This window comes from Schistocerca piceifrons, chromosome 8 (genome assembly GCF_021461385.2).
Source record: "Schistocerca piceifrons isolate TAMUIC-IGC-003096 chromosome 8, iqSchPice1.1, whole genome shotgun sequence".
NCBI lineage: Eukaryota > Metazoa > Arthropoda > Insecta > Orthoptera > Acrididae > Schistocerca > Schistocerca piceifrons.
The window spans coordinates 227,629,285-227,701,373 of record NC_060145.1 but is presented as its reverse complement, the minus strand read 5'-3'; the positions used below and the strand labels follow the sequence as shown (position 1 = coordinate 227,701,373).

The 72,089-nt window shown below is 41.5% G+C and overlaps 2 pseudogenes; both read right to left on the bottom strand.

Annotated features, from left to right (window-relative positions):
- Window positions 1-42,029: 42,029 nt before the first annotated feature.
- LOC124712641 lies at window positions 42,030-42,147 on the bottom strand (annotated as a pseudogene).
- Window positions 42,148-44,656: 2,509 nt separating this feature from the next.
- Window positions 44,657-44,774, bottom strand: LOC124712767 (annotated as a pseudogene).
- Between the last annotated feature and the right edge of the window lie 27,315 nt (window positions 44,775-72,089).

The window sequence follows — 72,089 nt, the reverse complement described above, 5'->3', positions numbered from 1 at the left end:
GAACGTGCGAGGAGGAGCGTTCACGGCGGCAGTTCGGGTCGTGAGTTGGGCCCTGTCAGTCAGTTGCAACGTGTCTGAAGCGCAGCCCGGGCCAGCCAGTCGCCGGCTTGCATCAGCAGTGAGCCCTGCGTGGACATCGCCCGCCCGACCGTTACCGCCACGCATCACTTAAGCCGTTCCTGACTTTTGGTGGATTGCTGGTCGGTCGGTTATTCCGAGGACATTTCCGTGCGGCGTAGTCGACTGCGCAATGTCGGAGTCTGTCTGGAGCTCCCCGATCGGTACGAGCATCTTCGCTTGCCGACCTAGGACGTGAAGGTTGAGTGGTTTTGAGCATTACGTTGTTGGTTCCGGCGTTGCTGTTGTGGAGGTTTTCCTGTGAGCAACAACGAGTGAAGTGTTCGAGATAGCCGCCGTCAGGTGGAATTGGTTAAATTAATTTACCCATAATTAAGTGCACCAGCGGAATTTTCTGCCTTGTGGCCGTTAGTGTTCTGGTTACCTGCCCTGGCAGCTAACGTAATTTTTAGGCAGTGTCTTTTCCTGACCGGTTGTTGCTGCGAAGCATGGTGTGTAGTTTTGGCAGCTCAGTCCACATACGCGTTTATTTGGGGATAATGATACTTGGAACGTTTTGGGGGCCTCGAATTCTCGTGTAATCCGTTGTGGCATGCAAGCGGTTGTTTGGTCGGTCCGTGAATGTCCCTTGGTTGGGTTCGGACGAATCGAGTGTAGTTGGGCTCACCACCTGGCCTCGTCTAAGTCAAGGAGGGCAGACCGATCCCCTGGAGGCTCCTGAGTGCTGTTCCCTTAATTATTCTTTGGCTGTGTTAATGTTGTAATTTGTTTTAAAAGGTATTTTTGGGCTTTACTGTATTTTATATTTTCAATTGGGCAGAGTTAATTGTGGGCCTTCAGCCCTGGAAACGTGTTCTCAGAGTTTCCTTCAAGTCCAAACATTATTGCCCTCCGTTCTTGAAAGTTTATTGTAATTTCCTCTGAAATAATTTATGAGTTATTGGTGTTGCAAAAGGAAATTTGTAAACTTAATGTATTGTTTTACCGATTGTTGCAATATATATATATATATATCCTTAATTTTCTGAATTTACCCTTGAGGTCTTCAGCCATCTTATTGCGTTTCTTTATCTCTTTCTGCGCACCTTCCGGGCCATCAGCACTTTTAGCACCTTAAATCATTGTGGCCTTCTGCCTTCAGTAATCATCATAGTATATTAGGAATTCTGAAGATTTAATTCGGCAGCCTTCAGTCGCTCCGCATGCTGATCTCATATATCTATACGATTTATCTTTTCGTAAATTTCACTGTATGTCATGTCTTCTCAAAATTGAACTTATTCTAAAGCATCTGTTTGGAGGCCTTCAGCAGCGAAGCAAATTTAATTCTTCCAAAAGTGTATTTGTGAACTAAATGATAACAAATTACAATTGTGAAGTGAATCCGACTGCAACTGCCTTGGTCGTTTCCACAATCGTAAGTACCTGTTAGCCCTGCGTTATTTAGCGGGTGGTGTACGTGTAGTGTGGCTCATGCCCAGAAACAAACAAAAGACACTCTGGAGGTGATAGTGATCCTGGTGTACTACGGCTAATGGTCAGCAGTGTATTACGTATGAAGAAAATGAAACAGCTCCTCAAACTCATAAAAGGAATAGTACATTAAGTTTGGTATATTTTTCCCCACGTCCGGGGACTATGGAAGCAGGAAAAAATAAGAAAAAGGCTGAGGTTCTTAGTACCTACTGAAATGCGATAGAGGTCTAAAACTGGAAGACTTAAAATAGAAGTGTGTGTTTGGGATTAGGAAGTGAGGCGGAGGAAATCGGACCGCAGTTCCGGCACAAACGAAGTCGTTCCGGACAAGAGGGCAGCACGGCGACGGCGAAACCCCGGAGAGAGTGCCTTGCTCACACTACGGCCAGGCCGGGCACGTAGCAGCAGCACTTCCTCTATTGGCCGCGCCGCCCCTGCCGGCCTGCCCAATCGGCCACGCGGCTGGCCTGCCGGGCCCGCGGCAGGCGCTCTATATTTAATTGCGTCGCTGGGGAAATCAGAAGCCTCCACGCCCGGGTCGTGCGTCGGCCGTGCGTGTGCGTGCTGGCGCCGCTGTGTGGCGCCGTCAGGCTTCCCCGCCGCCCCCCTGCACGGCGGCGCCGCCCGCGTATTAACCTGGCGCGTCGCACACCCGCGTACTCGGCAAAGCGGCCCTCCCCGCGCCCCGCACTCGCCGCAGCTGTCTCTTTGTAGCCGGCTGGAAATCGCCCCACAAAGCCCCCGCGAGGTGTCCGGTGCAGCGGGCTCGCACGGAGGACATCAGTTCTGCAGAGCGGAACGCACAAATCGGGTTGAGCCCTTGCCCTGCGCTCAAGGTGCCACTTTACATAGACCTCGCCGAGCGCACACGCGGAACGTGCCTTTGGAAGTACACTGCTCGTTAATCTCATTTCACGGTCGCTATCACTCCACACGTGTTCGGCATTTGGAGGGAATTTGGTAAGGTACGTTTCCGAGTGGAGCGGGGTTTACTCGGAATGCCTGGTTTTCACAAGGCGAAAATGTCCTGGGCTAACGTTACTACGATTCTCGCTTTGACTTGCTAAAGCAGGTGGAAATGAAACTGCAGAAAGCGCGTTGTTCAGCTGGCCAGAGATGCATAGAAGCATAGCTTCACTCCGATGGGCCAGGCATCGACCGACCGCCTCGTCATCGTCTGCCAATGGTGGCATTTGGATGCGATAAGGAGGAGCACGAATTCAGCACACCGCTCCCCCGGCCGTTGCCCGCTACCTGTACTTTGTAGACGTTACTGCTCATTCAAGTGGCTCCTCAGTTGGTATCTAAAGGTGGAGTATACCCCGTACCTGTCCTCCCACCAAAAAAAAAAAAATCCCTGGCAGAATCGTGAACTGAATCCAGCTCCTCGGCATAGCAGCTATGGAGGCAGATGCCTTCTTACACACTATATTTTACTGCCTGCTCTGCTGACAATGATAAATCGCCAAAGATCAGGCGTTTAACATCCCATTGACGACAAGGATATTAGAGTCGGAGCAACAATTAGGATGTGAGATGGACACAAACGAAATCAGTTGTCACCATTTCAAGGGAAACGTTCTGTGTGTTGTCTTAAGTGTTTTATGGAAACCACGGAAACCTAAAGCAGGATAAAGGGAAGGAGATACGAACCGCCATGTCCCAAATGAGAGAGCATTTGACCTCTACCTGAGAGAAATTAGTTACTCAAAGCACCAACTGTGCTTGTATAAATACACTCTAGGACGAAAAAAAAAAAAACAGAAACACCTCGAGGTAATTATCCGAAATGGATGGAAATGAGTAGAAGTGATGCACATGCATGGACAAACGAAATTATTACAATTTCGAGAAAATTGGTTTATTTATTCAAAAGAAAGAGTTTCACAAATTGAGAAAGTCAGTAAAGTGTTGGTCTTCCTCTGGTACTTACGCAAGTGCTTACTCGGCTGGGCATTCGTTGAAAGAATTGTTGGGTGTCCTCCTGAAAGACATCGCGCCAAATTCTCTCCAAACTCCGGAGGTGGTTGGAACGCCCTGTCCATAGTGCCACAAATGTTCTCCACTGGGGAGAGATCCTGCGACCTTGTTAGCGAGGTAACGTTTGGCAAGCACGAAACAAGCCCTGTGCGAGTGGGAATTATCTTGCTGAAATGTAAGTCTAGGATAGCTTGCCATGAAGAGCAACAAAACGGGGTGTAAAATATCGCTGTGCTCTAAAGGTGCCGCCGATGACAACCAAATTAGTTCTACAAGTGTCATCCAGACTATCACTCTTGGGTGTCGGGCTGTACCGTGTGGTACAGTCAGGTTGGAATCCTGCCATTTTCTGGGGTTCAGTTCGAAGGGGGCTGATCACTGAAGACAATTGTACTCGAGCCAATAAGATTCCAGACCAAATGTGTCTGACACCTTTGCAAACTGGCTTGTTGGTATACATAAGTCAATGGCACTTGGCGCAAGGGGCGCAGTGAGCTCATTACCCTTTCCTTGAGTCGCCTATTAACGGTCCTTGCGGTCACTGAAGCACCGGTTGCACGTCGGATGATGATAATGATGAATCTGCGGCTCTGAATGCCTCTCTGACGATTACTCGGTCTTCACGTTCTGTTGTCTGTCTAGGTCGAATGCTTCCTTCTCGACGCTGCGTTTGGTCATGGTTCTCCCATTTCTGCCAACATCGTCGAACAGTGGCATCACTGCTGGTACACCTTTCGGGATATGAGCTAGTGTTTGAAGAAACTCTGCTGTTATTGACGTTTCGTCCAGGACTGCGCTGGACATCGTCAGAGGAGGAGCGCCTCTGACGATGTAATTGTAAAAGTGTGATGATCGTCTCCCCATCGGTAAAAGCTTCTGGACTGGGTCTCCATTCGGTTCACCAAGAGGGGACTGCCAAGGGAGTAGGTCACCATGAGAAAAACATTTAACAACCAGCGAATGGATACCGTTCTAAGAGTCGAAGCCAGAAATATTACAAGTCTCAATGTGGTAGGAAGCTAGACAATCTGAAAAGGGGAATAGTAAGGCTGAGTCTAGACATACGGATAGGGAGGGGTCACCCGAAGTGAAATTTAAAGACGTCAAAGACTTAAGGTCAGACGAGTGTAGGGTAAAATCAACAGTAGCAGAAAATAGTATAACGGGAATAGGATTCGTTATGAATAGAAAGGAGACGCAGAGATTGAATTGCTGTGGACAGTTCGCTAATAGAATCTACAGCAGAACAACACCGATAACGATAGTTCGGATATCCATGCCGACGTCGCAAGCGGAAGACGAAGAGATAAAGTACATGAGGATACTGAACATGTAATTCAGTACGTAAATGGAGATGAAAATCTAATAGTCATGGGGGATTAGAACGCGGTTGTAGGGGAAGGAGTAGAAGAAATGGTTACGGGAGAGTATGGACTTGATAGTCGAAATGAGAGAGGAGAAAGACTAATTGAGATCAGCGTTAAATATCAGTAGTAATAGCGAATACTTTGCTGAAGAATTACAAGAGGAGGAGGTATACTTTGAAACGGCCGAGAGATACGGGAACATTTCAGTTAGATTACATTATGGTCAGGCACACACTTATAAATCAATATCGGGTTGAAAGGCATACTCAGAAGCACATATAGACCCAGATCACATTATAGTAATGGTGACCAATAGTGTGAATTTTAAGAGACTAGTCAGAAAGAATCTATGCGGAAAGAAGTGGGATAAGGAAGTACTAAAGAAGTACGTACGCTTGAAGTTGTTTGAGGCTATAGACAATACGATAATGAGTAGGTTACATCTAAAATGCCGAACCACGGTAGGTGGAAAGAAAAGCCCAGATAATAAGAAAGTAACTTCGAAGAAACCATGGGTAACAGAAGAAACACTTCAGCTGATCGACGAAAAAAGGAAGTACAATAATATTCAAGGAAATTCTGGAGTACAGAAATAAAAGTCAGTTAGGAACGAAATAAATAGAAAGTGCATTGAAGCTAAGGTGAAATGACTGCTCGTTGGCAAAATAAATGATCGTGGGAAGAACGGATTCAGCGTATAGAAAAGAGAAGTTAAAAGCAAGCGCGATGGCACTAAGGTTTCAAAGGGAATACCACTGTTAAATGCAGAGGAAAGAGTGGATAGGTGAACAGTACACTGAAGGCCTCAAACATAGAGGAAACTTGTCCGTCGACGTGATAGAAAAGGAAACAGGAGTCGACAGGAAGAAGTAGTGGATCCAGTATTAGGTTCAGTATTTAAAGGATCTTTAGAAGATTCAAGATCAAATAAAGCAGAAGGGATAAAAAACGTTCAACTGGAATTTCTAAAATCATTGGGGGAAGTGGCAACGAAACGACTATTCTCGTTGGTGAGTATAATCTATGAGACTGGCGATATACAATCAGCCTTTTGGAAAAACATCATCCACACAATTCCGAATCGCAAGAGCCGACTGTTACCGTACAAGCAGCTTAACAGTTCATGCATCAAAATTGCTGACAAGAATACACAAGAATTTAAAAGCTAATTGAGGACCTGTTAGATGACGATCGGTTTAGCTTTAGGAAATGTAAAGCCACCAGAGCGGATTTCTGAAGTTGCGTTAGATAATGGAAGAAAAACTAAAGAAAGCGTCCACAAATGTAAAAGGGCAAGATGTTCGAAATTCTTAGAAAAAATAGGGGTAAGCTATGGGAAAAGACGGATAACAGACAATATGTACAAGAACAAAAAGGGAATACTTAGGCTAGAAGACGAAGAATGAACTGATCGGATAAAAAATGGTGCAAGAAGGGCTTTAGTCTTCCGCTCCTACTATTCAATCTATACGTCGAGGAAGCAGTGAGGGAAGTAAAAGAAAGATTCAAGAGTGGGATTAAAATTCAAGGTGAAAGAATATCAATCATAAGATTCGCTGATGACATTACCATTATCAGTGAAAGTAAAGAGGAACTGCAAGAACTGTTGAATGGAATGAACAGTTTAATGAGTACAGAATATTGATTGAGAGTAAATTGAAGAAAGAGCAAAGTAAGGAGAAGCAGCAAAAATGAGAACAGAGAGAAACTTAACGTCAGAACTCGGGATCGGGAAGTAGACGAAGTTCAGGACTTCTGCTACCTAGGCAGAGGACGGAACAAAGAGGAATTAAAAAGCTGAAGAAAATAACATTGCTGGCCAAGGGAAGTGGCTAGTAAACAACTTAGGTCTTAAATTGAGGAAGGAATATCTGAAAATGCACGTTTGGAGCACAGCATTGTATGGTAGTGAGACCTGGACTGCGAGAAAACCAGAACAAAAGAGAATAGAAGACTTCAATACGTGGTGATAGAGAAGAATGTTGAATATTAGGTAGATGATAAGGTAAGGAATGAGGAGTTTTTGCGCAGAATCTGAGAGGAAAAGAATATATGGAAAACATTGGCAAGAAGAAGGGGCTGAATTGCAGGACATTGTTAAGACATCAGGTGACATGTTCTATGGTACAAGAGGGAGCAATAGACGGTAAAAACAATAGAGGAAGTAAATCGGAATACATACAGCAAATAATTAAGGACTTAGGGTGCTACTGCTAGTCTGAGATGAAAAGGTTAGCACAGTAGAGGAAATCGTGGCAGGCCGCATCAAAAGAGTTAGCACATTGATGGCAAATAAAAGACAACCCTGAAAGGGTAATGGTGCACACTACACGAAATAGAAATGCTCTGACTGAAACAGCATCGGGTCTATTCGACTTGCAGGGTTGCACAGCAATTGTATAACCGTGGATCGATTACAGAGCTACCAAATCTGTGGCGGTAGCAAGAAACGATCTCGATTTTTGGCAGCCCATATAAAATATTTTATAAACAAGAACACTGCTAAAACTGTGTATTTTCATAGTACATTTATGCACGCAAGGTGTAGCGATAAAATTGTTTATACAACAATGAATTTTTTAGTACACCGCTTTTTTAACACGGACAGATGATATTTTCTGTGTGTGTTAAAGTGTGAAATAATTTCTCCCTGTGCTATACAGAATCCTAATCTCATTGTTCTGAATATTTTTGATTACGAATTGTTAATGGCTATGAAATTACGTGTAATATCTAAATCGAAAAACTGGGGACACATTCAAGGAAATGAAATATTCTATTTATTCATCAATAACGTATTGCATGTACTCGTCGATTTTTTGTTTTAAATCTCATAAGCGTTTTCACAGCCACTACAGATTGGGAGCCACAAATTTTCAGAACTATCTCAATGGGGCTAGGTATCTGTAAGGTTCTAGTAAAAATATTTTTTTTAGTTTTTATTCCGCTTTAAAAACGCCGTGTATTAAAATTCACATAGGTTTTAATCATTATTTTCTCGTTTTTAGCCCTGTATGTGCGTGTGAAGTTTTTCAGTTAATTTCAGACTTTTTCATGACTTTACAACAGAGACATGTGCTAAATTCCAGCTTTATTTCAGTTTTTTTTCCTCTGCATCGGTCAGTATATTTCTTACCGCCACGTACATCTCGTGAAAAGATCGAGCTCACACTGAGGCCTGCCAGCAACCGTTCTTCAGGCTAATGATGATGATCGACAGGGAGCGGAGAGAAGTGTCACCTATAGTCTACGACAATTGACTTCAAACCACACAAAAAACGCTGCTGTTAATTAATTCAGGGCGCTCACAACCACTGCAGATTGTTGTGTAGTGTTTTGTGGATGTCTTTCGTACAATGACTTGGAGCCACTCACTCAGGGCAATGTCAACAAGCAGCAGGATACCAAATAGTTTAAGCTTTCGTGGCCACTTGCTGACAAAATTCCTGTTTGCTTCTTCCACCGCCAATGTATGTTTAATCTTAAACAGTGCGAGCCACTCGTGATGGTAAAACGTCAGAAGAAACGTTAAAGAAACTTCAGCCGAAGAACTCGAAACAGAATCCAAAAAGCAATTCGCCGGGATCAGGATGTTTATGTCAGTGTTCTCGATGATCAGTTGCTGCCCTTTCTTCTACAGTTTCATGATGAGTATGTTGTGAACTGTCCCGTCTTTTTCCTGCGGAACAACCTTATTGATATGGCTGGGCGTATACGTTCCTCATGTGATAAACATTTGGGCACGTCATCGCACCTCGAGTGTCCCGCTAAATCACCTGATCACAGTTTGGAAGCTGTACTGGATCCAGTCAACCATGATATCATATCGCGTACCTGATGAATCTGGGTGTCTTTCTTCCCTGCCAGATTATGGCTACCGACAGACTTGGAGGTGGCGTTACACGACGTTAGCTGGATGTAAATACGAGGGCGTGCTGAAAAGTAAAGCCTCCAAATTTTTATGTGAAAACTCTTGAGCTTCTTAAATAAAACTAACATGATTGACACTCTACATCTTTATTTCGCATGTCTACATATTTATCTCTCTCGTCATCCTGGGAAAGAACACATTTTTCCCAAAGAGAGATCATTTCAAATGGTTCAAATGGTTCTGAGTACTATGGGACTTAACATCTGTGGTCATCAGTCCCCTAGAACTTAAAACTACTTTAACCTAACTAACCTAAGGACATCACACACATCCATGACCGAGGCAGGATGCGAACCTGCGACCGTAGCAGTCGCGCAGTTCCGGACTGAGCGCCTAGAACCGCTCGGCCACCTTGGCCGGCGAGAGATCAGTGTCTGAACCGTTTGGGGAATGACAGACGACACTGAGCCAAAGTGGTCGGATTTTTGCAGGTGTCGCAGCGGTCGTGTGTCTTCTGGCATTGTCATGTCGCAATGAGGGCCTCCCACACGCTGACATATTTACGTTAGACACTGTCACGTTTCAGTCTACAATTTGGAGCCCCCTAGCAACAGAAGTTTGCATTTTTAGTTAGTAAAGCGTGAAAGTCGGCCGATTTGTATGCATGATATGTAATGAAAAGATAATAAAAATTACGCAGGCGTTAGTTGCCAACCGACCTCGTTTCACCCAAAGCCATCCTTCCTTGAGATACAATTTTCAGACGTTTTCCAAGAGGACAAAGAATTTTGTTTCCTCTTATACAGTTACCATGGCGACGTTCGAAGTAAAGCTTATTTTTGAAACAAGTGTCGCATCTGAGCTTCGCGATCCATTAAGCGGATTTCCTTTCAGTGGGAACGGGTCAGATTATTGGGTAGACAGAGCTGTGGAGGCTGGCTGGTCCACCCCAGGGAGCGGAAGGAATGCTTCCGTAGGCCTGTCTCTGTGTGTGGCGGCCAAGTGCAGAGCCTAGTTCCGGCGCGGGTGGTCGGCCTACGAGGGACCGAGAGAGGGACGGGGCAAGCCGCGCAACTTGGTCTGCACCACCTCCTGCCTCCCCACCCCCCACGCCGGTCCCCGCCGCCCCCGCCGCTCACTCCATCCTTGCCGCGAGACTGTTCTAACACGGGCTCCCTGTGGCGCCTCGACTGCAGCGGGGCGCAGAACAGAGCCCTCGCCGAGTGTCTCGCAGTAACGGCCGCTTCTTGTAATTAAGGCGATCACGCCAACTCTCCGCTTTCGAGCGACGTGTCACGGTCCGCCTAGTCGCCCAACATTTCAAAATACTGGCAACGGTATTATTGTGCTTATGTACAAGATAAATTAACCGATCGAGGTGGCACCGCGATTAGCCTACTGGATTCGCATTCGGAGGACGACGGTTCACACACGTGTCCGGACATTTTGATTTAGCTTTTCCGTGATTTCCCTAAATCATGTCAGACAATTGTCGGGATGGTTTCTTTGAAAGGGGATGGCAGACAGGCCTTCGCTACTCTTTCCTAATTCGATGGGACCGATGACCGTGGTAATCTCCCCCAAATCAACCAACCAAACAAGATTAATTTATATTTGCTAGGCCGACCTCGTTGGCCGAGCGGTTCTAGGCGCATCAGTCCGGAACCGCGTGACTGCTACGTTCGCAGGCTGGAATCCTGCCTCAGGAATGGATGTGTGTGGCGTCCTTAGGTTACTTAGGTTTAAGTAGTTCTAAGTTCTAGGGGACTGATGACCTCAGATGTTAAGTCCCATAGTGCTCAGAGCCATTTGCACTATTTTTAAATATTTGCTAAGTGTTTCGTACCTATCTTTTGTAGGCGACCGTGATGCCTATGCATGATGATATTATTTGTTTGTTTTTTAATATCCATTTGTTTAGTTTCATAGTTGTATATGGACTCACGCTCTACCAGTTTTGCAGCTTTCGTGTTCTTTTCATGATTGCAGAAAGCGTCCCTTTTCTGACTAGGAATGTTCACGGTCTCTACACAATCAGATATTAATTTTTTCCATTAAAATTTGGCTCTAATGGTATAATATGGGTTTGCAAAATTAATACTTATTGACACTGCAGTTTGGAAGTTCCTTTTCTTGTACAAATATAAACCGCAGCAATATACGAAAAAATGGTTCAAATGACTCTGAGCACTATGGGACTTAACATCTGAATTCATCCGTTCCATAGAACTTAAAACTACTTAAACCTAACTAACCTATGGACATCACACACATCCATGCCCGAGGCAGGATTCGAACCTGCGATCGTAGCATTCGCTTGGTTCCGGACTCCACTCCGCCACAATATAAGAAAACCTCAAGGGAAATGATATGGGTTGTTAACAACCATTGTAGCAGCCATACAAATAGGAGATAAGTTACCATACATATATGTTTGTACGTATTATATTTCGCTACTTTGCTTGAAAATTAGCAAATATAAAGAAACAAATACAAATTCCTAATTTTCTCTCGTGAATCTGTCAAATGATGTGTAATATCTTGATCTATCTACCGCACAGTATAGTTCCTTGTGTTTTTTTGTTTTTTAATCCGTCAAGGCTCACACGATATTTACGTACAAGAAACATAATACACAGCCAAGTCAGCCCTTGCAGCCCCTGTCAGAAGCGGGAATAACCACCTTCTGCAGTGCGAGCGCTGTGAGACGCTCAGGAAGAGGCAGTAAGGCTCCGGAAGGTACCGACAAAGATGTGGAGCAGTGTCGACTCAAGTGCCGTGGCCAGTTGATCCATGCTCCGAGTAGCTCAGTTAACGTGGTCCCACAGATTCTCGATTAGATTTAAATACGAGGAGACTTTTGTGCCAGGAATGTACGGTAAACTGATCCTGGCGCTCTTCGAAGAACGCACGTAGATTGCGCACTGTGACTGGATGTAGGGGAGGGCACAGTCTCCGGTGATAGGTGCATACGTGTGTTGATCCATTAGATCACCAGGGAATGCAACAGAAATATTCTGCAGACCACGACGTTCCCTCCTCTGGCCTCGACCCTCCGAACAGTACTGTTACCGGGTATTTACTTTCAGACGTTTCACGCTGTACCCGCCAACGTCCACTTGTCTGATGGAGTGATTCACCTGGAAAGGTCACCTGTCGCCACTCAATGGTCGTCCAGTTCTTGTACTGACGCTCAGATTCCGGCCTTCGTCGCCGATGAACAGCGGTCAGTATATGCGCATGAATCAGGAGCCTGCTGCGGAGGCCCTTAAACAGCAACGTTCGCTGAATGGTAGTTGATGGTTGGTTGTTATGGGGGAAGAGACCAAACAACGAGGTCATCGGTCTCATTGGACTAGGGAAGGAAGTCGACCGTGCCCTTTGAAAGGAACCATCCCAGCATTTTCCTGGAGCGATTTAAGGAAATCACTGAAAACCTAAATCAGGATGGCAGGACGCGGTATTGAACCGTCGTCCTCCCGAATGCGAGTCCAGTGTGCTACCACTGCGCTACCTCGCTCGGTACAATGGTAGTTGAAAAGACACTGTTGATAGCCCTTTGGTTCATTTCGACGGTCAGTGTCTCAACAGCTGCGTATCTCCGTAGTCGTCGTTAGCCCCGTGGTGCTCCACAGCTGCCTCTGAGCCGATTTTGGGTAGCGTCGTTTTGCCTTGAACGATACACTTTTATCACGGTGGCTCGCGAACACTTCATAAACTTAGCTGCTTCGGAAATGCTTCACCTTTGCCCCGAAAGTCAATGATTATGCCCATATGGGTTCAGATAAATCCCTCTGTTTTCGGATTATGACACAACGAACGCGCTGTTCACCGCCCCCCCCCCCCCCCCCGCCATCGCCCCCACCCTCGTGCCATCCCCTATCCCACGCCAACGCGCTTTATATATCCTCCACTATTTGTTCTGTCACCTGCCGTGTTTACTGCACGGTGACGTTGAATATAGGCGTTTGTCACATTTATGTGACTACACGGTGTACTTACTACTGTTGTTGTTGTTGATGTGGTCTTCTGTCCAGAGACTGGCTTGATGCAGCTCTCCATGCTACTGTATCCTGTGCAAGCTTCTTCATTTCCAAGTAACTACTACACCCTACATCCTTCTGAATCTGCTTAGTGTATCCATCTCTTGGTCTGCCTCTAAGAATTTTACCCTCCACGCTGCCCTCAAATACTAAATTGATGATCCCTTGATGCCTCTGAACATGTCCTACCAACCGATCCATTCTTCTAGATAAGTTGTGTTACAAATTCCTCTCCTCCCAAGTTCTGTTCAGTATCTCCTCATTAGTTACGCGATCTACCCATATAATCTTCACCATTCTTCTGTAGCACTGCATTTACAAAGCTTTTATTCTCTTCTTGTCTAAACTATTTATCGTCCAAGTTTCACATACATACATGGCTACACTCCATACAAATACTCTCAGAAACGATTTCCTGACACTTAAATCTATACTCGATGTTAACAAACTTCTTTTTCTCAGAAACGCATTTCTTGCCATTGCCAGTCTACATTTTATATCCTCGCTACTTAGACTATCATCAGTTACTTTGCTCCCCAAATAGCAAGACTCCTTTAATACTTTAAGTGTCTCATTTCCTAATATAATTCCATCAGCATCACCCGACTTAAATCGACTACATTCCGTTATCCTCGTTTCGCTTCTGTTGATGTTCATCTTATATCCTCCTTTCAAGACACTGTCCATTGCGTTCAACTGCTCTTACAAGTTCTTTGCTGTCTTTGACAGAATTACAATGTCATAGGCGAACCCCAAAGTTTTTCTTTATTCTCCATGGATTTTAATACTTACTCCGAATTTTTCTTTTGTTTCCTTTACTGCGTGCTCAATATACAGATTGATTAACATCGGGGAGCGGCTACAACCCTGTCTCACTCCCTTCCCAATCACTGCTTCCCTTTCATGCCCCTCGACTCTTGCAACTGCCATGTGGTTACTGTACAAATTGTAAATATCCTTTTGCTCCCTGTATAATACCCCTGCCACCTTCAGAATTTGAAAGAGAGTATTCGACTCAACATGCCAAAAGCTTTATCTATGTCTACAAATGTTCGAAAAGTAGATTTGCCTTTCCTTAATCTAGCCTCTCAGATAAGTCGTTCCGTCAGTATTGCCTCACGTGTTCCAACATTTATACGGATTCCAAACTGAACTTCCCCAAGATCGGCTTCTACCAGATTCTCCACTCGTCTATAAAGATATAGTGTCAGTATTCTGCAGCTGTGAATTATTAAACTGATAGTACGGTAATTTTCACTCCAGTCAACACCTGCTTTCTTTAGGATTGGAATTATGATATTCTTCTTGAAGTCTGAGGGTATTTCGCCTGTCCCATATATCTTGCTCACCAGATGGTATTTTCTCAGGGCTGGCTCTCCCAAGGCTACCAGTAGTTCTAATGCAATGTTGTCTACTTCAGGGGCCTTGTTTCTACTCAGGTCTTCCAATGCTCTGTCAAATTCTTGACGCAGTATTTTATCTCCCATTTCATCTTCACCTACGTCCTCTTCCATTTCCATAATATTGCCCTCAAGTACATGGCCCTTGTATAGACCCTCTATATACTTTTTCCATCTCTCTGCTTTCCCTTCTTAGCTTAGAACCGGCTTTCCCTCTGAGCACTTGATATTCGTAACAGTGGTTCTCTTTTCTCCAAAGGTCTCTCTAATTTTCTTCTAAGCAGTATCTAACTTACCCCTAGTTACATACGCCTCTTCATTCTTACATTTGTTCTCTAGCCATCCCTGCTTACCTCATTTTTGACACGCTTGTATCCCTTCTCGCCTGATTCATTTACTGCACTTTTATATTTTCTTCTTTCATCAACTAAATTGAATATCTCTTCTGTCACCAAAGTATTGCCGGCCGCGGTGGTCTCGCGGTTCTAGGCGCGCAGTCCGGAACCGTGCGACTGCTACGGTCGCAGGTTCGAATCCTGCCTCGGGCATGGATGTGTGTGATCTCCTTAGGTTAGTTAGGTTTAAGTAGTTCTAAGTTCTAGGGGACTGATAACCACAGCAGTTGAGTCCCATAGTGCTCAGAGCCATTTGAACCAACCAAAGTATTTCTACTAGCCCTGGATCTTTTATCTACTTGATCGTCTTCTGCCTTCACTATTTCATCTTTCAAAGCAACCCATTCTTCTTCTACTGTAGTTCTTTCCCCCATTCGTGTCAGTCGTTCCATAGTGCTCTCTCTGAAACTCTCTACAAGCTCTGTTTCTTTCAGTTCATCCAGGTCCCATCTCTTAAATTCCCACCTTCTTCCAGTTTCTTCAGTGTTAATCTGAAATTTATAACCAATAGATTGTGGTCAGAATCCACGTTTGCCCTTGGAAATGTAGTACAATTTAAAACCTGGTTCCTAAATCTCTGTCTTACCATTATATAATCTAACTGAAACCTTCCAGTGTCTACAGACCTCTTCGACGTATCATCCTTCTTTCACTATTCTTAAACCAAGAGTTAGCTATGGTTCAGTTATGGTTTGTGCAAGATCCTACCAGGCGGCTTTCTATTTCATTCCTTACCTCCATTCCTTATTCACCTGCTACTTTTCTCCTCTCTCTTTTCGTACTATCGTATTCCTGTCCGTCATGATTATTAAATTTTCGTCTCCCTTTACTATCTGAGCAATTAGTTTTACCTCATCGTCTAAGGCGCTGCAGTCGTGGACTGTGCGGCTGGTCCCGGCGGAGGTTCGAGTCCTCCGTCGTGCATGGGTGCATGTGTTTGTCCTTAGGATAATTTAGGTTATGTAGTGTGTAAGCTTAGGGACTGATGCCCTTAGCAGTTAAGTCCCATAAGATTTCAGACACATTTGACATTTTTTTACCTCATCATACATTTCTTCAATCTCTTCGTCGTCTGCGGAGCTAGTTAGTTGGCACATAAACTTGTACTGCTGTGGTAGGCGTGGGCTTCGTATCTATCTTGGCTACGATAATGCGTTCACTATGCCGTTCGTAGTAGCTTACCAGTGCTCCCATTTTTTATTCATTATTAAACCTACTCCAGCATTACCTATATTTGATGTTGTATTTATAACCCTGTATTCAGCTGACCAGAAGCCTTGTACCTCCTACCACCGAACTTCACCAATTCCCACCATATCTAACTTTAACCTATCCATTTCCATTTTCTAACCTACTTGCCCTATTAAGGGACCTGACATTCCACGCTCCGATCCGTAGAACGCCTGTTTTGTTTTTTCTGGTAATGACGTTCTCCTCAGTAGTCCCCTCCCGGAGATCCAAATGGGGGGGGGGGGGCTAGTTTAGCTCCGGAATATATTCCACAAGAGGAAGCCATCATCATTTAACCATACAGTAAAGCTGTATGCCCTCGGAAAAAATTACAGCTGTAGTTTCCCCGTGATTTCAGCTGCTCGCCGTACGAGCAGACCAAGGCCGTTTGATTAATATTACAAGGCCAGATCAATCGATCATCCAGACTGTTGCCCCTTCAACTTCTAAAAAGGCTGCTGCCCTCTTCAGAAACCACTGTAACCTCCCCACCGTAATTTAAAAGAAAATGAAAAAAGACAATACTTAATACAAATGGGAGCCAAGTGTAACCTCCCCACAATAATTTAAAAGAATGGACAATATTATTTAGGGATGCTAATGGACATTGCGCTAAGCGTAACCTGCCCACAATGAAATGTACTGACAATGGCAACAAAAATGTGAAATACGCAATCTGACTCGAATGTAAATCCTTCAAAAAAAATTGAAGTCCATTCAGTGATAAGAAAATTCAATTAAACCGAAATATCGGTCTTTGGCCCTGTGCAAAACAATCAGAGTTAAAGTCTTACCTCAGAATAAATGGATGTCACATTTCTGCTCTTTTTGTTGCGCACCGCTTGGAGGAACTGCATTGCAAATCATAATATTCTCTTTTTTTGTGATTTTAGTGAAATTTTTCTTCAAAAGAAGTGGAATGAAATGGGAAGTGCAACGAAATCTTTAGTTCAATAAAAAATTAAATTTTTGAAAAATGCTTTTGAAATAAAAATTATTATTGGGGAACTTGTTGGAGAATAATTACAATAAATAAAATTTTTCATGATCTAATGATTATATTAATTAACAGTATACCTTATTCAGCATCTTGACCAGTGTTGCCGACCGCCTACATCACCCGCACTGGACTGCTATCACTGACCGACCGCTCTGCATGACGACTATTAGCGTACAGCCCTGCACGACTACTACTAGAGTACTGCTCTCAACTAGACACAGCTACAGACTCGCAACGACTACTGACAGACTCGCAACGACTACTGACAGACTGAGAACCGCTCGCAACACTCGCGCGGTCAAGCGCAAACTCTCTGGTCACAGATGCTACAATGCCTCGCCATCGCTGCTGCGTTACATACGTGTTTCATAACCCTCCACTGGGGGGGCAAAAATTTGGCAGCGATGGTGAGTCATTTGGACTTGCCAATCGCGGCAAAATTTTTTTCTAATTAATAAACTTCTACAATTTACAGAATATTTAGATGTAGTACATAAAGTAAATGTTGTGCACACGCACTAAGTACAAGATATATCAGACAAAGACAAATGTGAGTGCAAAACATAGTAGCAAATCTGAAAAAATTCATTGGCATATTCAGAACAAATAAACAGACTGGCAAAAAATATTATGTTGACAAGTGACATGAGTGTACTCGCACTGAAGTTCAGCGAATCGAAAAAAATGTATAACCTACGAACAGAAATGATTTTCAGTATGTGACAAGAATTAGGATAGGAAAGGGAAGGATTGCATCATGGTTGTAGCACTTTAGATTGCACACAGCTGTTCTGAAAGTCCATATCTTTCCACAGAAGTACAACACCAAGTGACACAATTTGAAGCTCTTTTCCCATCAGAATTTATCAGTGTAGCCAAGACACTGAACTGTCGTAGTAATGTTTCATGTTTTCATTTTGGCAGTACATTAGGTACACCAAACAGTGGGACCATAATAATGTCTTCATCGTTCATGGTGGTGGACAGCATGTCGTGTCAACACCACACTCTTACAAGGCACACCAATGTAGAATTAGTGCAAAACCAAATATAGTGCTCCATGATCACTAGGATAAACAGGACAAATGGACATTGCAATAATTCAGGGTAGTCAGCTTATGAGGTGAAGGACATCAAGTCACATAATATTGACAATTAGAGACTTAATTAGTTTGTGGCATTCATAGCCCAGTTATTGAACATTTCTGTACCAAGTATGTAGTATTACAGAAAAATGTTCATTAATTGTTTTACATGGAATCAGTAGCCTTCTTTTCCTGGTTACAAAGCATTATTAAATAATCGCATTCTTTTCAGTTACAGAGTGTAATTAAGAATCATTAACCTTCTCCTAATTACAGTTAATTAATCATTTGTCATTCCAATAATAATCATTAGCCTTTTCCTAATTACAGTTAATTAATCATTTGTCGTTAATTAATCATTTGTCTAATTACAGTTAATTAATCATTTGTCGTCCAATAGTAAGAATCATTAGTCTTCTCCTAATTACAAAGCATTATTAAACAGTCACATTCCTTTCTGGTTACAAAGTATCAACATTGGAAACAAGAGCTAATCAATGGCATAATTAATAACAATTCGTGGAGTGACATTAATTATTGGCACTCAGTGGCCAGCAAGTATTGAATAGAATAAAACATAGTTCATCATTCAGTATTATTCAGATCATTACGAAGTCATTATTAGAAATCAGTTAATTACAGTCATAGCATTAATAATCGTGGGCATTATAAGTAGTCTCATTACAATAAACAGTGTTCCTCATTCAGTAGTATTCAGATCATTACAAAGTCATTATTAAAATCAGTTAATTACAGTCATAGCATTAATAATCATGGGCATTATAAGTAGTCTCATTACAATAAACAGTGTTTCTCCTTCAGTAGTATTCAGATCATTACAAAGTCATTATTAAAATCAGTTAATTACAGTCATAGCATTAATAATCATGGGCATTATAAGTAGTCTCATTACAATAAACAGTGTTTCTCCTTCAGTAGTATTCAGATCATTACAAAGTCATTATTAAAATCAGTTAATTACAGTCAAATCATTAATAATCACAGGCATTATAAGTAGTATCATTACAATAAACAGTGGCAGTTATTAGCTAGTGACAAAGCATTATTTTAAATATATATATATATTTTTTTGTCTCATTAAGAAGTCATTACTCAAGCGACATACTATTCAAAGCTAATCAGTATTATTCAGAATTTTCTCAAACTGGTATCACTACTTGCGACTGGTAATACATTTTTTTTTTTTGTTAGCAATGCATTGCGTTGGGATCGATAATTAATTGCTGAGGCATAGCACTATTTGCTTTTGACCTATTGCTGCAAATGAGGATAGGTAACGTCATTCGTCATGAGTCAGCTGTAGCAAGGTTATGCAACAAGGCAGTATATGTGATCACATTCATAAATGATAAACACAAATGGGTAAAAAATAAAAATGCAAGTACTAGAACAGGTATAATAAGTAACAGGTTTAGTAAGTATCATGAAAAGCTTCTCCTGGAAAAAATATACAAAATGGATTATTGACCTGAAAGAAGAAACGCACACTATGCTGAAAAGTAGTGAACTTCGAATTAACAGGTAGTGAAATGTGTATAAAATGTGTTCCATAGCTGTCCTTTCCAAAACTTTCCGTCATCCTACTATGCAATGTAACACCTGCTGTCAAAGCAAACTGCAACAAATACTTAAATAACTACATAGCATAAATACATAACTTCAACATTATCCTCATCTGTAAAGAAAACTTCATTATCCATATCATCATAACTTCACTATTATCATCACCTGTAAAGAAAAACTTCATTATTCATAACAGCATATTCTTCATCATTATTTATCAGCATTCATTATCATCTGCAAAAAAATTACTTCATTACTCATTATACAACTATTCCTTATCTCTAGCATATTTCATCACTAAAACTAAGATATGTAGTTCAGTCGGACAGCCTGCATCAATCACCTTGTATTCTGAAAGAAAAAATTAGTTAAGACTGCTATTCTATGATCAGTATAGTATATTCTTGTTAATGCTCGTTAATCCTGATCCATTTACTCTTCCCCATAAAGTTATTGCATCTTCTATCGTTTATTCCGTAGGTGAAATTCCCATTTCTGTTGAATTTATCTCTTACACGCATCATTTCTTTCTGAAATTGATGAACAAAGATTAATGTCTTGCATTTAAATCATATACCCACTAGATAATAACTGGTTTATGGTAACATAATTAACCATACAGCATAACATGACAGAAAACGTAATATGTCAAAGACATCGACAGTGTTCAGAGCTAAAAATGTACAGAGAATATCACAATGCAGCAGCAAAAAATGTAAAACAGTCACGATGTTGAGATGTCATAGGGCAAAAAAAATGTCAAAGTCAACTGGTGTGTGTTATATCTTAACTATTTAACTATTTCACAGTGCATACAAACAAAACTGGAATACAATCATACATAAAAAAGACAAAATGTGACGTTCGTTGTGTTCAGCTTGTATATAGTGTAATTAATCGAGGCGAGAATTAAAGCCTTTAATGAAAAAAGGTAATGAAATTAACATGTCATTAGCTAACATTGCATAATTAGTCATAAAATACGTAAGTGTGTCTGAAAAAATATGCACGGTCTGATGTGTAACGACAAGAAGAGCGACCTGCTAACCTTACCTTGCCGGGCACTTGCCAAGAAAAAAATACGATAATCATCAGTAATTAGTCAGGTGAATATAATTGCATTAGTAAATGGCATCATAGTGTGTTGAATCATACAGTGGTTTCATTCAATAAACGGTTTAATGTTTGAGATATGGTGATTGCCTTTCGATTTTCTGGTTCTCAAAGTTTCGACGTGTACAACATTGGGGTGAGGGATGCTGCGAATCCGATATGGACCTGCGTATAGAAGTTCAAATTTACTGCACTTACCTTTTAATTTGCTGGATAAATAGTGTGTACGTACTAGTATCTTCTGTCCAACGTGAAAGACGCGGCGTGTACAAACCTGTTTTTGCTGTCTTCTCCGGCGCTCTGCGGCACGTTTGATGTTGTTCAGCGCAATGTCAATTATTTCGTGGTGTCGTAATCGACGAGATGTAGGAAATGTTATTAATTCTTTAATTTTGTTAGGTGGTTCAGCATTTTTCAGTATAACAGACGGAGATAGCATAGTGGATTCATTTGGAATGGAATTAATTACATCTTGGAATGAGAATATGTGTGTGTCCCAATCAATATGTCTTTTGTGGCAGTATATTCGGCACAGTTTACCAATTTCTTTCATTAATCGTTCACAGGGGTTCGAAGAAGCGTGGTACTTGGATATATAGATCGGAGAAATGTTTCTGGCTCGTAACATGCGTGTCCATACGCTACTACGAAATTGAGATCCATTGTCAGAAATTACTTTCATTACATGCCCTACATGAGATAGAAAATGTTTTACAAATGCTTTCGAAACAGTTTTAGCAGTAGCTTTGCGTAACGGAGTGAAAGTAACAAATTTTGAAGTGAGCTCAACAGCGACAAAAATGTAGCAAAAACCTCTGTTAGTTCTCGGAATCGGACCAAAAATGTCTACTGCGGCCATGTGTCTTAATTTAACAGGTATAATGGGATATAATGGAGGAATATGTGAAGTGGTGTCTGATTTAGCTTTCTGGCAAATTTTACAAGACGCTAAAACTCGTCGTATACGTTTCTCCATGTTGGTAAAATAACAGTTCTGTCTCAGTATAAGAAAACATTTTCTTGCTCCGTAATGTGCGTAACTTAAATAAGTGTACCAGATTAATTTGTTAACCAGTTCGTCAGGAATGCATAATAACCAATTGTTGCTGTCAGGATGAGAGCGGCGAAACAGAATGTCATTGCGTACAGTGTAATGGTTTCTAATCGTAACATTATTCCTATCTTGCCAAAGGTGTTTAATTTCTTTCCATACATTGTCTTTATTTTGCTCTTGTGCTATGTCCTGTAATGACGATGAAATAAAGTTTTCAAATGCAACTTGTTGAATGTACATGACACTGAAATTTGTTTTGCAGAAGTTGGTTGCTACGTCTTGCTGATTGTTGCCGAGAGAACGCGATAGTGCGTCTGCTATAACATTTTGTGTGCCGGGAATGTGAACAATCGTAAAATTAAATTCCTGTAAATAAAGTTTCCATCTACTTAACCTGTCGTGAGTGAATTTAGCCGAAAGTAAAAATTGTATTGCTCTGTGGTCTGTGTAGACGGTAGTATGTCTGCCATAAAGAAAGTGCCGAAATCTCGTAAAAGCCCATACAACACATAATGTTTCAAGTTCTGTAACGGAGTAATTTCGCTCAGCAGGTGACAGAATGCGGCTTGCAAATGCGATGTTTTTGATTACTATTGAACCATCTTCTTCTATTTCCTGAAAAATGTGTACGCCTAAAGCGGTGTTGGAACTGTCGGTGGCAATGGAAAAATTTCTGGTAAGATCTGGGTGCGATAAAAGTGGAGCATTCAACAAAGCATGTTTCAGGTTCATGAATTCAGAATGTGCTTGCTTATCCCAAGACCAAATAGTGTTTTTACCTGTTAATTGGCATAGTCTAGGCGTGTCTAAAGCAGAGTGATGAATAAATTTGTGAAAAAAGTTAATTAAGCCCAAAAAACTGCGTAATTGTTTCTTCGTCGTAGGAACGGTAATGTCACGTAGAGCTTGAAGTTTTTCCGGATCAGGTGCAATGCCTTCTGCTGAAATTACGTGTCCAAGAAATTTTATAGAAGTTTTGCCAAAGTGCGATTTACTGAGATTAACTGTAAGTCCTTGTGCATGAAAAGTTTGTAACAGTTGTTCAAGAATCAGATTATGTTCAGACCAGTTAGCTTCTGCGATAAGAATGTCGTCTACATACGTCGTAATTCTGTCTTTAAGTTCTGTCGGAAGTATTGTGTTCAAACCGCGAATAAAAGCTGCAGAAGAAATAGTTAAGCCGAATGGTAATTTGCAAAATTGATAACAGTCGCCAAAACAGAGAAAAGCTGTGTATTTTCTGCAGTTCGGATGAAGTTGAATTTGCCAAAATCCCGATTTCAAATCTAATGTGGAATAAATAGCTGTACCGTGAAATTTCTGTAAAAGTTCCTCTAGTGTCTGTGGTCGATCTGTTTCATTAATAATAATGTCATTAATGTGACGTGAATCAAGTACAAGGCGAAGTGAGCCATCTTTTTTCTTAACAATATGTAGCGGGTTTATGTACGGACTAACTGCTGGTTCTATAATTCCTTGGTCAAGCATATCCTGCAATTCTTTTTTAACTTGTTCTCTGTGAATATACGGAATGGGATAATGCTTTGCTTTAAATGTGTCGTGCGGTTTGACTTGAAATTCATACATAAAGCCGGACATAGTACCAGGAATGTTGTCAAAAACTGGTGCTTGCTGTAAAAGAATTTTGTGTAATTGCGTTCGTTCGTCGTCTGTAGTTGCACTGCTCTCTTTAACCTTATCAGAAATCAATTGCATTACGTCGTAGTCAGCTTCGTCTGGAGTATTATAGTTGTGTACGTACGTATCCGTGAACAATGTGGGATTACAGTCTAAGTTACGTGTTGCGGAAATGACCTCTGTGCGGTTAATTGTTTGTTCTTCCACAGATAATGAGTGCTGAAATTCTAAAGCAAGTTGTACGTTTTCATCCTTTAACATTAAATAAGAATTCTGAAAATCAATAACTGCGTCGTGTTGTACCAGAAAATTCGTACCTAAAATAACGTCTGTTGTCAATAAAGGAACAATCCAAAAATTAGAGTGAAAAGAATGACCTCCAATACAAAATGATAAATGCGTCTGTAATTTTACGTCTACACCTTTACTCGATACTGCTCCTTTCACTTTTGTTTTGCCTAAAGGTAACGTCGGATAAGTATTCTCTTTGTTGCACTCGTTGAAAGTCTCCTCATTAATTACTGATATAGGTGATCCGGAATCGATTACTGCTGAAAATTTCGATGAACCAATTTTAATTTCGATAACAAGATGTGAAATGGTTTTCTGAATAACTGGTCTTTCCTGTAAAAGAGTGTCTCGGATGTCGTCAAAAGTAATTACATTTTCGTGAACAACATTTTGCGTGTCTAAGGTAGTGCTTGTATTATTGCAAGATGCGTCCTGTACATTATCTAGTCAGATTCTATCTGACGTGTTATTATTATTAGGAGGATTCTGTGGCATTTCGACTATTTGAACTGTTCTATTACTTCTTCCAGACGTGTTACGCTCTGGATGGTACCTACTGTCGGGTTCATTCATGAGAATATGTTCTTGCGTATGATTTTGCTGTTGGTGAGACCGACTGTTATTATATGTACGCTGGTAATTGTGCTCATCGTTTTTACGTCTGTCGTAATAGTCATTCCTATACGGTGTATTGCGATGGGAATTGAAATACTGTCTTCTTTGTACATAGTTGTTTCTCTGCTCCCGTGCGTTACTATTTGTTGGATCAGGGGATATACGTCCACGCGGCGAAACATTAAAGCCTGGTTGACCTTGTGTATTCCATTGTTGGTTAGGTATGTTAACCGGCTGGTTTTGATGTTGTTGTTGTGAAACACCTCTATTGTTACTAAAGTGTTGTTCCTGTTGCTGAAAATTTTGACGGTATTGATAATTAGAATTTTGCCTGTTATTAAAGTTTTGGTAGTTGTCGTTCCTAAAACGTCTGTTATCTTTCCGATTGGAATTACGTCCCTGATCATAATTGCAGTACTGTTGTTGACCTTGGTTGTTACTCGAAAAGTTTTTGTTTACAAAAGAATAATCGGATTGCTGTACTTCCAAGAGCTGTAAAAGATCTCTGAATGCTGAAATGTTTTCTTTTTGCTGGCCCGTTAGAAGTGACACTCGTAATGACCGTGGTAATTTGGAAATGCATAATTGTATAAGTGCGGATTCACTGTACGGTTCACTCAGGTATTGGTTTTGTTGTACCATGTGCTCAAAAAATTGCGTCACACTGGGAAAATTTGAGTTCTCGTAATTCGGCAAACTAATTAGTTGGTCTTTAATTCCGCGCTTTGTCGTCTTCGACCAGTACGCTGACAGAAAAGCATTCTGAAATTCCTCTACTGAGTAGCATTGCCTCGCGATCGGTCTCATACGAGTTGCCGGTTCGCCTTCCAAAAAACTGCAAATAAATTCAAGTTTATGTGTTACAGGCCAATTCGGTGGAAGAGCAAAGCTAAATTGTTGAATCCAATCCAGTGGGTGAATCTGCGTTCTATCGTTTTTAAAAACTTTAAACTTTCTCACTGACAGAAAATGTTTGTAGTCGAAATTATCATCTCTGTGTGATGGAACAGGTTCAGGATCGTAAGAGAATCTATTGAACTGTGGTTGATCGGAATCTAAGTCCCGTACTCTCTGTAGATTACCCAAATTATACGCGCTGCGTGAGTCTGACACATGTTCATAAAGTGGCGTCTGTTGTGGCATGTTATTAACTGAAATGTTTTTTATCTCTGTTACTTCTTGTTGTAAATTTGATAACTTCCTACGTAACGTGTTGTTAGATGAATCGATCTCATTAATTGTCTGCTGTAAATTTTGAAATTCAGGTGTTTGGATAAATGAAACCGGTGCAGTATCGTCTGATTTATTGTCATTAGTATTTTCGATAACATCAATACGACTGGCCAATTCATCATATTTTTCAGTCAGTATTTTAACCTGATCATCGGTTTTAGAATCAGACGCATTAATCTGTTTTTGCAACTTGCGCGTAGTTTCGCTCAGTTTTTTAACATCAGCTTTGATAACATCACAATCCTGTGTTAGATCTAATTGTTCGAATCTATCTGTCACTGTTTGAATATTTACTGTGTGTGTATCTGTTTTTGATTTAAGGTCAGAAATTTCATCCCGTAATTCCGCGTTCAATTGTTCTATGGTATTAATTTTGTCGGACATTGTAGTAACATTATTGTCTACATACGTCTTCGCTTTCGCGAATATTTTACGTTTGTCCTCTTGTCTTTGTGCAGTGATTGTTTCCATGACTTGTCGTTTTACTTTGTTTTGATCCTGAATAAATCTGCGGAAACGCGTATCACTGTTCTGTATGTGCTGATTAAAGCGCTCGTTAATCTGAGTGTTCTGCTGTTCGAATTTCGCGTCTATCTTTACGTCCATAGTGCGCGAAAGTTCTACCGTCATTGCTCTAAACTCGTCTCGTAATTGTGCAGCTTTTTCAGAGCATTGTTTAGCGACTCCGCTAATTTCGTCTCTGAGTGTATCTGTTGCGGCTGTTTGCATTTCTCTTAATTCCTGCGCAACAGACTTAATTTCTTCGCTATTTTTTTTTGAACAAGCCTCAATTTCCACGCGCAACTGTTCCTTAGTGTCATGGCATTGCGCGGCAACGGCTCTAATTTGTTCACTAAGCTGTCTGGAATTGTCGTCTAATTTTTCATTCTGTTGTCTGACCTGTTCACTAAGTTGTTTGAGATTTTCGTCACTATTGTCAAGTTTCTCATTTAAGTGTTTGTTATCTTCCCTAAGTTGTTTGAGATCTTCGGCATTATTGTCAAGTTTTTCATTTAAGTGTTTGAAATTGTTGTCAGTTTTCTCACTCTGTTGTTTGATATCTACACCAATATCGTTCTTAAATTGTAACATTATTGCCATAAATTGATTCAAATCAAATGTAGCATTACCTACTCCATTATCTGTGCTGTTTGATTGTGTACCTGGAATTGTCGCGCTTTGTGTGACCATTTGGTCATTCTGCAATTTACAAAAAGGATTATCAGTCGGACCTACACTGTCACTCACTATTTCGGAATTAAATAATTCCGTCGTATTTTGTGTATCCTGTTCATTTTCATTAGACAAATTTGTCTGCACGTTACTTGAGTTTTCCGAATCGGGTGTGTTAAGCTCGGCAGCGCTCATTACAATAGAGCGTCCCGCGTCATCAATTGTCGTCAAATTAACAGACGAGACAATTGAGTTCGTTTGTTCATCATTAATATAAAAGTCATCATTAGTGGTTGGAATGCACTGATTGTTAGTGAACGCAGGATTGTCATCATTACACTGCGTGTCACATGTCCTATCGGTAAAGTTGTTTGAGTCGGTAATTTCATTCATAATACCTCGCGATACACTATTCACAGTCTTTCGCGGCATTTTTACAGTAGTCACAAATATTCACAAAACAATAAGCACAATGCAAAAACAACACACAAATACAACAGAGCAACGAATTGCCGTTGACCTGTAGAAAGAAAGTCACAATATTAGTAAAAGCGTTGCGCCAAATCCTAATTATACCTAAGCAAATAAGAGCAGATATATGACTGTTTTTCAAAAGACTCTCAACGAAATACGATCCTGGACTGGGTGTCGCCAAGTGTAACCTCCCCACCGTAATTTAAAAGAAAATGAAAAAAGACAATACTTAATACAAATGGGAGCCAAGTGTAACCTCCCCACAATAATTTAAAAGAATGGACAATATTATTTAGGGATGCTAATGGACATTGCGCTAAGCGTAACCTGCCCACAATGAAATGTACTGACAATGGCAACAAAAATGTGAAATACGCAATCTGACTCGAATGTAAATCCTTCAAAAAAAGTTGAAGTCCATTCAGTGATAAGAAAATTCAATTAAACCGAAATATCGGTCTTTGGCCCTGTGCAAAACAATCAGAGTTAAAGTCTTACCTCAGAATAAATGGATGTCACATTTCTGCTCTTTTTGTTGCGCACCGCTTGGAGGAACTGCATTGCAAATCATAATATTCTCTTTTTTTGTGATTTTAGTGAAATTTTTCTTCAAAAGAAGTGGAATGAAATGGGAAGTGCAACGAAATCTTTAGTTCAATAAAAAATTAAATTTTTGAAAAATGCTTTTGAAATAAAAATTATTATTGGGGAACTTGTTGGAGAATAATTACAATAAATAAAATTTTTCATGATCTAATGATTATATTAATTAACAGTATACCTTATTCAGCATCTTGACCAGTGTTGCCGACCGCCTACATCACCCGCACTGGACTGCTATCACTGACCGACCGCTCTGCATGACGACTATTAGCGTACAGCCCTGCACGACTACTACTAGAGTACTGCTCTCAACTAGACACAGCTACAGACTCGCAACGACTACTGACAGACTCGCAACGACTACTGACAGACTGAGAACCGCTCGCAACACTCGCGCAGTCAAGCGCAAACTCTCTGGTCACAGATGCTACAATGCCTCGCCATCGCTGCTGCGTTACATACGTGTTTCACCACAAGTTTGTCTGACCGCTCAAGAGATACCCTCCATTGTAGTTGTGCCTACGGTACGGCTATCTGTATCACTGAGGCACGCAAGCATCCCCACCAACGGCAAGGTCCATGGTTCATGGGGGAATACTTAATATTGTCTTTCATGAATGGAAATATATGTAGTAATTCTCCAAATAAAGAACGATAAAACACTTTCTAAAAGTTATATCTCGTATTTCTAAGAAAACAATTAGTTTCTAAGACATGAAAACTTAAGCGTCATATATCTATAATAACCCGTATCAAACTGAGGCACGGATGTTACTTGTCACATTTGTAAAGGAAGAAAAGTTTTGGATTTCCGTTATGTGAAGTTCACCTGAAGAGATTGCAGTTCGGAAAAGTGTGATAATGGGGTCCTGCAGCTTAACAGGAAGGACTTAACTGGAATTTTTGTGAGCAGATGTAGCTCTAACGAGGTGTATTAAGACAATTCTCCGGTACTTACGTCCACTGTAATGTGTTGTCCTGGATAGTGTTGCTGTGAACTAGATGCATAAATACCAAAACGGCTATGGAAGAATGAAAACTCCTGGGATCTCCGAAATGAAATCTGACGCCTTTTCCTATAAATCCTGTAGTTGTGGATCTAGGTACTCACTATTATGTTCATCTATGTGTTACTATATACGGTAAAAAAAGTGTGTCAACCTTTTCAAGGATTGCTGGTCATGTCATGCGGAGATACACGGAACTAGCGTAAGAAGTTAAAGTTTTGGAGAGTGATTTAAGGTCTGATAGTTTCATGTTACCTTCATATTTTGTATCTTGACTACGAATAAGAGAAGACTGACTGTCTTAAATATTGTAATATTATTATGTAGTCTATGCGAGACAGGCTGCCTATGGCTAAATATATTTTATCATATCTAAATTGCTTCATGTTAAGGCAAAAATTAAAATGCACACGCGGAAATGGAGAGTTTCACATGACATATTGTCCATGTTGTGTATTTATACCCTTGCAGAAAATATTAATATTAACTTCAGACTTTTCATAGGTTATGCTGTTGTCTATAATGAAGTACTGTCTGAGAAAACTGCACAAATATTCTTTCAGATTTTTAAAAGCATTCAAAGTGGTGTAGAAATTGGCAACTTGCTTTAAATATTCAACAATATATAACTGTACACTTTACAAAACAAAAATCGAAGTATCCTTTGACTACAGTATCAAGGGGTCACAGCTGGAATAGATGAATTCATACAAATGCCTAGGCCTAAACCTTTGTAGGGATATGAAATGGAATGACCACATACTCACTGGAGCACTAGGGAAATACAATCCATCTACAACGGCGATAGCTTAAAAATCAGTCGTGCTATCTATCCCAGAATATGGCTCGAGTTTCTAGGTTCCGTACCAAATACGACTAACAGAGGATAATGAATGCGTACTGAGAAGTGCTGCACAAATGGTCACAGGCTTCTTTGACCCACGGGACAGGGTCACAGAGATGCTGAAAGAACTGAACTATCAGACAGTTGAGGTTAGACGCTAACTATCGAAAGAAAGCTAGCTTAATTATTTTCAAGCTCCAGCTTTAAATGAAGACTCTATGAATACCCTATAATATCCTAAATGTGGCTCACTTGGGGGTCGTGAAGATAACGTCAGGTTGATCACAGCAGAGGTATTTAAAGAGTCATTCTTACAGCGCTCCATACTTGAATGTAACGGGAAGAATCCACAAGAACTGGTTCAGTGTCACGCTCTTCACAGACGTCTGCAGGTTATGGATGTAAATATAGCTGCAGATATCAGCTTTGTGGAGGTATTCATCACCATATTGATTTGAATAGATACAGTTCCTCATTCCATAGACCCAAAAAATGAGATGATTCTCGTGGGTGAGGAACATGTCAGAAAGTATAACATAAAAAAAGACATTTGATGCTTACTAAGCTGATCATTTGTCAGGATATTGTCGAGATATGGAAATACAATGCGGTAAACTGGAACAACTAATATTTACAGAGGTAACACGCTGTCAGAATAAAACATTGTTATGCACTATTAATAAATGTATCATACACAAAACACCTAATCTTGACTGTTGTGACCAAGTGCTGTCAAAACTGAACTCAAAAAGACATTTTTACTTAAGCTGGCTTAACAGTATCTGTTAAGATATTCATCTATAGAGTAGACGGAGTTACCTACCAAAAAGTCTGTCACACTGTGTGTAAACCCTGCTTTATCTGAGACCAAATTTTTAATTGTTGCTGGTAGTTTAGTGAAAATGTGGGTTCCTGAGTATTGGACCTCATTTTGGACCAAGATAAGTGATTTTAGGTCTTCATGTAGATTGTTCTTGTTCCTAGTAATGATACCATGTATCGAGCTAATGGTTGGAAATTGAAGTATATTACTTGCAACAAATTTCATTAAGGAACAGATATACTGAGAATCAGTGATTAGAATACAAAGGACCCTGAACATGTTTCTACATGATGTTCTTGAATTTACACAACTAATTATTCTTTTCACAAGCTTGTGCACCCCAGAATCCTTTGCTCGGATTGATGAGTTACCCCAGAATATAACCCTGTATGACACAGTAGAATGAAAGTAAGCACAGTCTGCAAGTTTTTTTTATATTTATATCTCCTACATCTGACATCATTCTCACTGCAAATATAGACTGGCTTCGACGCTTAAGCAATTCCCTGGTATGCCCTTGCCAACTGAATTTAATGTTGTTGTTGTGGTCTTCAGTTCTGAGACTGGTTTGATGCAGCTCTCCATGCTACTCTATCCTGTGCAAGATTCTTCATCTCCCAATACGTACTGCAGCCTACATCCTTTTGAATCTGTTTAGTGTATTCATTTCTTGGTCTCCCTCTACGGTTTTTACCCGCCACGCTGCCCTCCAATACTAAATTAGTGATCCCTTGGTGCCTCAGAACATGTCCTACCAACCGGTCCCTTCTTTTTGTCAAGTTGTGCCACAAACCCCTTTTCTCCCCAATCCTATTCAATACTTCCTCATTAGTTACGTGATCTACCCATCTAATCTTCAGCATTCTTCTGTATCACCACATTTCAAAGGCTTCTCTTCCCTTCTTGTCCAAACTATTTATCGTCCATGTTTCACTTCCGTACATGGCTACACTCCATACAAATACTTTCAGAAACGACTTCCTGACATTTAAATCTATACTCGATGTTAACAAATTTCTCTTCTTCAGCAACGGTGTCCTTACCATTTCCAGTCTACATTTTATATCCTCCCTACTTTTTCCATCATCAGTTACTTTGCTCCCCAAATAGCAAAACTCCTTTACTACTTTAAGTGTCTCATTTCCTAATCTAATTCGCTCAGCATCGCCCGACTTAATTCGACTGCATTCCATTATCCTCGTTTTGCTTTTGTTGATGTTCCTCTTATATCCTCCTTCAAAGACATTGTCCATTCCGTTCAACTGTTCTTCCTGGTCCTTTGCTGTCTCTGACATAATTACAATGTAATCGGCGAACCTCAAAGTTTTTATTTCTTCTCCATACATTTTAATACCTACTCCGAATTTTTCTTTTGTTTCCTTTACTGCTTGCTCAATATACAGATTGAATAACATCGGGGAGAGGCTACAACCCTGACTCACTCCCTTCCCAACCACTGCTTCCCTTTCATGTCCCTCGACTCTTATAACTGCCATTTGGTTTCTGTACACACTGTAAATCGCCTTTCGCTCCCTGTATTTTACCCGTGCCACCTTCAGAATTTGAAAGGTATTATTCCCGTTAAGATTGTCAAAACTTTCTCCAAGTCTACAAACGCTAGAAACGTAGGTTTGCCATCTCATAATCTAGCTTCTAAGATAAGTCGTAGGGTCAGTATTGCCTCACGTGTTCCCATAGATCTACGGAATCCAAACTGATCTTCCCCGAGGTCGGCTTCTACCAGTTTTTCTATTCGTCTGTACAGAACTCGCGTTAGTATTTTGCAGCCGTGACATTTTGTTCACCAGACGGTAGAGTTTTGTCATGACTGGCTCTCCCAAGGCTGCCAGTAGTTCTAATGGAATGTTGTCTACTCCCGGGGCCTTGTTTAGACTTAGGTCTTTCAGTGCTCTATCAAATTCTTCACACAGTCTCTTTTCTCCAAAGGTCTCTTTAATTTTCCTGTAGACAGTATCTACCTTACCCCTAGTGAGAGAAGCTTCTACATCCTTACGTCTGTCCTCTAGCTATGCCTGCTTAGCCATTTTGCACTTCCTGTCGATCTCATCTTTGAGACGTTTGTATTCCTTTTTGCCTGCTTCATTTACTGCATTTTTATATTTTCTCCTTTCATCAATTAAATTCAGTATTTCTTCTGTCACCCAAGGATTCCTACTAGCCCTCGTCATTTTACCTACTTGATCGTCTGCTGCCTTCACTACTTCATCCCTGAAAGCTACCCATTCTCCTTCTACTGTATTTCTTTCCCCCATTCTTGTCAATTGTTCCCTTATGCTCTTCCTGACACTCTCTACAACCTCTGGTTCTTTCAGTTGATCCAGGTCCCATCTCCTCAAATTCCCACCTTTTTGCAGTTTCTTCAGTTTTAATCTACAGTTCATAACCAATAGATTGTGGTCAGAGTCCACATCTGCCCCTGGAAATGTCTTACAATTTAAAACCTGGTTCCTAAACCTCCGTCTTATCATTATATAATCTATCTGAAACCTGTCAGTATCTCCATGCTTCTTCCATGTATACAACCTCCATTTATTATTCTTGAACCAAGTGTTAGCTATCATTAAGTTGTGCTCTGTGCAAAATTCTACCAGGCGGCTTCCTCTTTCATTTCTTACCCCCAATCCATATTCACCTACTACGTTTCCTTCTCTTCCTTTTCCTACTGTCAAATTCCAGTCACCCATGACTATTAAATTTTCGTCTCCCTTCACTACCTGAATAATTTCTTTTATCTCATCATACATTTCATCAGTTTCTTCATCATCTGCAGAGCTAGTTGGCATATAAATTTCTACTACTGTAGTAGGCGTGGGCTTCGTGTCTATCTTGGTCACAATAATGCGTTCACTATGCCGTTTGTAGTAGCTTACCCGCACTCCTATTTTTTCATTCATTATTAAACCTACTCCTGCATTACCACTATTTGATTTTGTATTTATAACCCTGTATTCACCTGACCAAAAGTCTTGTTCCTCCTGCCACCGAACTTCGCTAATTCCCAATACATCCAACTTTAACCTATCCATTTCCCTTTTTAAATTTTCTAATCTACCTGCCCGATTAAGTGATCTGACATTCCACGCTCCGATCCGTAGAACGCCAGTTTTCTTTCTCCTGATAACGACGTCCTCCTGAGTAGTCCCCGCCCGGAGATCCGAATGTTGGACTATTTTACCTCCGGAATATTTTACCCAAGAGGACGCCATCATCATTTATCCATACAGTAAAGCTGCATGCCCTCGGGAAAAATTACGGCCGTAGTTTCCCCTTGCTTTCAGCCGTTCGCAGTACCAGCACAGCAAGTCCGTTTTGGTTAATGTTATAAGGCCAAATCAGTCAATCATCCAGACTGTTGCCCCTGCAACTACTGAAAAGGCTGCTGCCCCTCTTCAGGAACCATACGTTAGTCTGGCCTCTCAACAGATACCCCTCCGTTGCGGTTGCACCTACGGTACGGCTATCTGTGTCGCTGAGACACGCAAGCCTCCCCACCAACGGCAAGGTCTATGGTTCAAGGAGGTGTTGTAATCCCAGAAATTTGACACTCTCAACCTCTTCCATCTGCATGCCTTCATATGTTATACACATGCTGGAAGGAAATCTCTTGGTTTTAACTGAATACATCTTCGTTTCATTCAGAATTAATGTTGATCATTAACATCAGTATTATGTCCAACCACCCAAGGCAAGAATACACTGGCGTATTCGCTGTGACTCAGAAACAAACAACCGCCAAATATCATCAGTAATTTCATGCTCTGCCTGAAACTACCGGTTTTTCAGTTGTTGAAGAGTGATTCCTGGAGGCTGCCACGAAAAATACTTCTTTCAGTTTCATCGAAGACGTGCTCTAGGACGGAGAGATTAGGGGACTGGGCACGTCAGTCAAGGTACAGTGCATTACTCAAGGCGTTTGTCGTGTGAATTGCCATGTGGTTCCCAGGATTACTATGCTGGATTTTTTCATTTGTTACCCTCGTCATGAAGGATATGACAACAACGTCCCCCTTTCTAGTTACATACTGACTTCACTATTATCGAATCAGTCATAGCCAGTAGCACCAGACACCAATATTTCAGTAGTGTAGAGGTGCGGGTCTCTAAAACAGCTACCTCTTGTGACCTTTTGTCAGGTAATCAACAGGCACGTTGACATCAGTGTCACTCAGTCAAGCAGGCTGTGTACCTTGTTAGATTCTGTTGTCTGTGTCACAGTACCAGAGGTAAATATCCCATAAAACTATAGGTCTCCACCCAGTTCCCAGTAGTCTGTTCGCGATAGTTTGTGGTGTCAGGTGCTGTGATCCGTCAATTCGTCAGAGTTAGTCGGATCACTTATTAGAATACGTTTAGCCTAACGTCATCCCGTTTTCACTCGTTCCTCAGTCATTGCTGCACAACTAACCGAGCGGTATCCGATATTATGCCTCCATGTCTCCCTAATAGATGGCAATAAGAAGCATCTGCGCGTCCTCTTGTCCTGCTGTGTTTTTATGCAATGAAGACATCCAGGGTACCATGGTTTCCTCTCCGGTGCTAATCTCTTCTTCTCAGAATAACACTTATTCGTAGGTCCTGAATTATTTGTTGGATGTAATCAATTATCTTTCTACCACTACAGGTTTAGTTCTCTATAGTTCCTTCTAGTACCATGGATGGTGTTCTCTGATGCTGTAACACGTGTTCTATAACCCGGCCCCTTCTTCTTGTCAGTGATTTATACACATTTTATGTTAACGGTTCAGCAGAGAATTTCCTTATTCTGTATCTCATCAGCCCACCTAATTTTCAACAATCTTCTCAACACCACATCTCAAACACTTTTGTTCTCTTCTATTCCGGTTTTCGCACTGCCCATGATTCACTACAATATAAGACTGTTCTCCAAACATACATTCTCAGAAATTTCTTCCTCAGGTCAAGGCTAATGTTTGATATCAGCAGACTTGTCTTGGTCAGGAATGTCCTTTTTTCCTGTGAAAGCCGCTTTTTATGTCTTCCTTGCTTAGTCCGTCACGGGTTATTTTGCTTCCAAGGTAGATGAATTCCTTAACTTCGTCTACTTCCTGTTTGATGTTAAGAATCTCATTAGTCTACATTCTGCCACAACTCATAACTTTCGTCTCCTTTTTGTCTCTTTTCTATCAATATTCTGTACCATTTCATTCTACAGATTCCGTAATTCGTCTTCACTTTCACTCAGAATAGCAATGTCACCAGCGAATCTTATCATTGATATCCTTTCACCTTGAATTTGAATCCCACTACCCGAAATTCTCTTTTCTTTCCGTCATCCAATCTTCTACGTATAGACTGAACAGTAGGAGGGCAAGACCGCATCACTGTCTTACACCTTTTCAATCCGAGTACTTTGTTCTTATCCTTCCAGTCTTATTGGTATTTGTTGGTTCCTGTACATATTGTGTATTGATCATCTATCCCTGCTGCTTATTTCAATTTTTTTTTTTAATTCCAAACATCTTGCACTACGTCATATCCTCGAACCCTTTCTTCAGGTTGACAAATCCTATGGACGTGTCTCGATTTCTTCTTCAGTCCTGCTTCCATTATTAAACAAAACGCCATATCTTCCTCTTCTGTCCCATTACCTTTCTTAAAGACAATCTGGTCACCAGCTAAAAGATCCTAGATCTCCTTTTGCATTCTTATGTACATTATTCTTGTCAGCACCGTGAATGCTTGAGCTGTTAGGTTGCATGTGAGATAGTTCTCGGACTTACCTGCCCCTGCTGTCTTCGGAACTGTGCGGAAGATACTTTTGAGAAAGTTCGATGGTGTGTTGCCAGTCCCATAGATTATACATCTCAACCTGAATCGTCCTTTGGGTGACATTTCCCCAGTGATTTTAAAAGTTCCGATAGCATGTTGGCCAGCCCTTCTGTCCTATTTGATCCCAAGACTTCCTGAGATCATTTAAATTATTACTCTGATACTGGATCTCTTATGTTTTCCATATCGTCTCCAGTTTTTTCTTCTATTATGCCATCGAATATGTTCTGCCCCTCGTACATGCATTTAGTGTACTCTTTCCACCTGTCCACTCTCTCCTCTGCATTTATCAGTGGATTTCCAATCGAACTCTTAATGGTACCACCTGTTACCACCCTTGCTGTTAATTTCATCAAACGTTATTCAGACTTTCTGTACTACCCAAGACAGTTTATTTTTCGATTTTTCACATTTTCCCTGCAGCCTCTTCACATTGCGCTTCCTATTTATTTCACTTCCAAGGGATTCATACTGCTGTATTCCCGTCTTCCCCAGAATATCTTTGCACTTCTTTATTTTCTCATTTAATGAAGTATTTCATCTGTTGCTTAAGGTTTCTTCGAAGTTATCTTCCCTACGTCTAATTTTGTCTGTTCCACATCTCTGATTGCCCTTACTATAGATGTCCACTCCCCCTCAACTGAATTGTCTACTGTGGTTTCCTTATCGCAGTATCGACACCCTTAGCTACCTTCTAACGTTCTTCAGTACTTCTCTATCCTGCTTCCGTCCCACTCATTGTTATGGACGACTCGCTTAAATTTAAGTCTACTCTTCGTCAATGCCGAATTCTGATTTGAGTTTATATGTGTTTCTGTGTACGCCTTACAACCCACTATCTGACTTCAGAATTTCTGTCTAACCATGATGCAATACAGCTGAAATCTTCCTGTGTCTGCAGGTGTTCTACAAGTATTCCTCCTCAAATGGTTGAGATGGCTCTGAGCACTATGGTACTTAACATCTATGGTCATCAGACCCCTAGAACTTATAACTACTTAAACATAACTAACCTAAGGACATCACACACATCCATGCCCGAGGCAGGATTCGAACCTGCGACCGTAGCGGTCACGCGGTTCCAGACTAAAGCGCCTAGAACCGCACGTATACCTCCTCCTTTTTTGATTCTTGAACGGGTATTCGCTGTAACCATCTGAAATTCATTACATAACTAGATTAGTGTTTCTCCTCTATCGTTCCTGCTAACAGGCCTATATTCTTCCGCATCCCGTTTCTCGTAAGCGACGGTATCGCCTGAGCAGTTGGCCCTTTACAACTCGGTGGCTTCGCAGCAGTGTTATAGGCAGGCAGGTGTCGAGGTAGTGTTGTGTCGACTTCGCTATGTGACGCTACAATCGCCGAGGGGCAACTTATACGCGCCCATCCATCAGGCAGGTTTGAGCTGGCGGCCATAATCACGTAGCCCCTGGAATCCATGGTAAGTCACTGACCGCGTCGTCCATCGTCAGCACACCATTCTGGGTTCACGGACTATCCACCTGGCTGCGTCAGCTATGACAAGGGCGTACGCTGCCACGCATACCACGTGACATGGTGGTTCGCGTAAACTGGAGCGCGTCGCCTGATTGCACCGGCCAGATGGGGTCGCACTCGTGCCTTCAAAAACGTATTTGAGAATTCGGTGTTGAATAAACCGTATTTCTCACCAGTCTTAACTGGCTCACGATCCTCCATATCCGTCCTCGAACTCAAAACACTCTAGTTGGACAGCAGCTACGCCATCTCAACATTGGGAGAAGACTTTCCACACCTTCCGGTAGCGATTGTGCCACGACGAATCCGATCCAGTGTGCTGCGATGTCTACCATAAAATGGGATGAATAGAAGCAGTTTTCAACATCAAAATATACAACTGAGAATTTCATAGCGCAATATAAAAATCAAAATTATGTGGGATCATGGGCTTGTGCCTAGATTGAAACTGTAATTAGATCTGAGAGGTAGACAGTCCATTGATAGCATGAAGAAATTAACATTTTTGCTTCCATTCACGCTTCAGTAAGGAGTGAGCAGAATCTGCAGTGTTATCTCTTCTGACAGGTTTGATGCGGCCCGCCATGAATTCCTTTCCTGTGCTAACCTCTTCATCTGAGAGTAGCACTTGCAACCTACGTCCTCAATTATTTGCTTGACGTATTCCAATCTCTGTCTTCCTCTACAGTTTTTGCCCTCTACAGCTCCCTCTAGTACCACAGTACCATGGAAGTCATTCCCTCATGTCTTAGCAGATGTCCTATCATCCTGTCCCTTCTCCTTATCAGTGTTTTCCACATATTCCTTTCCTCTCCGATTCTGCGTAGAACCTCCTCATCCCTTACCTTATCAGTCCACCTAATTTTCAGCATTCGTCTATAGCACCACATCTCAGATGCTTCGATTCTCTTCTGTTCCGGTTTTCTCACAGTCCATGTTTCACTACCACACAATGCTGTGCTCCAGACGTAAATCCTCAGAAATTTCTTCCTCAAATTAAGGCCGGTATTTGATATTAGTAGACTTCTCTTGGCCAGAAATGCCTTTTTTGCCATAGCGAGTCTGCTTTTGATGTCCTCCTTGCTCCGTCCGTCACTGGTTATTTTACTGCCTAGGTAGCAGAATTCCTTAACTTCAATGACTTCGTGACCATCAATCCTGATAAGTTTCTCGCTGTTCTCATTTCTACTACTTCTCATTACCTTCGTCTTTCTCTGATTTACTCTCAAACCATACTGTGTACTCATTAGACTGTTCATTCCGTTCAGCAGATCATTTAATTCTTCTTCACTTTCACTCAGGATAGCAATGTCATCAGCGAATCGTATCATTGATATCCTCTCACCTTGTATTTTAATTCCACTCCTGAACCTTTCTTTTATTTCCATCATTGCTTCCTCGATGTACAGATTGAAGAGTAGGGGCGAAAGGCTACAGCCTTGTCTTATACCCTTCTTAATACGAGCACTTCGTTCTTGATCGTCCACTCCTATTATTCCCTCTTGGTTGTTGTACATATTGTATATGACCCGTCTCTCCCTATAGCTTACCCCTACTTTTTTCAGAATCTCGAACAGCTTGCACCATTTTATACTGTCGAACGCTTTTTCCAGGTCGACAAATCCTATGAAAGTGTCTTGATTTTTCTTTAGCCTTGCTTCCATTATTAGCCGTAACGTCAGAATTGCCTCTCTCGTCCCTTTACTTTTCCTAAAGCCAAACTGATCGTCACCTAGCGCATTCTCAATTTTCTTTTCCATTCTTCTGTGTATTATTCTTGTAAGCAGCTTCGATGCATGAGCTGTTAAGCTGATTGTGCGATAATTCTCGCACTTGTCAGCTCTTGCCGTCTTCGGAATTGTGTGGATGATGTTTTTCCGAAAGTCAGATGGTATATCGCTAGACTCATATATTCTACACACCAACGTGAATAGTCGTTTTGTTGCCACTTCCCCCAATGAATTTAGAAATTCTGATGGAATGTTATCTATCCCTTCTGCCTTATTTGACCATAAGTCCTCCAAAGCTCTTTTAAATTCCGATTCTAATACTGGATCCCGTATCTCTTCTAAATCGACTCCTGTTTCTTCTTCTATCACATCAGACAAATCTTCACCCTCATTGAGGCTTTCAATGTATTCTTTCCACCTATCTGCTCTCTCCTCTGCATTTAACAGTGGAATTCCCGTTGCACTCTTAATGTTACCACCGTTGCTCTTAATGTCACCAAATGTTGTTTTGACCTTCCTGTATGCTGAGTCTGTCCTTCCGACAATCATATCTTTTTCGATGTCTTCACATTTTTCCTGCAGCCATTTCGTCTTAGCTTCTCTGCACTTCACATTTATTTGATTCCTCAGCGACTTGTATTTCTGTATTCCTGATTTCCCCGGAACATGTTTGTACTTTCTCCTTTCATCAGTCAACTGAAGTATTTCCTCTGTTACCCATGGTTTGTTCGCAGCTACCTTCTTTGTACCTATGTTTTCCTTCCCAACTTCTGTGATGGCCCTTTTTAGAGATGTCCATGTCTCTTCAACTGTACTGCCTACTGCGCTATTCGTTATTGCTGTATCTATAGCGTTAGAGAACTTCAAACGTATCTCGTCATTCCTTGGTACTTCCGTATCCCACTTCTTTGCGTATTGATTCTTCCTGACTAATGTCTTGAACTTCAGCCTACTCTTCATCACAACTATATTGTGATCTGAGTCTATATCTGCTCCTGGGTACGCCTTACAATCCAGTATCTGATTTCGGAATCTCTGTCTGACCATGATGTAATCTAATTGAAATCTTCCCGTATCTCCCGGCCTTTTCCAAGTATACCTCCTCCTCTTGTGATTCTTGAACAGGGTATTCGCTATTACGAGCTAAAACTTGTTACAGAACTCAATTAGTCTTTCTCCTCTTTCATTCCTTGTCCCAAGCCCATATTCTCCTATAACCTTTTCTTCTACTCCTTCCCCTACAACTGCATTCCAGTCGCCCATGACTATTAGAGTTTCGTCCCCCTTTACATACTGCATTACCCTTTCAATATCCTCATACACTTTCTCTATCTGTTCATCTTCAGCTTGCGACGTCGGCATATATACCTGAACTATCGTTGTCGGTGTTGGTCTGCTGTCGATTCTGATTCGAACAACCCGGTCACTGAACTGTTCACAGCAACACACCCTCTGCCCTACCTTCCTATTCATAACTAATCCTACACCTGTTATACCATTTTCTGCTGCTGTTGATATTACCCGATACTCATCTGACCAGAAGTCCTTGTCTTCCTTCCACTTCACTTCACTGACCCCTACTAAATCTAGATTGAGCCTTTGCATTTCCCTTTTCAGATTTTCTAGTTTCCCTACCACGTTCAAGCTTCTGACATTCCACGCCCCGACTCGTAGAACGTTATCCTTTCGTAGATTATTCAATCTTTTTCTCATGGTAACCTCCCCCTTGGCATTCCCCTCCCGGAGATCCGAATGGGGGACTATTCCGGAATCTTTTGCCAATGGAAAGATCATCATGACACTTCTTCAATTACAGGCCACATGTCCTGTGGATACACGTCACGTGTCTTTAATGCCGTGGTTTCCATTGCCTTCTGCATCCTCATGTCGTTGATCATTGCTGATTCTTCCGCCTTTAGGAGCAATTTCCCACCCGTAAGACAAGAGAGTGCCCCGAACCTCTATCCGCTCCTCCGCCCTCTTTCAAAAATGATTCAAATGGCTCTGAGCACTATGAGACTTAACATCTGTGGTCATCAGTCCCCTAGAACTTAGAACTACTTAAACCTAACTAACCTAATGACATCACACACATCCATGCCCGAGACAGGATTCGAAGCTGCGACCGTAGCAGTCGCGCGGTTCCGGACTGCGCGCCTAGAACCGCTAGACCACCGCGGCCGGCTCCGCCCTCTTTGACAAGGCCATTGGCAGAATGAGGCTGACTTCTTATGCCGGAATACTTCAGCCGCCAATGCTGATTATTTATCAAAATTTAGGCAGTGGCGGGGATCGAACCCGGGACCGAAGACGTTTTGATTGTGAATGAAAGACGATACCCCTAGACCACGGGTGCCCTATCTTACTATTTTTTAATTGGTCTTTGCCGGGAATAAAACTAAACTAAACTACGCCCCAACAGGCCTTGGAAGACCCAATGGTACCGGCTGGCCGCCATGTCATCCTCAGTCCACTGGCGTCCCCGGATGCGGATATGGAGGATGTGGTCAGCACACCGCTCTCCCGGACGTATGTGAGTTTACGAGACCGGAGCTGATACTTCCCAATCAAGTAGTTCCCCAGTTTGCCTCACAAGGGTTCAGTACATCCCGCTTGCCAACGGCGCTCGGTAGATCACATGGTCACCCATCCAAGTGCTAGCCCAGCACTACAGCGCTTAACTTTGGTGATCTGACGGGAACCGGTGTTACCACTGCGGAAAGGCCGCTGGCTCTTTGCTGTTAATAGAGACGGACAAAATCTGTTTAGAGTCTAGGAGAAGAAGAAACCAAAATCATCTGACTCAGTGGAGTTTTTTTAAATACAAAAACTAAAAATATTGTGTGAACTTTCTTTTATTATTTTTTCCAATAAAAAAATTGTTATACCAATGTCCGGTGTCTATCCTTTTGGAATGTTTGAAACAACAGCCACAATGTGGATTTTGCAGCTGTGATATATATTATGTAAACTGGATTTGGGGGAGGAAGAAGGGAAATGAAAGGAACTATTGATGTCAATTGCATCGGGACTTTATGCGGAGTCATCGGCGATAAGTGAAGAAGCGTGCCAGACCGGGATTCGAAATCGAGATATCTTGCTCACTAGGCAGTTGAGTTTACCACTGTGCCATCTGGCCACCGTGTCCATCGCAGTTTCGTGGACAATATCGGCACTCCTCCCGACGAACCCACATTCCGATCCAGCGCCACCTGTCCTCCACGCTCGCCACCTTGACATTTCTGCAAGAGGTCAAACGTAACTGTGCAGCCACAGTGAAGGTGGCAGCTTTCGCATAACGTCCCAAGGCAGCTGACATTAATAGTTCGTCCCCTTCCCTTTCCTTTCTCCGCTTTCCACCCTCAATTTACCAAAAAAAGCTATATCTCTCCTTACTTTCTCGTAACGTTAAACTGATGAATCTTTTTTATTGATTTAGGCCCACTGAGGAGCGCATATCACTAGTTCTTCTTCGATGCTCTCTTCCGTTCCCAATATCTCTTCAGTCCTGGTCATAATTTCTCCTTCCTCTCCTGAGAAAGGGGCTTCCGACGTTGAGGGACTGTAGGTGGTGAGGTCCAGGACTCTACCATAGCGCAAAATTTGGAACGATCTCCTGTCTCAAAATCACGGATACCCCCGAATCCAAGTCCTTTTGTACTTCATCAAGTCACAGTCTTGCACCTTTTAACCGATGAGAGCATCTTCTTTGAAGGCCGATTGTTGATCATTAGCCGTGGGTACCCATAGAGCTTGAGCCTCCGAAGGCGAATACAGGTCTTGGCTTTTTCTAGCTGTTGATACAGTTCACAATTAAACTTCAATCGGTAGGTTTCATCTGCGAGAAATCTCGGCCGATGGATTTTTCAGAGAAATCGTCTTTCGGCTTTCTCCCAGTCATCCATTGTGTCTTTTCTGTTCATCAAGAGGGTCTCTGCGGCTTACAGAAACTGTGGTCTGACAGCAGTTCTGTAATGACCGACCTTAGCATTCTTCGAAATGCACTTCTTGTTGTACAGATTGTGGGACAGATGGTATGATGTGTTGACTCTGTTACGCCTTTCTAAGATGGAGCTATCGTTTCTACCGTTCGTTGCGGTGGACCCAATCACCAAGATAACGAAAGCGATGACCTTCCAAATCGTCCCATGTATAGTTGTCAAAGGGGTGTTACTGGAGAGCCGGTTCTCAAATTATTTGGTCTTGTCATACGATATTTGTAACCCTTACTTCACCGCTATCTCATGCAGGACTTGGACAGCAATGACAGCATCCTTAGAGTTGTTGGTTAAGATTGCAATGTCATCTGCGAAAGAAAGGCGCCTTATCTCGATTCTTCGGGTCCCGGCTAAAATGGTTACTGGTTTGATTCCTAGATTCCTCGGGTTTGTTTGTTAATACTTAAACTTACCAACATCATATTTAAAAACTGTTTCAAGCTACAAGTCGTACCCCCAGAACTAACGAAGAGCTTTCGAACATCTACTTGGCTGAATTTTTGGTTAGTGAAACGAGGCTGAAAATTTGCGGACGAGGTACTTACTCGTAAATTAAGAAAAAAAAACTCAATTTAGATTGGTAGTTACAAATGAAGTCCGAAGTAAGCAAATTCGGCATCCAATGTTCATCATAGTGACCAAAACATCAACTGATGGTGCCGTCTACTTTGAAATTCCTAATTTCCCTGTTGGCTTGGTTCATTATCAACCTAGAGAAAAATACCTTTTAATGATATTACCAATTGTCTTCCGACACGACAGCATAGAACATTTTTGTAAGTTTCGTTATAACACACTACGTTACTTCTATTCAACACATTCTACGGTACAAGGTAAGTTTTAGTAAGGGACGATACGTCAAACAGTCATCTTACACTGAGGTCACTGAAGCCATGGGACAGCTATATGCACATGCACAGACGGCGGTAGTCTCGCGTACACTAGGCATAAGAGGTCAATGCACAAGCGGAAGTGTCATTTGTACTCATGTGATTCATGAGAAAAGCATCCCAACTCGATTATGACTGCGTGACGGGAGTTAACATACATTGAACGCGGAATGACAATAGGAGCTGGACGCCGTGTCATCCTCAGACAACAGGCTTCACTGTAAGCGGATATAGAGGGGAATGGGGTCAGCACACCGCTCTCCCGGCCGTGTATCAGTTTACGAGACAGGAGCCGCTACTTCTCAATCAAGCAGCTCCTCAGTTTGCCTCACAAGGGCTGAGTGCACCCCGCTTGCCAACAGCGCTCGGCAGACCGGAAGGTCACCCATCCAAGTGCTAGCCAAGCCCGACAGCGCTTAACTTCGGTGATGTGACGGGAACCGGTGTTACCACTGCGGCAAGGCCGTTGGTTCCAGTTAATATTGATACATTTCTTAATTTGTAGGATATTCTTCTGTTGTGAAAATACTGAAAATAAGCCCATAGAAAGCTGAAATGTTAATCAACACATCCCAAAGATATGGAAATACTGGAGTGCCAGCTTGGTAGCGTTCCGTCAAAGCGATCGTGGTGTAACAATTTCCATTTTGGTCAGTGTGGAAAGCGTCGAACAGCTACGTTGCAAGCGGTTCAAGAAGACCGTAGCCCGAGGCGTAGCCATTCGGTAGCGCAGCTGGAGGATGGGTCTCTCCTCCTCCGCAGAAGAAAAAGCAGAGAAACAGCACCGGCCAGGCATCCTGCGAGACTTGTTAGCGCAATAATGGCACCAGATAAATCGCGCGTTCGGACAAGCTGGCCCTGCCGGGGCGCCGAACATAATGCAGCGCGCTGCAGCGCGCCGCGAGACAAAGAGGCCGGCGGTGGATGGCGGAGTGTGGGGAGCGCGCGCCGGAGACAATGGCGGCAGCGAAGAAGGCGCCGTATCTCACGGCCGGCCCAACATTGTTCCACAAGCAGCGCCGGCCGGCCGAGGCCTCTTGTAATTGGCCCTTGCGTATCGCGGAGTACACATCTCACCAGCCGGGAGCAGCAGCGAGCAGCCGTGTGGTCAGCACGTCCGGAATAGCCCGGCGGCGAGGCGCTATTCTCTCGTGTGGAAGCAACGCAGCACTTTTCAAGTAAAGCGTCAATCAGCTTGTGCCTGCCGTCCTCTAGGTGTTACTCTCTCATATTAACCTTCGCCTCTACGTACATACACTGGCGAAGAGAAATATCAACATCAAGAAATAATTCATGGAGATTAATGAAATTTAGGGAACACATTTGTCCACGTAATGCACACTGGTGTCCAAAATAAAAGCATCAAACCATTATTTCCCTGTCCTGCGCATAATTCATTATGTAATCACACGTACTGTTAACCAGATGTCCGTACGATCTTATTCTGCACGGAAGATGGCATTCGGGATAACGGACAAGTATGCCAAGTATGACGTCAGGGCATCTATGAAACGAGGTAGTGTTTGCCGGGTAGTCCAACATCCAAAATCGCTGTGTACTCAGTCACAGACGGTGCAGTATGGCACAGAGAAGATGCCTACCAAACTCTCTGCGGTGGAGTGCCATAGAAAGAACGGAAGCGGGACAGTCTCAAAGTGATGTGCCCCACTGGCTTAGCGTGAATCGTTCTGTTGTTTCTCGATTTGGCGACAGTTTATAGAGACCGAAACTGTATCCCGAAGACCAGGGCAGGGCAGACTACGTGTGACTTCAGAAGAGAGAAGAGGATCCTCATTTGACTGTATGGGAAGGACTGTACCAGCGTTAGCACTGCACGGCAACTGGCATGCGAGCTTGCAGGAACCACTCGACGTGTTGTATCGATGCCAATGGTGTTCAGAAGGCTTCGGCAGTCGCCCTTATTGTCGGAGACATGCTGTTTGTCCACCTCTGACGCGTCTTGTAGAAGGGAACGTTCACAGTAGAGTGTAAGTAGGCTGTTTAGGTTTTTATGTTGCTAACACCACGTAGCCCTTTGTATGGTAATCACTGATTGTGCGTGTGCAGTCTGTGGCTGGTTGGACCCACTGTTGGTTTATTCGCTAGTGTAGTGTAGGACAGTTGGATGTGAACAGCGAGTAGCGTTGCGCATTTGTAGGTGAGCCGCCAGCAGTGGTGGATGTGGGGAGAGAGATGGCAGAGGTTTGAGTGCTGACGATCTGGACGTGTTTCCGTCAGAAAAAGGAAATTTTTAAGACTGGATGTCATGAAATGATATATATGACTTTTGAACACTATTAAGGTAAATACATTATTCTCTATCAAAATCTTTCATTTGCTAACTATGTCTATCAGTAGTTAGTGCCTTTAGTAGTTAGAATCATTCGTTTAGCTGGCAGTATTGGCGCTCGCTGTATTACAGTAGTTCGAGTAACGAAGATTTTTGTGAGGTAAGTGATTCGTGAAAGGTACATGTTATTGTTACTCAGGGCCATTCTTTTGTAGGGATTATTGAAAGCCAGATTGCATTGCGCTAAAAAAAATATTGTGTGTCAGTTTATTGATGATCAGAATAAGTAAAGAGAGAAATGTCTGAGTACATTCAGGTTTGCTCAGCTGTTAGAAAATTAAATAACGTAGACGTTTTCCAGCACTGTCGTTTATAAATTTTCCTAAGGGGATGTTTCATTTGTTGCATTAATTGCAACAATAATGAATAAGTGTCTGGAACAGTGAGTCCAACCAGCCACAGATTGCACACAGCACAGTCAGTGATTTTCATACAGAGCACTACGTGGCGTTACCAACATAAAAACCTAAACAGCCTACTTACATATAATCAACATACTACCTAGGTGGTCGAGCAGTGCGCCAATGCTGTTTTCAGAGATGAGTTCCGATTTAGTCCGGAGAGCGATTGTCGATTGATTTGCATACGTATAGAACGTGGAACACCATTTCTGGATGCAAACATTGCAGGAAGTGACCGGTACCGAGGACGATCGCTAATGGTATGGGCAGGTATTATGTTTGCCACTCGAACCCCTATTCGTGAAATTTTATGGGTGAATCGGCAACATTTAACTGCTGTCAGGTATTGTTTCGTAATCTTGGAACCTCACTTGTGATTGATGCGATGTGCTGTGGGCCCACACTTCATGTTGATGGACGAGAATGTTCGACCTTATAGAGCACACGTGGTTGACGTTTTCTCGGATGCGGAAGATATTGCACCCACGGTGTGGCCTGCTCGCTCTCCCGATTGGAATCGCATAGAGCATGTCTCGGATGCACTAGGGAGATGGCTTCCATCACGTCAGCATCCACCAACTATTCTCCTAGACTGCATGCAACTCTGCAGGAAGATTGGGCGTCATTGCACCAACATGAGACTTATGACACCACACACCAGCTAGCCCAGTCGTTGTCAGGCCCGTATTGTCGTCAGAGGTGGTCAAACCTTATGCTGAGCATATTAACTAGTTGACTGGCGACTCCATGGAGTGCCGTGTGCACAACGACCATGTACGTGAAATTTGAAGAAAGGTCAGCGTTGGCCGTAATATTGATGGTTTATTGATAGCAAAATCGATTTTCAATCACATAGTGATCATCTTCAGTCCTGTGGTGTACAAATTAAACGATATTGTGATCGTTTCTTAGCTTTGGTTACTGATAATAACTTGGTACCAGTGCCTATGAGTTTCATTTATACACCACAGCACTGAAAATGATCACTATGTGATTGACAATCGATTTTGCTGTCATTAAACTATCAATATTACGGCCAACGCTGACCTTCCTTCTAATTAACTAGTTGTTGGAAGGTGTGTGTAAATCCGTTAAGGTGGAAAAAACGAAGAACATTTTTGTCTATCGTTATGCATGTTGGAGTTGTTTACGTTCTGAATTCTTTGCATCGTTTCTTCTTTACTACCAAATGTTTATACTGTTTCGTGGAAAAATACAAGTACTCTTGCAAAATTTCCGTTTGTTGCTTTAATTTTGGATATCAGTGTATTTAACTGATTAACATAGCATGATCACAGGTTAATGAAACTGCGAGATAAAGCATTGAAAATGGAAATGTTGGTACGTCAGTAACTGATGTAACCGCCAGAATGTTGAACGCAAGCATGGAAATATGCATGCGTTGCGATGCACAGATGCCGGATGTTAGTTTGTGGGATAGAGCTCTGTGGCTGTTGCACTTGGTCGGTCAATACAGGAGCAGTTAATGTTGTTTGCGGGTGACGCTGGAGTTTTCGTCCAATGATGTCCCATATTTGCTCGATTGGAGACAGGTCTGGTGATCTAGCAGGCCAAGGCAACATGTCGACATTCTGTAGAACATATTGGGTTACAACAGTGGTATGTGAGCGATCATTATATTTTTGGATAACACCGACTGGAATGCTGTTTATGAATGGCAGCGCAAGGGGACAACTCACCAGATTAGCATACTAAGCTGCAATCAGGAGCCGGCCGGAGTGGCCGAGCGGTTCTAGACGCTACAGTCTGGAACCGTGCGACCGCTACGGTCGCAGGTTCGAATCCTGCGTCGGGCATGGATGTGTGTGATGTCCTTAGGTTAGTTAGGTTTAAGTTCTAAGGGACTGATGACCTCACAAGTTAAGTCCCATAGTGCTCAGTGCCATTTGCAATCAGGACACGTAGGTTAAACACGAGAGTGCTTCTGTTGCCATATAAAATCGCAACCCACACCATGCGCCAGGTGTAGGTCAAGTGTGCTTACCACGTAGGCAGGTTGGTTGCAGGTCGTCAAATGGCCTCCTACTGATCAACACATCGTCATCACTGGCACCGAGGCAGAATCAGCTTTCACCATAACACATAACAGCCTTCCACCTTGCCCTCCAGTGAGCTCTCTTTTGACACTAAGGAAGTCGCCAATGGTGGTGGCTTGGGATCGGTGGAATGCACGTTACAGGGTGTCCGCCTTGGAGCTGTCCTTCAAATAACTGATTTGTAACAGTTCGCTTTGCCACTGTGATGCCAACTGATGCTTAAATTGCTGCCGCTGATGCAGCACGATGCGTCAGTCATACGCCGGACACCATAGTCTTTCCTCTCAGTAGTGGCACTTGGCCCTTCGGAACCTGGCTCAGTACCTTCCCGTTACCACCTCTGCCAGCAGTGATGTATACTAGCTACGTTAGTGCCAAGTCTTCCTGCAATATTGCAGAAGGAACATCCAGCTTCTCGTATCCCTATTATACGACTTCGTTCAAGCTAAGTGAGGCCTTGATAGTGGCGTCTTTGGTGACTTAAAGGCATTCTTGACTAACGTCAATTCCCCATGTCCAATCTCAAAGGTAACTAACGCTCACGACCGTTACAGCGTGTATTTAAAGCAAATCTAATTTGCTCCCCATGGCCCGACTGTGGGATGCAGAAACACGCTTATCAACTTTCGTTTATGTTGCGCAAGTCTTTCGTGGTGTTCTGACTTTCTTATTTCACATATCCTATAACTCTCCTCCATACTTCACTGCATACCATTTTATAAACCCAGCCCAATCAAATGCACTCGCTTGAAGATTCTTAGTATTACTTGCTCTACTCTCAAGGCTCTTAAATATAGAGTGCTCCACGAGTTCATTGGAAAAAAATAAAAGCCTGCTACACCAACTTCGAGATACTTTGCACATGGTTCCCCATATGGCGATCCATATTTGTGTTTCCCTATATTTCCATAAAAGGCTTAAGACAGTTGCCGGGTCGCTTCATCTGAAAGGGGAACGGCAGATTTCCTTCCTCATCCTTCCATAAGCCAACCTTGTGGTTTAATATTCTTATTGTCAAGTAATGCCCCTGTGAGACTTCTGGCAAGAACTTTGTCTAATTTCCCGATGCATATGACGCCACATGAGAAGAAAAAATAGTAACGAAAATAGGTTAGCTGAGTGCTCCTTAAAAAAGTAAGGAGTAACTGCACAGCTGTGTATAACCTGTGGCGTTGCTCTACCTTTAGAAGACTGCTTTTTGGTCTTCCATACCTAATCATCATACACGATAAGTAAACCATTCTAGATCTTATGCGATAGACCCGAATTCACAGCAAACAGTTGTATATTTAAGTACGATCTTAATGAGCTAGCCTTTTAACGTCGGCCATAGCCTCGCAACATACGGTTTGTAGGCGTCAACGACCGCGCTGTATACGAAAATTATGTGTCAGCGAACAGACGCACGACGTAAGATCAGACGCTACGAAATAGAGGACGTACTGTCCTGAATATATAGTACATTATTCGTAAGGCCCTATAGGTTATCCTTAAACTTCTGAAGATTTCATGTATTTGTACTATCTTCCATTATTCGACCCTTTTTATAAATCAATAAAACCTGTCAAAGTGCCTTCATTTTTCATAAGTGTTGAATTACTTGTCAAGTACAACGACAGCACAGACTTCTTGGTGCATTATCTTTCCTAAAGGCAACTGAGGGTCATCAAAGAAATTGTCATCTTCCTTTTACTTTCTACTATAAATTAATCGTGTCAGACACTTGGATTAGCGTGCTCACAAATGGACTGTGCAGTAGTTTACCAGCCTTTACCCTCATAGGGATTGTGTGCATGATATTCTTTCGCATGTCCTCTGGGATGTTTCCGGTCTCGTAGATTCTACATACTAATTAAAATAATCGTTTGATTGCCCATACCACACTATTTTTTAGGAATTTCGAATGGAGTTTTATCTATCTCATCTTCCTTGTTTCATCGGGGTACGATAGTGGAAGGTAGAAAAAGCAATAAATTGTGCCATGAATTTGCAATTCTTGGCACATATTGTTTCCTGTCCGACCCAGTCTGTCGCGCTAACCCTGCTGTCGTGTTTGAAATGGGGTCGCTGTAGGCGGCGTTTGTGGTGCTGCAGACACCGCTCCGAGGTCGGATGGGAGGACAGAGTAAGATGGGAGCAGGGAGCCCTGGACTGCTCAGTATTCAAACCAGAATCATAGACTGAGGCTGACAGAGCAATTGGGCTCCTCTACCAGTTGTAGAGTAGGATTTGGGTAGAGTGTGATTCCCGCCGGTGTCTGTGCATTGATGGGCTCATTTTACAAATTACTGACTATTGCGAAAAATCAATTTTTGTCATCATCTGTACAATTGTATGTTAATTCTCTACCGGTTTCGGATATTACAAGCATCATCACAGGAGAAAACTGTAAGGTACAAAAGACGTATGTATAATATACACGATCATCATAGAAAATCGGCGAATAAGGAAGGTCACTTAAAACCATAAATTTATACAGTGTACACCAGTGGGTCAAAAATATATTTTCGTCAAACATAACACAATCAAATAAAGAACATACGTAATTGTCACAAGAGTCACTCTTAAACGCTCTTTACGTTGGCACAGTTACGGTAATGCCAACTTGGTGATAACTCCAACCTAATAATTGACATAGTATAACTGTCACAGGTACAAACACTACGTGACCATCAAAGACAGAAGTTGACACACATATAAAGTGTGAATACCTAAGAGGTTACAAATGTTCTTTGCTCTAGTCGAAGATGACAATAACAGGAATATAGAAATAACGTGGCGTCCTTTCCCTAAACACCAACATAAATGCATAGCCTCTTATAATGTGGTATTTCGACATCAGTGTCACGGAGATTTAAAAAAATGGTGTTTATCTCAACTAAACACTAAGAAAAAACTCAGTTTAAAGGACTGTAACAGAGCATAACTTTAAGACCATTATACTATTTGTTAATTGCAGACGAATTTATTATGCATCTAGATCGACAAAGGCAACAGAAGTGTAAGAAACGTTCATAAGAGGTGTAATAACCGATAGTCTGTAACAGCCATTAACGCTTTACAACCTTAAAATTACCTTAACATGAATACCAAATCGTATTAACGCACTATTTGACAGAAGCAGGAGCTGACAGCAAAAGCTCTGTAGAGTGATCTCAGTTTAGCATATGAAGACAAGTGATCATACGACTGAAAGTATGCTACGGGTATTAGTTTACATATCAGACAGTACGTACCTTATTTATTGTTTAATAGTAATCCAAACGAACGTAACCTTTTAGATCTTGCTTTGTAACGTTTAATGAACAACCACTAAGTGGTAGGTTCTGTAAGTTTCATTAATCAGATGACAAACGTCACGAAACCTCGACAATAAGTGATGGATAGTGTAATTCCTAAGTACACTACGATCTGTACCTCAAATCATGTATCTAGAATTTGAATGGTAAGTGCTTGTTTACATGGTATTTGAACTTTGGGCGATGAGTAATATCGTCTCAATTCCTGGAGGACTAAGTCGTGGCATCAGGTTTGCGAAACTAACACCTCCGGTGACAGATGCTGTCACTCTTAAGTAGAAGATCATCTGGACCTTCAGTATAAGCCTCTCAAACATGGGCCTTAATAAACAAGTTAAGAATCGCAGTATCCACGTAGTGAAGGAGTATATATTTCTGTTTTTATGATAATGCTTTTGAGAGAACATGATCGCCAGTAACACACATGACGCTTGCATCTTAAAACTTGAATATTATGAACTACATTGGACATAATTATTCGTGAAAGTTCTTATCACCCAATCCAACACAAACATGCATATTTCCATTCGATGTTTGAATCGGCACTAAAAATCCCTATAACAAGTGAACAGTTAAGAAGTCAAATCAGTTGTTACCAAAGCTGTCAGCCACAAGCTAACAACTAGGACAGTCATATGCAACACCCTACAACCCAAACCACCCAAAGCCCCCAATACACACAAATAACACATGTACACATTCTTCAGCTCATTCTCTCTCTCACAATCACCTGTGATATAAACTTCATGAATAGACACATACTTCGTTAGGTTGGCAACGAGTAGGTAAACACACCCAACAGGAGCAAAAACGCACTGAACTTACAATAATTACGTTGTTAAAAGCACAGTGGCCGAAGAAATAGTTGTATAGAGTGGCAAAAGATAAATAGTACACCATAAAAGAGACAGAGAAACATGGTGAACAGTGTGAAAAAGATCGGAACTCAAAATGTAATTATATGTCGGTAACAAAGTGGTAGTGCGGCCTCCAGACCAGATGAGAGGAAACGCAAATCACAAAAAATTGTAAGTAATTATTTTTAAATACAAAATCTCGTCGTGAACTGTTTGGTAATCTAAAAATAGCAAAATCGCGTCGTTATAGATCCCGCTGATGATGCCTTAAAGCAAGAAAAAGGCGAAACGCGTCTGGGGAAAATAAATTAAGTGCCAGCAGGAAAAGGCGGTTCATTTACAAAACATGTATTTCATTTAACTTTACCTTCAAAATTTAGTATTTCAGAATAAGTAACTGCAAACCCAGTGCTTTCTGATTCATTAATTTTCTCGTGGACTGCTGTGTTGTGGAAAAGCGTGACAACCTCCTTTTGCAGAGATGATTTGCTTCAATTTTTTTGCCGTTACCTTCCTTAAGGTTCTGGACATCCATTGCGCTTAAGGTTCTGGACATCCATTGCGCTAGTGAGCTGTCGACCATTTAATTATCCCCTTTTTAATTAATTACTATTTTTGTAGTAAATATCACTCCGTACCCTTTTCCTCGCTGTGTGCTTTCTGAGCGATTGCACTGTATTCAACCCATTCCAAAATTGTAGTATTTAGATTAGGTTTAGTATAGATTCTTCCTTCAGAAGGGTCTATTGTCCATTTTCCTCCTACCAATTGGTATTATTTTCCTTCGGTTAAGATAGCCTTACTCACTGTAAAATTTCAATAGGCACGCCGATCACGGTCAATTATATCGCAGTCCAGTTCGCCGATAGGAAGGCACAGGTTACAAGCTGCATTGTTCTCGTTAGTAGCCGACGTTCGCGGAGTTCGTAGCGCATGTTCCTTTCACTGTTACCGCGTACCAACATGGACATAATTTCTTCTTTTCTTCTTTTATTACTTGTTACATGAGATGTATTTTAAATGCTACTACTATTTATACACATCCCTATTAATCCATTCTGTGTTCATATTTCACTATGAGGTCTGAAGATGGTCAGTAACCACAAAAAATAAAGGTTTCTTGGTGTCGAGATTGCAACATATTTCACAGCGAAGAGTACTTCCTATACATTGAGTACATTGGGTGATCGGTAATATGACACTTGGAAGGTCCGTGGGCACAGAGAGGTAGTTATGTTTGTGTAGTATCGATAGCTCCGAGGCCACAGCGTAGGTTGGCACTACGAGAGCGGAAGATCTTCGCCGACCACAGCGCCCTCTAGCCGACGCCGTGCAGCTCTAGGGGCGCCGCTCTACTTTCTGCCCAGTTCATGAAGAACGGACGGCCGAGAACCATCGCTTTAGTTTAGCTTGCTATTCAGACTTTCTTATCTGGACTTTGACTGCACACCTACGTGCTCATCACCTTAAGTTATGTAATATGTTTTCATATGTTTACACTACAGTAAAATCACTTTTACTTTACTGGCAGTACCGACGTACCTTATCTCTCCTGCTCCCACTCGCTTCCTTCATTCGACCTCTTTGTCAGATTTCAGGAGCAGACCAACGCGCCGCCTTCCTGGTGGGATACAAAGTTTGTATAGGGCAGCACTGTGGGCATGCAGATGTTCTCTCTAAGTGATAGATATATTTATTTTGTTATTTGACCGCTGTGAGTGTGATATAATTTTTATGTGCCGTACCAGAGAAGGTGATCTGGTTATTATTACGCTGTGAGGGTGACTAATTTTGTTGATACCATTATATTCAAAATTGTCTTGTTATTTTATCCTGTGGCACTGCTCTAATATTTGTCTTATGTTGTACAGAAAAATTTATAATGAAATAATGCGATGGGAGTGCTAATGTAAGTAGCTTTAATTAAGTCTTCTGTTTGTCTTGTGGTTCTGCTGTTAGTAGCAGAAAACAGATGTATATCTCTGACTTTGGCCAGAGGCCGTCAAGTGTAACCATTATTGCTGATGGTCCGAGTTTATCTGCTGGGGAGAAATCTATTTGAATTTGGCTTCCATTGCGTTATACGCGCTTCATGATGTTATTCTCTTGTTGAACTGCCTACAAGAACTGTATTGGGCTATTTTCCAGTTTGTCATCATTTCTCTGTGGTGAAGAAGAATATTTTAAATTGAACAAATGCTTTGTAAAATTGAGCCCGAGCCAGCAGACTTGCAAGTCCGAACCCCGCTCCAAATCCCGCTGCTACAAAATCGAATTGCCACAGTCAGTTTGAGAAATGCAGTTGACGGGTTTTATAAGTGCTCGTTTGTTTCGCGTTTAGTTTAGATTAGTAAACGTTACAGAGAAAACGTCTATGCGGATCGTGCAGTTGACTTAATTTCAACACCTTCAGATTGCTGCAGCCTGGATGAATCGTCGAATCCTTCCAACTTCATTCACATCCACTTCTAAGTTGCTACAAGAAAGGAGGAGCCAGTAGTGACTGCAACTACACAAATTATCTCCAAAGTCGTGTTCCTACTGTCAGTAACACCAACCTCAATAGCAGACGGACAAAGAGCGAGATTGTCGACTTCGTGTCTGCATCTCATATGCGCATCGCTTTGTAACACATCTCTGGCTGTGCAGCGAGAGACCCAGCTGGTGGGATCAGTGCCGTAAATGTTTAACGTGAAAGCAAATTGTCAGTTAGCGTGAGTGATGAAACGGCATCAATAGGAGGCGGTTTGACCACAGAGTCATAAACAGCACATAGCATCATTAAGCTCGTTAGTTTGCCGTCTCTCAGCAGTCAGGCAGATGTTCTCTTCCATTAGGCCGATAAACGTAAATGTCGTGTGACAAGGCGCTCCCATCGGGTAGGCCGTTCACCGTGTACAAGTCTTTCGATTTGACGCTACTTCCGGTACTTGCGCGTCGATGGGGATGAAACGATGATCATTATGAAAACACAACACCAAGTCCCTGAGCGGAGAAAATCTCCGACCTATCTGGGAATCGCACACGGGCCCTTAGGATTGACATTCTGTCGCGCTGGCCACTCAGGTACAGGGGGCAGACATACCCAGGGTAATTCCCTCACTACGGACTACATTATCCAAGGTTATAGATGATTACTGAAATTAATGTCAAAAACTACTGGTTCACTGGTGATCTTGGGATTGTTATCACATAACAGTGCAAAGCCTGTATGATATGCGAATGACACTTCTTTCATATAGTACCATTGCGTCATGGTTCTTATTTTTCGTCTTCCTCTGTCATTTCACCTTAACAAGCAATTCTGACGTTACCGTCTCGTCTAGGTGTGTGTGTGTGTGTGCGCGCGTGCGCTTGAGTGTCTGTGTCTGCACAAGTAAACTCATCTGATTCCTCAACGAACATTTCTCTGCATGACTGCAGGACTACATTTTATACATATTATTGAAATTTTTTGTTCAAGATGTTTTAGCCACAGGTGTATAATCCTGGTAATATGATCACATCATGCCAAACCCGAATATTATGTCAGTAAGGCATATTTGATGTGGTACCATAGAATCTAAGTTTTTAGAATACATTTTACAGTGCCGTGTTTTGCTAACACACACTACTGATATTTTTATCTCCATGTGTGTTTGTGTGTGTGTGTGCGTGTGTGCCGTAAAAGGCATACTGGTCGACATTCTGAAACTGAACGTTTTCTGTGATTTATATGTAGTTTCGCAATGCCGTCTTTGTACCATAGTCACTAATACGCTTGTAGCTGTTCCAAGCTGAGCGGCGGAAATATATTTTCCTGACTCGGGAGACAGCGAGTAAGAAAACTGCCAGTCGCTGTGCGTATAATGATACATCCTACTAGCTTTCCTTTCACACCGACAGTCGAGATTAAAGCTCGCCTTCCTCCTTTGAGAGCGTAATCAGATTGTCTTCCGTTCTCGGAGAGAATAATTAAGTTTCGGCTCCGTTGTCGCATAATGAACAGTCTCCGGGCTCCATTCATGCATACAGTATCAGAGATATAACCTTTTTTCGCGTCATTTAATTCCGGAGCTCGTTTAAGCCGTTTGGCTGCGCGCGGTGACTTCTAGCGCTTTTGTTGGCAGCCCTGGGTGCACGGACGCTCCGTCGGGAGACCATTACGGTTTATTCCGCCGCGGCGAAACGAGAAATGGCATCGCAGGGCTCATTTCTCTCGAGAAATTATGTGCAATAATGTGGACGTATTGTGCCATGTACCTCAACGGTCGCTCCATTCCTATCTCTCTGCCCTGGTTTTCATTTCTTTATCTCTCTCTCATTATTAATACACACACACGAAGACGCATGCTCAGCAATATGCATTCAACTTCTTGGTCGCATTTTTGAACTTTACAGTGATCAACAGTTTTCGTACAGCTGACTGCCGCAAAAGATCATGGGCGATTCGTCTGTGGGTAACAAAATATGACCGACAACTCACCCTTGCAGATTTATACGTTAGTATATCACTGTAGCAGAATACATTGTAAATTATTATCTTTACGTACCTAAAGCGTTGGTGACATTATACAAAGATGATGACAGGTATACACTAAGAACAAAGAATTCGGCATACAAACATTTACTTCATCACTGGAAGGCTCCCATAGGAAAAAAATCAGTTGACCTATGCGTTTTCAGTTGAACGTAGGTAGTAATGCGCTGACGTAAACCAGGCTACAAATATTCAAATTTTTTGTATGTTGTCATCTATCAATCAATTATTTTAACGATTTAGAAAATGCAGAAGTTGGGAAATTTGCTAGATAAATTCCGTGCCTACAGTATATTTCTGAAGTACTTTACGTCAACCGAAGTTCTATAACGTGTTAATAACGATTTGCGGATACCTTTTAATATTTTAAGACTTTCATTGATTGTCAACATGAATTTTTAATGAAGTAGTTAATAAAGCCTATAAAGTTCTTACATTCGTTCCTACGTTGTATTGCTTGTACTAAATACTGTCGCACTTTAGCAATCATAAGAAAAATTTTGTAATTCCTGAGTTTCCTGGTTCTATGTGGTTGGTGATAGTAGTACGTAGATTATCAAAGGCCATAACTTCTTCGTTTGACACACCATCTACATCTGATTTACATCTTACTGGTGTTTTTGATATTAACAGACTCTCAGATATTTGAGATGCCATTTACAGATTTCATTGCTTAATTGTTTCATTGAATTGGTGAAGCAAAAAATTTAAGTTATCCTCATTATTTGCTATCGGTACAGCACCATAAGCATAACATCTAATATTTACCACTTTATTTTCTATTTTATATTGTGGTGTCTTTCTTATGGCATCAATGATATGGCCCATTATTAAGCTGAACATAATTGGGCTTAGTAGTCTCCTAGTCTAATTTAACCTATGGCTCTCTTTCGTCGATTCAGTTTTAAATTATATCATTTTTCTTATCCTATCAAAGGATTTTCAACAAATCAACAAAACTCAAGTAGGCCAGTTTATCAAACTCTATGGATTTCTGCATAGTCTGTCTTAGAGTGAAAATAGCATCTATAGTGCTCCTGTTTTCATGAATCCTTGCTGTTCTTTTGCTATTTCTATGTAATTTTGTTTTCTGTCTGTATCTGGTTGCCACTATTAACCGGTTTGCTGTAGTATCGAGCAGAGTAATTCTCCTGCAAAGGCCAAATTTTTGTTTATGTTCCTTTTCGTACACTCGTATTGTAATACTTTCGTTTATTCTCTTGGTACTACCTTCCTTCATAACACAGTTAAATAAAATACTAAACTGTTGATACAATACCTGCCCCTCATATTTTATTAATTGATTATACATGCATGTGGCCCTGGAAATTTTCTATTCGTAAGTCTTTTTACTGTAATGCATATTTCATCCATTGAGGGGACTATTTGGATGTCATTTTCTGTGCACTGATGTCTAGTTCGAATTTCCACATCTGCTACGTCCTTATACTATACTTTGAAACAATTGTAGCACTATATTTTTCTTACATTCTGTATCTGAATATGTTCATTAATATCCTTCTTTTGCTTTTGTAGCATCCACTATACTACGTTTATGTCCCATAAAGGATTTTAAATGAGAACACCGCCATTTGAATGCATTGTTGTTTATTTAATTACGACCAAGCATTTTATGCCACTTTCAAGTGACTGAGTTTATCATTAACATATATTGTAGGACATTAAGGAGCATGATGTTCTGCAGTATGTGTTAACGACATAAACTCAGTCACTTGAAAATGGCATAAAGGGCCGAAACCTGGGTCGTAATTAAATAAACAACAATACTGTCAAATGGCGGTGTGTTTATTTAAAAACTATTATACATCAGTTGGTCAGCAACATCAAAAACTGTTTTCCATAAAGCTCTGGAGTCCACCCAAGATCATCCTGCAGACATTTATTTAAGGATCTAGGGATATTCACAGTAGATTCTCAGTATATATACTCTCTTATGAAATTTGTTATTAACAGCCAAACCCAATTCAAAAGTAATAGCAGTGTGCATAACTACAATACTAAGAGACAGGATGATCTTCACTATTCAAGATTAAATCTAACTTTGGCACAGAGAGGGGTGAATTATACTGCCACTAAAGTCTTTGGTCACTTACCAAATAGTATAAAAAGTCTGACAGATAACCAACAAGTATTTAAGAAGAAATTAAAAGAATTTATGAATGACATCTCCTTCTACTCCATAGAGGAACTTTTAGATAAAGATTTAAAAAAAAGAGAAATAAAACCAAACAAAAAAATTATAAAAAAAAACAAAAAATAAAAAAGTTGTTATATTAAATTAATTATGTTGTTAAATTAACTTAATTATGTCACATATTGGAAAATTTAGCTCGTTCCATATCATTACGAAATATCGTATTCATGATCCATGGAACTAGTCTTAATCTAATCTAATCTCGTTCTATACCTTTTGTATATCACACCTAATATTCTTTTTTTTTATTTTACGAACATCCGAGTTCACCCTATTCCGAATGATTTTATATTCCGTGCAGTTGCACTGACATCGACTGGCTTTACATCTTAGGAATGCCTTCTTTATCTAAATACCTAATTCTGTAACATCATGGTTGAGCAATGGTGTTCTGGACCTTCTATCACATTTACTCTTCTCATACCTAAAGCTTATCGCTTTGCCTCCTGTATATTCAATTTAAGTGTAGTCCATCTAGCTTCCAGATCTAGTTCGTCTAGACATGGGTCGTAAAGGATTTTCTCCTTTAATCTATTTTGATACAGCCTCCTAGTACTCTCATCTTTATTACTTACATTATAATCCTAGCTTCCGTCAGGCTCATAATTCTTTTTGGTTTTCTGTCTAAGTCTCAAGTTCAATTTACACACCACCATTAGCCGATGCTACGTTCTCCCATCTACTATTTCACTTCAAGGAGCGGCTCTGTTGGTAATAATGTCGTCAATAACCGCGACCTGGCCGCTCGTATTACCCCAGGTGTAGAATAATTTTATCTTGGAACTCTTCCACAGGTCCGTGCTTGCATACAAAAATAACAATATCGGAATTGTGGATCCGCCTTGATGCAAATCACTGTTGTTATTTATTTAGTTATTCCACTATCTATTTTCGACAAATACCGCCTTCATCTTTGGGTTCTTTAATTCTAAAACATAGAGAAATAGCATTGTTATAAAGCATTGTAAGCCATTGTTACGTATGTACCGTTTGCTTTCCAAATATTGTTTTCTGTGAATACTTTTATATTACTTTATTTAGTTTACATCGCAGCACGATTTGCGGCATATTTCCTATGTTTCCTGTTGCCGTTTTTCTTAGCATACATCTTGTCATCTGCAACTGTGTGAGCGGCTGTTAGAAAAAAAATACAAAAACCAGAACTTAAGTATATCAGCGTAATACAATCGGGTTTGCGGCAGTGTTGTGGACACAGTTTTGTTGTGAACTAGGTTGTTACGCAGTTTGTCGCGTACTCGCGTTCGTTGGGCAGCTCGCGGTACAATTTCCCTCGTCACGAGCGAGCAGCAAAATGGCGTAATGTTTGGAATTACGAACGAAGTGCGAAAGTTATGTTTTTCTGTCTATAAAAGTAATTTCAAGCCGTCCAACGAACACAATTCCAATTGTGTTACGCTGACATACATAAATTCAAGTTTTTGTATTTGTTTACTAGCAGCCGCTCACGCAGTTGCAGGTGACGAGATGTATACCGAGAAAAATGGCACCAGAAAAACACAGAAAATATGCCGCAAGTGATGACGTCAGTCTTAAAACCATGTTGTGACGTTATAACGGATATTTTACGTTGGGATAAATTTATTTTATTTTTTGTTAGATGTTTTCGTTAAATAGCTGAATAAATTGTAATTACGAACAATTTAATTAAGCAGAGTAGAGAAGATAAAGAGATGTTTATTAGGCTGACATTGTCGTAATGTAACGTCATTGCGTTGTTCGCATGTTAAAACAAGTCGGTTGTGTTCCGTTCTGCTGTTCGGTCGTGCGCGTATCTGAAAGGAACTAATTCGGAGACTGGAATAAACTTTCACATAATAGTTACGATTCGATGTTCCAACAAAAGGGGATAACGTCAGTGTTAATTTGAATTGTGGGCGACAGGATTAGTTTTGACAGATATGTGAAAACGGACGTAACGAAAGTTGTTCGCATATCATCCTTGAACGTGACTTTTTATTTAATTAACGATTGCGGACTCATTAAAAGCTATTATCTCATGATTAGGATCAATCCCTCTTTGCTCCTTGATAGTGATCATTCATTAACATTTACGTCATAAGAAAAAGGATTATTAATAAAAGTGATGTTAAATGACAATTACGTGTTATTCCATTAGTGTGGAACCGACGTAATATCTCTGAAATGACATTGATGTATAATTTGTGTTAAATACTGAACTGAGATAAGAAGTAAATTGAAATTAATGAACATTTGATACTGAGACTATATAAGCAGAAGCGCTTAAGGTTTCTCTTCCCTAAAATGGCAAAACAGGTACGAACTTTAACTCAATAGTCGACATTATGTATTGCAAAGACATTAGCATTTCATACTTATTTTGACGACACACTGTTAACAAAGGAACGTTGAGTCTTTGTACGAGTAACAAAATTAAATGTAAAAACATAATTAATAACGGCGAACTCCGCTGTAACAAACTGTATTGCCTGTCGTCATCGGGTAATAACTGCTCAACCCTGGAGACTTGTGCGGTGAAATTAGAAGTCTGGCGTATAAAACAAACTTAAAAATCCGTTCAAGCTACAGTGGAGTCGGCACAACACGACGTGGGCAGTTATAACGTATAACAAATAAGGTATTATGAAAGTATTCACAGAAAACAATATTTATAACACAAACAGCAATTATGTAATAATGGTTTGCAATGTTTTATAATTATGTTATTTCTGCATATTTTAGAATTAAAGAACTCACTGATGATAGCTACATTTGTCACTGAAACTAGTTTGGGAGATAGATAAAGAAACAACAAAAGTTTTTTGCATCAAGTCGGAACACCGATTCCATTATTGTTGTACCCCAGGTGTATTTATGCTGCGACTTACGGTCGAGATAAGTGCTATTAATGCATAGACCGTTCGATGCGCGAAAACGAATTCTTCATGCTCGTATACTTCTGTTTCATTACATCTTTGGTTGGTGCTTAGAATAATCGCATTGAGGATACGTTTTTTTGAGATCTACACCGACGAAGATTTTTCCTGTTTTTGGGACAGTTTCATGGGAGAATGACTGCTGGTGTTATTAAATCAACACCTGCGACGTGGCTGCCAATACTAAGACACATTCCATCCCTGAACTACAACGTATAAATTCTCTCACGAACAAGTGAAAAAGGCAACGGACAATAAAAATCTACGAACACATGAAGATGTCGATGAAGGAAACTATCCGCTCTAGACGACCACCAACATTAACAGCAAAAGTTGCTGTGTGAGGGCAACTATACTAGCGCATGGGCTCAAGAATGGACTGTACAACTAAAACCAATATGTTGTGTACCGCCTAAAAAATACCGGGTTTTACTCGCCACGCGAAACATGGTCAATGCTACACAGAATTAGAACACTTCGAGTCAGACGCTCGTAGTTTCTACACAACCGGGATACGCAACAATACCCATTTTTTAACAGTGGTGAAACCCAGATCATTAGAAACATACCCTTCACCACCAAAAATCATACGACAGTAGGCAAGAAGAGTTGCTGGTGGCGACTCCGAAGTCGATAAATTGCGTAAATGTTCTTGACGTTTGTTTACAATATTTTATATTTTACTAGAGATTCGGCCTGCGGTGTCAACAAAATATTTTCCCGTTCGGAGGAAAAAGTTAATGACTGGAACTTGGTGAGAACACTAAGTCGCGACGAAAAACGCCTTTCATTTAATGATGTCCACCTCAAATCCTGTATCATTTCATTGAATCTCTCTCCCATATTTCGCGATAGTACAAAACGAGCTGCCCTTCTTTGGACTTTTTGGATATACTACGTCTCTCCTATGTGGTAATCATCCCACACCGTGCAGCGGTATTCTAAAAGAGGACGGACAAGCATAGTGTAGGCACTCTCCTTAGTAGATCTGTTACATTTTCGAAGTGTCCTGCCAATAAAAGGCAGTCTTTGGTAAGCCTCCCCAAAACCAGTGTAAAAACCGAATTGCATGCGAATCATGTGTGTTTGTGTGTGTGTGTGTGTGTGTGTGTGTGTGTGTGTGTGTGTGTGTAAGCTATTCTATATGTGGCGAAGGCTGGCTGATGTGGCACAAATAGAAGAAAAAATAAGAAACGACGCCCATGGTGTACATCTGTAGCTCGTTTTACAGCAGTCCCCTTCTGAAGATTAGTACGTAGTATGGTGTACTGTCACAATTATTAGTCCTCGACTCTTTGCTGGGTACTTTTTCACCTGATATATAAAAAAATCAGGTCCACACATACAGAAGTATTCAAGGAAAGCAAAAAGTTGAAGTATGAATCATCTGCAGCACTGCTGAATAAACGTATTATACCAACATGTAAACGAAGCAAAGTTGCTTAAGTACTTTTTCGAAACTCGTCTTACTTGAAGCATAAAAAGTAAAACACAACATACTTGGGATTCGCATCTTTTTTCGATATTCAGCTGTTCTCATACGATTGCAGGGAAACCATTGGTTAAGTGTGTACTCCTGGAAAATGAAAAACGAATACCATGAATTCGTCACCCCAGCAGGAGGAAATTTCATTGTCACATTCTCGAGGACGTAGGCAACACACGATCACACAGACAGAGCCATAAGCACGTGAACACAGTCAACAGAGCGTGCGTAATATCAGCGCTAGTACCGTGTATACCCTCCTTGTGCAGCAATGCAGGCTGCCATTTCCCATGGAGACGATCGTACAGGAGCCGAATGTAGTCTTCCGGAATGGCTTGCCTTGTAATTTCCACCTGGTGCTCGGCTGGGACAGAGTTCGTGCTGACATGCAGACCCCCAGGGGGGGGGGGGCGAGGGGGGGGGGGGCAGATCCGGGGATCGTACTGGCCGGGGTAGTTGACGTACACCTTCAAGATCACGTTCGGTGGCACGGAATACATGTGGACGTGCATTGTCCTGTTGGGAAAGAACATCACCTTGCCAATCCATGAACTGTAGTATGATGGGTTGGATGACGGTCTGAATGAACCGTGCATTGTTCAATGTTCCCTCGACCATGATCAGAGGAGTACGGCAAGTGTAGGAAATTGCTCCTTACACCACTCTGCCGGCTATTGGCCCTTTGTGTCTCTGTCGTATACACACCTGATTTAGGCGCTCACCTGCACGATGCTGCACACGTGTGACCATCATTGGCACCGATTCGGAAGCGACTCTCATCACTGAAGACGACACTTCTCCATTTGTCCCTCCGTAAAGGTCTGTTGCGAAACCACTGGAGGCGGGCTGAACGACGCGGCGGTGCGAGCGGAAGATGCCCCAGTGGCACGCGGGACTGTAGGCCTACTATATGGAGACGGTTGTCAACGGTTCTCGCTGATACCCCTGGATCAACGGCGTCCCTAAGTTGTGAAGTGACAGTATGGTCCAGTACGGCACTTCGTAGGATGCGACGGTCTTGGCGTGCATCTGTGGGTCGCCGGTGCCCGGATCCACGTCGACAGGCGTTTGCACCTTCTTCTGCCCACTCGCGACAACATCGATGCACTGTGGAGTCCTGACGCCCCACCTGTCGTGCAATTCCGCGGTACGTCCTCCCGCCCTCCCTCAGGCCCACTACACACCCTCTCTCAAACTTCACGGGCACGGTGTCGCGGCATGCTAACAGTGTTGCAGACACAGACGGAGCTCCCTATGCCACGGCAAAACTGGATGCCACTGGCTCTGGCGGTGACCGACCGCTGTGCATCTAGCAGCAACATTCCACGTCCGATAACTCGGTTCCCGGTGTGTCGACAGCGCGGCACGTTTGATCATCGCGTGCACCGCCCTCTCGTTGTCTCCAGTGCAAGAATGGCGAGTCTTATTCAATTGCGTCAGTGTCTTCGTTTTCCATTACACAGGAGTGTATTTCAGTATTTCAATGTAAGTCTCAGCCTGATGGTGAGTCGGTTGCCTTTCCGTAATTGCCCATATTTATTTCGACACAGTATTTGTTGTTCGAAGAATCTGCAGTGAATTAAGAGTGCGGATTGCGAGGGAAGCAGATAGTGGCAGTCTGCAATTGTGGTCGTGTTTCAAAACGCGTCCCAGGACCATCTGTAGAAGTATTTTGAAATCTTGTGTGTTCTTACACAAGACATTTCTGAATTCCAATCAAGAAGAGAGTGCCCATGTCTTTATGGTCTTTAAAAGGCCTAACTCTCTTTCTCGCTAGCGGAAATTCGTTTACCAGTCTATAGTTTAATTTGAAAGTGTCCAAATAGTAATTCATTCCGCCCCAGCATGTAGAAAATTGCGTTCGCATTCTGAAGGCAGCAGAAAGCCTACAGTTGAGTCACTTGCTCCTCTGCTGTAAAACTCTCTTCATATAACATAAAAAAGTATAGCTGCATCCCGTAATAATAGAAAAACGCAAGTTTGGACTCTCGTGTTTTTTTCGATAGGCAGTTGCTATGTAACTATCTCAATGAATCAGATGTCAGTTAGACGAGTAGCTTGTCCCTCACCTGTTATTTGGTCGGAAAAAAGGGCAGCTGCAGATTAACGTGGAATCCGAGACAAGTTTCGTTTCTGGTGAATTTCCACATCATTGAGAAATGAATTCTAGATTAAAAGGCAGAGACACCTGACTTTTATTGGGTGGAATGGGATATTGCAGAGTTTCCGTTCTCGATTAAACGTTCTGCGACTACATTGTCTAGCCAGATGAGAATGTTAACACTCTTTCTGATAACACAAGGCCCTGCTGCACTCGTGGCCTACGGCAGTTGCTCGTTAGATGGCAGTGGCATCGTTTTCACAACTTCGGTTTCATTCATCGTAATTCAGGAAGTTTGTACTAAGTGCTACGATGAATGGGAGTATCCTATTTTACTGAACTGAAACGCAATTATCTTCTTTAACAAAAATTAATAAACTTTGTGGGGTTGTAAAATACATAGTTATTTAGTGAGCATACGTTTTGAAATACTCCACGTAGTTTTCGTAAATAGATAGTTCAAGTTTCACCAGAGTACAGTTACTAAGAGTATATTTAAAGTAATTAGTTCAAAGATTTGCTAATTGAAATAATAGTGTTCACAGTTTCATGTGTTATATAGTTAAGTGTTTCCCATAGTGTGTGTGACTAAAGTGTTCAGCCACGATCTGAGTCTCCCCATAAATTAGTCCCTGTTTCCCCATGCCAAAAGTTAGGCCAGATTTGAAGGTCACATTACGATAACAGCCATCAACAATAAACAACTGGCTACAATTATTCAAACTATAGTAGATCCAGATAACACACATTCCACTTGAGCTGAATAATACAAGGAAGTGAATGTTCCTTGAGAATGTAACTAGTAACCACTACAGAAGATACAATTACTTCATAACTATTTTAATAGTAGTAACCATCTATAAATAAACTGAGAAAAGAAGTTCTTGTCCAAGTCCGTAGTGTTTCTCCGTTAATAATCATTTGCGTCATCTACCAATAATTATCATTATCTTCCTACTGTAATGTATGGATGAGAAATCTTATTGAGAGCCGGCTGTTGCTTGAACGCATTAATACTTCCCCAATGTAGTTCTAGTCAAATCATTGGTAAATCACTTACTAAAAGTGCTACTGTCTTGTATCCTACTAGCAAAACGGAAGTGCAGTATCAAGTAACGTCAACCTCAATAGTTAACTCCCTTTACGAACCTTGCTAGTACTGGGTACAACTTCGCCTAGGTACGCTAACCACCGATTCGTTTTACGTAATTGCATTATTAATAAAACCTTTGTTCGATTACAGTTTATCTCGCTACTGCTTCCTTCAGTAGAGATGTTTAGGGAAACAAACTTAGACTAATACCTTACCCTTACACACTATCACGGACACAAATTGAAAATCCTTTCATAGGAGTAACCTTATCGGTGTATTACCATTTTAATAGTAGCCGGTAGTGTTATAATGGCGTCTTTGTAAAGTTATTTAGGTTTTTTGGTACTTTCCCCTTCAGTCCAAAAGTTTCAAGACTGGAACAACAAAAAGTAAAGCAAACATAACATGGTGGTTTTAATGTTTCATGTGTACTTCATTGTCTCTCCCTACATGCGTAAAAACTATGTGAAACTATCAAAACACTCCTTCCTTGTGAGTCATTCAACTCCCACGTCACATTGTCTTGAGTGTCAGTTATGTGGTCAAAGTGTTGACCCTACACGTCAATTTCTGCTGTTGGTTGTTTGTTTCGTTGTAGGTTCTTTTCAAGAAAAAGAACCACTCACAAATTGAGTTTGTCAAGTCGTGGCAGTTGACCACACTTCGTCGTTTCCTCGGGGGTAAAAGGGTGCAGGACAAACTTAACATACATTTTTCTCTTCTTAAAAACATTCTGGAGACTGTCATGAACATCTAACTTAGTGAAGTTACTCCATTTCGATTTCTGACACATTATGACCGCATGTCCATTACGTAACACTGCCCGCTCACAAGTGCCTTATCGAATGTACATCTGTTGTTTATAGTCGTTAGTTGAAGCTGGCACTGTAGTAACAGTGCTGGCTTTGCTTATCAGTCAGGAATGGAATGTCTTGCAAATTTTGGGACGGATTGTGTATTCTTGAGACAAAAGAACGTTGAGGCTAGCTCTCAGGTTGTGCTGCGCTTATACTAGTATTTTTTTTAAATCTAGAATTCTTATTGGTACATCTATAATACCCCAATGCTGATGTGTGCTACATGCCTTTTCTCCGATTTTTCATGTTTCTTCATGTTTGTTGTGATCACTTGTATCACAAGTTTGCCCAACACGCAATGTGCATTTGGAACACTGATTAGTCCGATTTTCAATCTTTTAACATACGTTACAGAATCTCAGACTATCCGCTGTTTACCTATTTACATCCTCAAACAACCTCACATGTCGGTCATGATATCATAGTAATAACCCAGATCACTACGCGGTGCATGCATTAAACCTCGCAACTCCTTGATAGCGCATAACGCAATGACCACAACAATTACAGAGAGAACCGTTGGCTTATTTTTAACGTTTCTCAATGTGAATTACGTGTAGTTCGACTTAAACTCTCTTTGAAGTTCATCTGTTTTCCAATTGCATTTGACTTACAGAGACTCCATCTTTTTTTATCACAGTGTATACTTTACAAAATAGAGCGTTTGCATTTTACGAAGAACTGTCCCAAACTATGGATGTTTGAAATAATTGCTACATAACAAAGAGAATGCTAGTGCAATAATCGAAATGTAATTCCGAGCAATATTCTTTCCTATTTTCCCCGGCACATCAACGAATTGAAATGGTACTGTCAGTCTCGTTTCATAGCAGCTATCATGTAGTATTTTCGAGCGTCTATCGCAAGAAGTGAGTCACAATGGATGTTACTCTTTTTCCTGTGGCGACGAGATAGCGGAGGATTTATTATTTATTTAAAACGTGATAGTACATACACAAAGATTAGTAAACTACTAAATGTCAACATTTAAACACATCTCTCCAACATAAAGAAGACAACAGCTATAGACGGATATCAAGGCCTTCTACGTATTTTACCAAACGACTCACCGCTGGCTGGAAATCTTCGAAATAACCCTTGTAGGCACATGCAGAACATGTTGATACAACGGGAACAAACGTCTATCGTTCTATGGTGCGTAATACCTTTTACGTGTCCGTTAAATTGTGGCCTCCAAGAAACTCTGTGTTCCATGTTGTAATATGAGAATTTATGTGTAGAATGAGGACCAAAATGCGTATATAATTCTCTCTCATTCTACTTTTAGAGTAATACGTTTTTGTCACTACCTTTCATGGCTGGCCACGTGTCTGTGTTCTCGCTACTCATAATTCATTGAATTTAACTGCAATTCTTTAGCACCTGTAGCATCATAGAGTGTTAGTCTCTCAATACTTGCGCTGATTATTTCCATATTCCTTGTTCCATAGCATCCGCCCCAGATGCGCTGCTCACATTATGCTAATCGTGTCTTTAATAATTCCCTCATGTCCACCATTATTATCTATTATCTGAATTAAGGGGCCGTTTAATTAACAAAAACTTATTATGTTTTGTGAATTCTTTACTTGTATGTTAAAGATGACCTCATTACCCATTGAGAATATTCATTGTGATCCCTCCCGGTATGTTTAACCTGCGTCAAAGACGCGTTGAATATATCTGAATGAGAATGAAGTTGATCTGTCGTAATGTATACTAGGACTTCTCATGCATTATCACGTACCACTGACTTCTATTGTGTCGTTCCTGCTTATGCTGTTTTCCGTTCGTTAATAATGTCAGTTCAGCTCCATTTTATTTTCTTATTAAACACAACTCTCATGGACTACTTTCACAGTACCCATCACAGTAATTCATTTACCTATGCAGGGAAAGTGTTGTACCGAGTGGATAGATCACCTAGGAACACGTGATATCTGCTGGCTGGTAATTCAGTCTAGTAGCTGGTTTTGTATCACATGAAGGGATCCACACTGGAGATAGCAATTAGCGATGAGCGTCTTTTTCTACAGTTTTTGATGGATTTAGACTTGAGGTTATGTTTTGTGCAGCATTTGTAAATATTTCGCGATTTACACATATAAATGTTATGTAATATACTGAGGGTATTTTGATAATACTCTTAGTTTTTCAGTCACTGAATTGTACGGTGAGAAAAATGCTGAATGTTTTTAGAACTGTTTACGTAACATGTACTCAAATAGGCCATACCTCGTCGATCTTGCACAGTCTTGAGCCTTGACAAAGGAGAATGGCTTTTACCACGTGGAATGTGACACCTGCAAATGAACTGATTTTTTTTAATGTCTTAATAATTTTCTATGCCTTGAAAATGGAATTTTGGGTAAGTTTACAGTAGCTTCTGTTTCCAAAATGAATTTAACTTACAAGTGAATTTTCGACACACTTCTTTTTAACGTGATATTACTCACTGATTATTGGTGTGTAATAGAGTACTAACGTAACAGGCAGTACAGACAAAATTTTCTAGATTGCAACACTTTTAAATTTCAGCCTAATATTTGTTCTTATGCAAATGACCGTGTCGTATCTTGGAATATGTCCTCACATTTGGAAAAACATGAATTTCAGACGATAACTGCAGCATAAGAAAACTGAATGCCATCATCAAAAATGGAATAAGAAAATATGTTTACCTTCTGTTACCGAATTGGATAGAGGCGAAAATCTGAAACTACCGACGTGAAACATTCTTGCCAACTTCAGATTTCCCTTCAGTCTTTGTACAGCCTTTTTAGATGACTTACATTTTATTCTCCATCGGACAGATGGCCGTCGTCATGCACGGCCTGAAACGTCTGAAAACAAACACCTTGCAACAATTGTGGGAAGCGTTCAGCCGGAGGAGGTATCGCTATGGTCTGTGAAATGTTTATGTGGCTTCCACTGGATGATGTCACTCTGGGAGGCACAGTAGATCGACACAGATATGCATCTATCCCAGGGGACCATCGGAACATGCGATTTGTTTTTTCCACGACACGATGTCGTCTACCAGCAGAACAACGCAACGTGTCACACAACTCGCAGTATACGTGAGCGGTTCGAAGAGCACCAAGATGAGTTCACCGTACTCTCGTGGCCACCAAACAGCCCGAATTTAAATCCAATCGAGAATTTATGGGACCACCTCGACCGGGCTGTTCGCGCCCTGTATCCTCAGCCGAGAAGCCTAGAACACCTGGCCACGGCGCAGGAGCTGGCGTGGCTCCGGATCGGTTCGGTACCTTCAATAACGTCATTGTCTCTCTTCCTGAAAGTCTTGCAACAGTCCACGCTGCGAAAGTTGGTTATTGAGGCTTTAGACAAGTGGTCACATTAACATGCCCTAACAGTGTGCATCAGAGGCTTCTTCGCACCGATGCATTACGAGAATCATGATTATTTTGCAGCCAGATTACGAGAGCTTCAGAATTCAGTTGCTATTAACTGTCTCGAGCCGCTACTGCTAACGTCATAAATGTTCGCTATTGTATCCCGTCGCTCAAGCAGGAGTGTCGTAACATGGGAGACCCGGAATAGTGTCCTAGCATTCCCTCCCACTTCCGGCTCACATTGTGCTAGTCCTGCGGAAGTGTCCCATTTTGTGGG